The sequence below is a fragment of the Sturnira hondurensis genome, unplaced genomic scaffold (genome assembly GCF_014824575.4).
Source record: "Sturnira hondurensis isolate 20B ecotype Veracruz unplaced genomic scaffold, ASM1482457v3 Scaffold0008380, whole genome shotgun sequence".
Classification (NCBI taxonomy): Eukaryota; Metazoa; Chordata; class Mammalia; order Chiroptera; family Phyllostomidae; genus Sturnira; species Sturnira hondurensis.
In genome coordinates this window covers 2,096,890-2,158,024 of record NW_028081011.1, presented here as the reverse complement: position 1 = coordinate 2,158,024, position 61,135 = coordinate 2,096,890, and the positions used below count along the sequence as shown (strand labels likewise).

At 50.0% G+C, this 61,135-nt stretch overlaps 3 protein-coding genes and 1 long non-coding RNA gene across 4 annotated transcripts in view; 1 reads left to right on the top strand and 3 right to left on the bottom strand.

Moving 5' to 3' along the window:
- Positions 1 to 1,080: 1,080 nt before the first annotated feature.
- Positions 1,081 to 28,251, top strand: YWHAG (tyrosine 3-monooxygenase/tryptophan 5-monooxygenase activation protein gamma). Its single transcript, XM_037054805.1, has 2 exons — positions 1,081 to 1,386; positions 24,877 to 28,251. The coding sequence occupies exons 1-2, from the start codon at positions 1,300 to 1,302 to the stop codon at positions 25,531 to 25,533; spliced, it is 744 nt and encodes a 247-aa protein (XP_036910700.1). The 5' UTR covers positions 1,081 to 1,299; the 3' UTR covers positions 25,534 to 28,251.
- Positions 28,252 to 41,265: 13,014 nt separating this feature from the next.
- On the bottom strand, positions 41,266 to 42,662 carry HSPB1 (heat shock protein family B (small) member 1). Its single transcript, XM_037054803.1, has 3 exons — positions 42,169 to 42,662; positions 41,651 to 41,714; positions 41,266 to 41,557 (listed from the first exon to the last, which is right to left on the bottom strand). Exons 1-3 carry the CDS (start codon positions 42,533 to 42,535, stop codon positions 41,368 to 41,370), a joined length of 621 nt encoding a protein of 206 aa, XP_036910698.1. The 5' UTR covers positions 42,536 to 42,662; the 3' UTR covers positions 41,266 to 41,367.
- Positions 42,663 to 49,711: 7,049 nt separating this feature from the next.
- Positions 49,712 to 61,135, bottom strand: part of SRRM3 (serine/arginine repetitive matrix 3) — a 55,394-nt gene continuing 43,970 nt past the window's right edge. The window contains exons 12-15 of the mRNA XM_037054802.1: positions 53,824 to 54,173; positions 53,282 to 53,506; positions 53,022 to 53,159; positions 49,712 to 51,232 (exon numbers count right to left, since the gene is read on the bottom strand). Coding sequence (XP_036910697.1) covers positions 51,001 to 51,232; positions 53,022 to 53,159; positions 53,282 to 53,506; positions 53,824 to 54,173 — 945 coding nt within the window. The 3' untranslated portion in view covers positions 49,712 to 51,000. The remainder of the gene's footprint in view (positions 51,233 to 53,021; positions 53,160 to 53,281; positions 53,507 to 53,823; positions 54,174 to 61,135) is intronic.
- Positions 55,023 to 60,212, bottom strand: LOC118992819 (uncharacterized). Its single transcript, XR_005067721.1, has 2 exons — positions 59,813 to 60,212; positions 55,023 to 55,093 (listed from the first exon to the last, which is right to left on the bottom strand). It is a non-coding gene; the product is annotated as an uncharacterized LOC118992819 (long non-coding RNA).

Below are 61,135 nucleotides of genomic sequence, written 5' to 3'. Positions count from 1 at the left end.
TAGAACTGTGCTGGAACATAGTCGGTGCTCAATGATACCATTTGGATAAATGAAGTAAATAAAACGTGCAGTGCAGACTATGGGGTGTGTGAGCTACATAATAGCTCATGAAGGGAAGCACATGAACAAGAATTTGTCAGTTTGACCTCAGTGTGTATGTCTTAGTTGGAGAAGACTGGTTAACCCCAGATTCAACCTAGTGTTAAGCATACAGTAGGCTCTCAGCAACACAATTTAATCTTTAAATATTAAACAGTGTTTAATCTTCAACACTCAAACCTGAAGAAAAAGAAGGGGCTCCCCAGGTGTCAGCTGGTAGACAGCCGCATCCTTTCTGTAAACTAATCAGTATGCCTGGCCAATTCTTGTCCTTCCGCGTTTTCACTTCATAAGGTCCAAGAACCTTAAAGTGGGGTTGGGAAATTGGAATCTTGAGGGGGAGGGTAACAGTTTAGCTCCCAGTGTTTAGCTCCTTAATTCAACCACCCAGGGCCGAGCAACACCGGGGCAGTTCGGATCTACGGTAGACGGACCCCCTAACTCCCCCCCATCTGTGTACCACCTTGGCCTGCTTCTTTATCTTGGACACAAGGTCCAGGGCTAAGGCCCCAGCCTGTTCCCTCGTAATTTCCTGGAGAATATGGGGCGGGGCCATGAATCAGCACTCACTCGGAATAATACAGCCTACCACCCCGCCAGGGGTCCCCAGTGGCAGCAAAATTAGAACCCACCCCCTTTCCTCCGCCTGCGCGCTATGACCACTGGGAGATGTAGTGTTGACCGCCCCTTTGTCCTTGATCACTATCGCCTCGCCAGTAGGTGAACTACAACTCCCAGGGGCCCAGGCACTGGGGCCTGGCAGAGCGAGGGTCTAAGGGGGTAGGGAGGCATCTGGAGAAGCTGGGGCGCAGGAACCAGGGTGAGGTGAAGAGGGGGAGCAGCGAGCAAGAAAAGGACACCTACAAGACAGCAGCAAGCTGACTTGAGAAGAAGCTTGAGCAGCGGAAGAGCCGGGGCGGAGCCTGGGCGGGGTGCGCGGGTGGGCGGGCCTTAACGTCACGCGGCGTGGGCGGGACCGCAGGGGGTTGTCCTCTCGCTGCACGCACAGCAGCCGCAGCCGCCTCACTTCTGGTCCCGCGGTTGCAACTCCAGCCGCAGGCGTCGCGCCGCCCTTGTCTTCTCAGCCGCTCGCTTCGTGGGTCGGTCTCTCCGGCACACGGGCTCCCGCCGCGCCGCAGCTGTCATCAGAGCCTTTAGGCCTCCCTGGTTTTCTCGCCCAGCCCGACTTAGCCCGCGAAGATGGTGGACCGTGAGCAACTGGTGCAGAAAGCCCGGCTGGCCGAGCAGGCGGAGCGCTACGACGACATGGCCGCGGCCATGAAGAACGTGAGTTTCTCTTCCCCTCCCCCCTCCCAGCTTCTTCGCAGACGCGAGCCTTTGGGACAACCCGGGGATTAGTCGCCTGTCGCGACTGCAGGGTTGGCCGCCACTCCTCGCTCACTAAGGGGACGGGGAGGGTCTCAGTAGCGAATGGGGACCCGGGTTGTGACGCGGTCTCTCTCCGAGAGTCTCTTGGGGCCCGCGGCGCTGCCTCCGAGGCCCTCCCCGGCCTAGGGTTGGGGCGGAGTCTTGCAGGACTGGTCTCAGAAGCGGGGTCTCTGGTCCCACGTCTCTGAGGATGCTGGGGACCTGAGCGGGGGGCTGTGCGCATCCTTTGTGCCCCACTTCCCCTCCTCCCAGCTTTGGTGTGGGGGCGGGGGACCGCATGGATGCGGTTCCTCTTTCTCTCCCTGGTGTCTGGGCGGCGCCTTTCCCATTCACTCAGCATGTCTCCCGGTTTTCTAACGCCCTTCTCCCCCAAATGGTCCCCGCTGCCTTTACTGACAGATCCTGTAGAACCTCCCTGGGGAAAATGTAGGCTTCCCTGAAAACCTGGGCAAAATCGAAAGCTTTTCTCACATTTTTTCTTAACAAAAGGCTCCTCTTTCTCCATTTCCCAAAGCAAATCCTCCTGCTTTTAGGAACGTTTTGTGTCTCGCTAGCGTTTTCATTGATTGTTCTCGACATGTTACCTCCATTTTTTCCTAATGTTTTGTATTGAAAAGGGTAGGTATTGTCTTTAAAATAAAGGTTGTGGATTTATCTGGCTTGTTCAATTTGTGACATGCTGTTTGTTTTTAAAATACAGGCACACATCTGTTGAAATGAAGTTGAAAAAATGTTCTCTAATCTGTTACTGCAAACAAAGCGGTGGTGGGAGGCAGTATCAAGTCATTCCAGAAGATTCTGCATTTGTCATATTGCAGAGAGCCTAGAGGAGGTGGAGGCTGGGAGGAGTTATTTTAAAGGGGAAAAAGTCTTAAAACAATTTTTTGTTAGATACATCGGAGGCTAAAAAAAAATTGCTATCGCATCCTCGTGCTGCTGGAACGGGATCCTGCTCTTCAGTTGTCTGCGGATTCCTGCCTGTATTGCACCATTTTTGTCAGTAACATTGTATTTATCTAAGGGGCTGTTAACCAGTTTGGTATTAGAGTAGAGGGAGGAGTTGAACATTATTAAATGAAACATGGAAAATCCAATTAATAATTTCAGGTCTCTCACTATTTTAATATTTAACTTCCTGCCTTATGTAACAAAGGTTTTTAAATGCATCTCCAGTGTGAAGTGGATTTAGGAGTGTACCTTGCATATTAAGTCTTTTTAATGAAGTGGTATGGGCATTACAGGTTACTGAACAACTTTATGAGTTCACAAAAGATGATAATGCTGATGCCTTTATATTTTAAGTTGGCAACATGAACAAAAATTGTTTAATCCTGTTAAGATAATTGGTTTTGAAATTGGGAGCACCATCAAATTAATATATTGCCACAGTTCCTGTCTTAAAACATTTTAAAGCTCAAATAATACGTGTTGCACTTTCCATAATATAGGTTCATGTTATTTAGACTCTTCTCGTTTTTCCATACTTCGAGTATCTCAGAAAAGCGAGTGACCCGGAGCCCATATGCATAGCAATCCAGTGATGTCACACACAATGACACAGAGGCTGCAATGCACCTAAAGGGCTGGTAGGGAGTATGCAAATGGCATTTGTCCAAGGTAATGCAGAAATTAGCAGATAAGCCAGGTGGGGTTGAGCACTCATCTTTCACTAGATAAGTATTGGTGCAAAAAAATAAGGATTTTGTTTGTCCGTAGACGTCCAAGTCAGTGACCTCTAGATGTGCCTATTCATTTTGCTATTTCTAGTTTTCTCACAAGAGTGGATAAGATACGTTTGTAATTTTAAACATTCACCTTGCCATTAAAATTGGGCAGTGATGGAATAAAGGTAGAAATTTTAAACAAGAATACATTTTATGGTCATAGTGCAGGGAAGGGCTGTGTACTTGGGTTTATTGCATATTATTAACTTGGCAGGTTTAATAAAAACCTTAAAATATGATGCCTTTGTAAAGGGTCATTTTCAGTAAATGTTAGGGAATGAGAATCTGTTACAAAACACTAGGTTCTGATTTGGGCAGGTTCTCTTTTACTGTGTTCATGCTTCTGCTCCTTAATGGAATTGGGAGGAAAGAACACTTTGTAAAATAAAGCAGACCTTTTTTCAAACCTGTTTACTGTGACTTGAAGGAAGTAGATGTGCCTTGCACCTACCTTTCCTCATCTGTAAAATGGGTCAATACCTAACACGAAGTTGTGAGGATTAAATCAATGCAGCTCAAAATGGTAACTATTTATAAAACTTTGTTTTTTCCTCTTAGAAAAATGCTCACAGACAATTTGGGAACTACTGGAAGATACAAAGAAAATAGTCCTATGTGTTAGGAGTAAATGTATTTGCATTTAATGGAATCATTCTAGTAATAATGCTCTTGGGACCTGTGCGGAGTGGTAGTTGTGGGTGGGCGACCAGGATAGAAACAAAGTGCAGTGTTTTGAAACGGAAGAAAGAGGGAAGTTTAGGCTTTTAAAACAAATGTGTAGTCCTACATTTAAGGAGAGAGTTAATACCTAGATGTTTCTACTGGCCAGACAGTACTGTCCTGTCCTTTGGATTTTACTGCCTCCTGAGAAGTTAATATTCTGAGTAGGCTATTGGTACTTCCTGGGGTTGGGGGTGGAGAAAAGTTTCTGGGCCACTAACTTTGTTGAAGTCATTGGGTTGAGTGAAGTCGGGTGTGGGGGGGGGGGCATTGGTGGCAAAAAGCTATCTTAATTATATTTAAAAAGTCTTAGTAGAATCGATATACTTTAAAATCCTTACTATCTTGAAATCCTCTTTTTCCTACCAGCTCTTCCAGGAGGCTGGATCAATAGCCATTATCGCTAATGGAGTGATGACACCTCTGTAGACTCTTCAGAGGTGGAGCTCTGCCAGCCGATATTCTAAGTCATGCGGTTTCAGTTGTTCTCTTTGGGCGGAAAGAATACAGATAACAGTTTGCTTTTTATATGTTGTTCTTCACAGTAACTGAAATATTAACTGCTTTTTCTAATTACTAAAAAGATTGAGATGAAAGATGTTAAATGTGCATCCTCCCTAATCTGTTGTATTAACTGCTGACCCTGGGGAGGATTTCATCCCTTAGTACTTGGAGGAACCTTTGCTTATTTATCACACCAAATTCTAAATTATTAAAGAGAGTGGAGAAAATGATGTTGCTTTATTGAGGTAAAAGTTGCGTAACAACTAACCATTTTCCAGTATACTTTCAAGCATTTAGTATATTCATAATGTTGTATAACCATCACCTCTAGTTAAAAGCGATGATGATTTTGCTATAGCTGGGTGGATTTCAAAACATGACTGATTTAGGAATATGTCCAAATGAAGTGCCCACAACAGCAAAGCCAAAGGTAATTAGTATCCCTTTGTCTTTGTTGTCTAACTTCTGGACCTTTTCAGCCTAACTTTTAAGAAGGGGCTTAGTTAGGTTAGTATTTGTGTTTAAAAAAATTACAGAGCTTAAAAATTTACCACATGGTGCTCACCCAAATAAATAACAAGTTACCTGAAATCAGAGCCAACTCACTATGTAGAGATCATGGAAATTTTGCCGGTGTTCTTACGACTTACTTTCTGCCCCAAGGCCCACTGTGTGAGAGAGGATTCCGTGCTGTGCGGCAGCGGGCGGCTCATGAGCACTGTGCCGCACTGAGTAGTGAGCGGTTCAAGCGCGGGGGTTCTTAAATGATGGGGTTCCTGTAAATAGTTAAGTACATTGTATTGATGGTTCTGTAGCTGCCCGGAGCTTCTCTCCCTCATACCACTACTTTTTTTTTTTATCTGGCAGGGCATTTTTCTGTATTTCTACCAGATTTCATGGGATGTGAGAGAAAATCGAGGGCCATTTTATATATTTAATAGTCAAGGCAGGGGAAATCACGTATCAACCACTGTTTTTTGTCTTATTTTCTAAGCTCTGTTTCTTAGTGTTTGACCAGACATTTGAAACTACAACCATGGGCAGGGAGTGGGGGCACTGTAGTTGTTGCCTCTAGGTGACCTGTGCCAGCTGCCTTAGGCCTTTCCTCTCGTAATCGTTTTCCTGCTGTCTTCCCCAAATTCCATTTCAGGTATCAGCTGTCGTTTTGGTTTGCTACGAAACCACCTCTTTCTTTAAATTGGCACTTACAGAGATCCTTGGAGTTTTGACTTTACTGATTTATGAATTTGAATAGTTAAGAAAATTGTAACGTAAAAAGTAATCAACAACAATTCCCAAAAGAAAGCTTTAAAATAAATGGTTAAATAAGTGGTTTGTTCCCATGATTTTGTAGAAACAATAAATATTATAAATCTTAAAGACTTTGCATGAGTTTTTTTCCCTCTTTTTAAAAAAAACTGGGGAGGTCTGCCCTGGCTGGTGTGGCTCAGTGGATTGGGCACTTGCCTGCGAACAAAAAAAGGGTTGCTGGTTCAATTCCCAGTCAGATCGCATGCCTGGGGTGCGGCCAGGTCCCCAGTCCCAGTAGCAGGGCATGTGAGGGGCAACCACACATTGATATTTCTCTCCCCCTTCCTTCCTCTCTAAGAATAAATAGATAAAATCTAAAAAAACCCTGTGAAAGTCTATGCTAAATTTTCATCAGCCTTCATCTTGAAGAAGGGCATGCCCACAGAGGTAGATTTTTCTTTACCTGAGTTTGAATACTGTGAGTATTCAAAGTATTAGTTGGGTTGTGAATTGGTAAATAAAAATGAGAATGTTCTTACATATATGGGTTTTTTTTAATAGTTTAACCACAGTTTATATTTAATATTACTTTCTATTAGTTTTCAGGTATACAGCATAGTGGTTAGACAGTCATACTTTACAGAGTGTTCCCCCGGTATTTCCAGTATCTACTGGTACCATAGTTGTTACAATGTCATTGAGTGTATTTCTCATGCTGTACTTTACACCCTCAACATATATCAGTACTTTTTTAATACGACATTTAAAAGTTTTCCAAGTAAACTCATTGGGCTTATTTCCTTAATCTTTGGAGCAATATTTTATTTTTTGGAGAGAGAGAAAGCAAGCCAGATTTAGTAAGTAGGGCCTAGGTGTAGTGTCCTTTCTCAGTGATTCTATTACTAGCACAGGGGTGTCAGAGCTGGGAATGACAGTGACAGCAGTGGGCAGCTGAATGTGTAATGACAGTAGTCCTCAAAAGGAGTCCCTCGCCCGCAGCCGAGTGTGCAGAGCAGCTGCAGTGGCGCACAGCAGGGAGGGGGTGCGGGGGCGGGGGTGGGGGGAGCAGAGGAAGGTGGCCTGTTAAATGCAGGTGTGCTTTGAAAGAGACCCATTTAGATTTCATTAGCCTTCTGAAAGGAATTCCAAGTGTGACAATTAAGCCCGCTGTATTTAAATCACCTAGATCTAGGAAACAAAGTTGGCTGTGGTGCCAGTACTTGAAGGATGCAGAGATAAGCTTATCTTTCAGAAACGGAAAATTGTTTTACTTAAGTATCATTTAGTTCAATACCATACTCCTTTTGTAGTGGTCTAACATGAACTAGTAAGTGGGTATGCCTGCAATGGAGGCCCAGTGTGGCCAGTAGCCACGCAAGCAATCCCATGTCCCCTGCCAGTACACTTTTATATGTGGCCTGTCTGGTATGGGTAGACTGTTGTGGATAGTTGTTATTTTCAAATCTTATTCCATTCACATATGAACTACATGCGGTCTTTCCTAACTACATTTGTGTAGTAGAAATAGGAACCTTAAATTTTAGGCCTGGCCAGTGTGGCTCAGGTAGAGCATTGTCTTGTAAGCTGAAAGGGGGTGGGTTTGGTCCCAGTCGGGGCACCTGCTAGAGGCAACCGATCAATGTTACTCTCTCACATGGATGTTTCCCTCTTTCTCCTTTCCCCTCTCTCTTTAAAAAAGAAAGAATCAAAGTTTAGACACTAACTTTTTATTCTAGGCTGAAAATGACCTGATCCAGAAGGGCACGGAGGACGTAACAGGATAGGAAAATAAGAACAGTAGTAAAAAGCATTCTGAAGCAAGCAGAGCTGGTGGGGACAGGCATTAGTATCACCATAATTCCTCATTGGGGAATATTGCCATCATACCTTTCTACAGTTTTAGAGTTTTCTTTTACTTTACCTTTTCCCCTTAACATTATTTTAAGTATATTTCCTGCCATCAGTATTTTCAGTGGCTAAATAATCCTGTGGATGTGTCATAATTTTAATTAGTTTTTGTTTCACATTTAGGCGGTTTTCAAATTTATAAATATTGCCATGAATATCTGGCTAAAGCTTCCAACACAGTTTATGTATTAGGACAGAGACCCCAAAGTGAAATTGCTGAAAGAATAGCTAAGAATGATTGTTAAGGATCTTGAAACTCTCACTAGTACTAGGTGGTGATTTCTGAAAAGTTTTGGGAGATGTAACTGAATAGGTATTACGGATACATGGTTCGAAATTCAAGGATACCCTGCCGCTTTCTGTTAAGAAGAAAAATAAGCCCTGGCTGGTGTAGCTCAGTGGATTGAGCACGGGCCTGTGAAGCAAAGGATCACTGTTCGGTTCCCAGTCAGGGCTCATGCCTGGGTTGCAGGCCAGTTCCCAGCAGGGGACACATGAGAGGCAACCACACATTGACATTTCTCTCCCTCCTTCCCTTCCCCTCTCTGAAAAGGAAGGAAGAAAGGGGGGGAGGGAGGGAGGGAGGGAGGGAGGGAGGGAGAGAAAGAAAGAGAAAATGAGACTGGAATGGGGGAAAGCTGGACTGCTACCTTGTTCGTGGCAGATCCCCTCTCTGCTTTCTTTCTCCCTCTCTGGAATGGTTGCCTTAAGGCTAGTAGGGAAACTTTCACATGTTTACAAAATACACGAATAATGTGATACCCCCTCATGTGGCCAGCTTCGTCATTTGTCAGCATGTTGGCCACTCTCCTGTCTATATACACCTTCCTGCTCTCGCAGCCACCTTGGGATTTGCCATCCTGGAGTATAGCTTTCTATTGAACTAAAATTACCCCTATTTGCCACAGATACTCAAATTGCCAACACGATTTCTTTAACATTCAAATTTAGCAATCCCAAAGGGTAGTTTCTTGCTTAAAGCATTTAGTTCAGATGGCAGAACATGTAATGTAACCTTTTCCTTCATTTTTGAGAGCAGTGCTTAAGTTGATGTCCCAGTGCTCCTTGTCCCTCGGCTTTTACTCTCAGGAGAGGGGTTGCTTGAAAGCCTGGGTGGCTCAGTAGTGTGGAGAGGAAAGCTTAAGGGGTATCTAGGTTAAAAGAATAGAATTCTGTCATTGCATTAGTATGTTGCTTTCTTTTTTACTGCCTCCATCTTCTTTTAAAGGGTAATGTGGGTAGATTCTTTTGTCTGTTTTAGCTTTTATCACCAGTCTGATAGAAGAGTTAAAACCCAGTTGATTTGTTGAGGACAATGTGAATAAACTTGCTTTTGTTTGGCTTTGTTGCTTGCCAAGCATTTTTTTTTTTTTTTAAATTCTCACCTGAGGACACTTCTTCATTGCCTTTAGAGATAGAAGGGAAGCATGGACAGGCGCCGCTCTGCTGCCCATGCTGCCCTCACCCCCACCCCCACACGCCCGGACTGGAGATGGAACCCAGAACCCAGGCGTGTGCCCTGGCTGGGAATCAAAGCTTTTGGTTATGGGATGATGCTCCAACCAACTGAGCCACGCTAGGCAGGGTGCCAAGCATTTTTTAAAAAATCATTTTGTCTTAGCGTTAGTATACTACTGGGGCGGGGGTGCTATGTATAGATAAATATTAAGTACATACTAGCCGTCTGGGCCCAGACAGCTGGGCTTTGAATCTGTGCTCAGTAGTATGGAGCTTACTAGCGTAAATGGTACCAGTAATTCAGATGGGTGTTCTGCCATTTTCTTTATTTGTTTTACTACCATTTGAAGGTTCTACAGGTAAAAACTAGGTTTTCTTAAGACTAGATTTTGGGCATTTGATTCATTTATTGAGGAAGGGAGATAAACAGTATGATAAACTTGAGCTATTGTAATGGATGAATTGTAAAACAGAATATATTTCTATTGATATTACTTGTTTTTAAACCTTTTTATTGATTTTTTTTTAGAGGGAGAAACACTGATTTGTTGTTGCACTTACTTGTGCACTCATTTGTTGATTCTTGTATGTGCCCTGACTGGGATGGAACCCGCCATCGTGGTGAATCAGGGTGATGCTCTGACCAACTGAACTACCCAGTCGGGCGGGATATTACTTATTTAGAACTGTGTCTAGCATGTAGATTCTCAAAAACACTGAATGAATTATAACCTGTTCTTATTTTGGGTATATAGTATATTTGCATTTTGATCATGTCTTTTCTGTGTTCGATGCTGGCTTACTATATACATACACATATACAAGCTGTACGTACATGTGTATTTTTGATAAATGCTGGGTAAAGACTCTACCATCTGTGAAAACCACGTCAGTATCGTTGTTTATTGTGCTTTTGCAGCAGAGCATTGCTCTGACCACAGTGGAAAACTTAACGTCTTTTAGTGTGACTTTTTTTTAAATCTGTTCTGTAGATTTCTGAACTAAAATCTTTTTTGGGAAGATAGAAGATGATAAGTTACACAGCCTTAGATAAAATATTGCAATATAGTTTAACATTTATTGTCACTTAGGAAGCATCTTTATATATTTTATCATTTAATTTCACAAAAGTTTTAGAAAACGGTATATCCCATTGTACAGGTGGAAATATTTAGGTAATATGCCTAAGAGTTGAACTAGAAGTATTTTTTTCCTAAACCTAAGGCTTTTCTAAAAATTTTCAGAAAGAAGTCAAAGGTAATGCGTATAAATAGATACTGGTGATCTTTTAACTTTTTTCTCATTAATTTAATTTTACTAAGTTTAGTAAATGTTGCATTGGTTGCAGAAGCATTAAAAATCCTTTACAGTGCTGCATATTTAATCTGTTTGTTTAGTTGTCCTCAAGACAGTCGTATAGTCTAGTTAGAATACAGAACACATTTCCTTTAGAATAGTCCTGAGGTATATTACTCAGTGTGAGTGTAATCTGCTTTCTTTTAGAAAACATTTGATCTCATGATTGCAGATATTTTAAATATCATTTAACGAAGGAGAATTTCAGATTTTTAACGTGAGGAGGTAAGTGCTATGTAGCTTTGCTATTAGAGTCTCAAAGGTGTTTCCAGGAGGTAAAAGAGTACCACTCAGAACTGAGTGAGAGATCATACCTTACTTGGAAGAGAAGTGGAAGGAAGCTGTGACCTTTCTGTACATCAAAAATAATAGGATCTTGTGTGGGAACTTGTTTTGATGTGGGATTTGGGTGAAAATCAAGGAAGGAAAAAGGTGCTAATTTGAGTATGCTGGAGATGGTCTAGGTAGGTGGAAGAAGCAAATGATAACTGACCCAAAATCAAAAAGGGAAGATACAGTTGTGGTGAAGGATTAGTGAACATCTGTGGGAGTATTTATTCCACATAAAAATGGAGGTAAGATCATTGCTGTGGAATTAGAGGAGGGCACTGAGGTCACAATCTGGGCATCAGAGATTTCCTAGGGGAAGCGATGCCAGAGAAGTGTTTGAGGCTTGGGGGCATGGCGTGAGGAGACAGGAGAGACTGGGAGAAGGAATGTCCAGGCACAAGGAATATCATATTTAGCTTTGAGATGTACAAGGAGTAGAATCTGGTGCATGAATCATTTATTCACTATGGCTTACACTCAGGGAATATTGCAGTAGAGTGTATTTGAGGGAATATTAGGAAATTAGTCTAAAGAGGTAAATGGGACAGTTCACAAAGGGCCTTGGGGAGTTCGTGTGTGGGTGTTTTGTTTTTTTAATCCTCATCTGAGGACATGCCTATTGATCTTAGAGATAGGGGAAGGGAGGGGGAGAAACAGCGATGTAAGAGAGAAACATCGATTGGTTGCCTGTCAATATGTGCCCCGACCTGGGATCCACCTGCAACCTAGGTATGAGCCATGGCCTGGAATGAAATCTGTGACCTCTTGGTTTATGGGACAACATGCTAACCAACTGAGCTACATTGGCCAGGGCGAGTTTGTGTTATTTTTAAGCTATGAGACATCACTGAGGGATTTTAAGTAGAAGAGAGTCATAGTCTGATTTTTGGTCTGCGGAGATCATTGTCAGCACTGTGGAAATTGGAGTAAGAGGAGAGTGATGGAAGGAAGCTCACTAGTGTTGTAGGGGTCCAGCTGGAGAGAGGAAAACTGGAAAAGAGGAATTAAGTTGTGGCCATGCTGAATTTGAGGAAACTCATTTAAGTGGAAATAGAGACGTGGTTTCCTGTTAATAAATAAAAAACATTTAAAAACGTGTGTGTGTATATATATATATCTTTTAAAGATTTTATATATTTATTTTTAGAGAGAAAGGGGGAGAAACATTGATATGTGGCTGCCTCTCACATGCCCCCAACTGAGCACCTGGCCCTGAACCCAGGGATGTGCCCTGACTGGGAATCAAACCAGTGACCCTGCGGTTCACAGGCCGGCACTCAATCCACTGAGCCACACCAGCCAGGGCACAAATATATATTTAAAACCCACTAATGACCAGGCTCTGGTCTGAGATCAGGAAAATGTAATATCCCTGGCGTTCTAGTTGGGAACCTTCTATATATACACACCCATGGTAATTAAAACCAGATATAATAAGATAACCTGGGGGGGGAGGGTTGAAGTAAATATGAAACCCTGGGGAGTAACACGTTAGTAGTAACTGGAACGAGAAACGAAAGACTAAGAGTAGATATATATGCAGAAAAACAGGAGAGAATGCTAAGAAAAAGTCAGTGATGTTCCTTTAAGGTAGGGTAATTTGGGTAAGTGAATTAGAAAGCTATTTAATGACTTTTTAAGAGTGGTCACAGTGGTAATGGGATGAGGAGTTAAAGAATATTAAAGAAGTGTATGTTACCACAGATAGAGTAAATTTTCACTTAATATCAGTAGGCTCTGCAGCTTTGAGTGATACCAGGTATAATGAAACTAGTTTTACCATAGGTTAATTGATATAAATGAGAGTTAAGTTAGTACAGCATTTCATCAACATTATAATGAAATATTCAGGGGATCTACTGTATAGGCTTATTTATAGAAACAATTTGGAAGGAAATAAGAATGAAGAGATGGGATTAAAAGGGATCATTATTTTAATTGTGTAATTGGCATATACGAGGTCTGTCCAAGAAAAGTCCAGCCATTGCTAATAGAACAAAAATGGTTGTGTGACATCTATATAACTTGGCAGCCAGGGAGAGTGAACTGGAAAGCACACACGTGAACGACGACGACTTCACTGTACTAGTCAGTGTGGGCGGTAGACACGGTTGAAAGGGCATGTGCACTGTATGGCTGTCAAATTCAAAATGACTGAACAAGTAGAGCAATGAATCTGCATCAAATTTTGAATTAAGCTTGAACATTCCTTGCTCGGAAAGTGTTTGGATGATTCAGAATGCGCAGCCATGGGCAACTGGTGATTGGCAGCTTCATCATGACAGTGGGCCTGCTCATGCCTCACGTCTTGTGCAGAGTTTTGTGGCAAAACCTCAAATCACCCAGGTGACTCAGCCCCCCTACAGCCCAGATGTGGTGCCCTGGGACTTCTGGCTTCTCCTAAAACTAAAATCACTTTTGAAAGAGATTTCAGGCCATCAGTAAGATTCAGGAAAATATGATAGCTGGGAGAACTGTGTGAGGTCCCAAGGTGCCTACTTGGAGGAAAACTGAGGTGTCATGGTGCTACGTACAGTGTTTATTGTAGCCTGCATCTTCTTCAATAAATGTCCCTGTTTTTCCTATTTTGGGGCTGGATCCTTTGTGGACAGAGCTCATAGGTTGGTGGGAAGTAACAGGAGCTAGAAGGAAAAATACAGGAAAGAACAATTGATAGGAATATGTTGGGAGCGAAGAAACCTTGTTTGGCATACTGGATTGCTGCTACTTTTTGGCTGTTGCTACTGTTAACATTCATGTACAATTTTTTGTGTGGACATTATGTTTTTATTTCTCTTGCACATGCTTACAAGTGGAAATGCTGAGTCATGGCAACTCAACTTTTTGAGGAGTGTGGTGCTTTAGTTCTTAACCCGGAGAAATAGATAAGTATGGATCCCATGCAGTGTTGCAGCTTTAAGGACTAAGCCTGTTCAATAGAGTATTTATTTAAAAAGCTTCCCCTCCTTTGTTCAGAACACTGTAGAGAGGAGAGCATGTGGGATTTTGAGCCATTAGATTTGGGTTCCGTTCTTTGTCTCTGAGTCATAATTTTCATGACTTTATTTATTTTTTAAAGATTTTATTTTTATTTTTAGAGAGGGAGGGAGGGAAAAGAGAGAAACACCAATGTGTTATTGCCTCTTGCGCACCCCTCAGCTGACGACCTGGCCTCCGACCCAGGCATGTGCCCTGACTGGGAATTGAGCCAGTGACCTTTCAGTTCTCAGGCTGGCACTCAACCCCACTGAACCACACCAGGTAGGGCCCCACCCTGTATTTTTTGATGGCTCTCTAGAATTCCATTATATGGTGTGTTATAATCTATGTAGTCTCTTGTCAAAGATCATTTGGTGGTTCAAGACTTCAGCTGTTACAAATAATGTAGTGATTAGTTTCTGGAATGAAAAACTTCTAAGTTTTGCCAAGCTAATACTTACAGGGACTGGTTGGGTACTCGATGTTTATTTTCTTTTTCTTTCAACTGTCTGTTCCTTTTGACCGTTTTTTAAATTATTGGTTAGTCTTAAATTCTTTTTAGTCAGTCTCTGTAAGAAATGAGCCCTGTGTCTGATGTGCTGTGGCGTTCACAGCATCAGAGACTCTGTGTGGGCAAAAGAGCACAGGAGTTCAAGGCAGAGGGCCCAAGTTTGTGTCCTTGTGCTGCTGCGCGTTAGTGGTGGGATTTTGGTGAAAAGGCTGTTTTATTTCTCTGCATCACATAGAATATTCCCTGTAGGGTAGTTGTGAACAGAACATGGGATTTGGTGGTACCAGAAAACCAGGTGCTCCACTAGTTCTCCTCTCATGCGAGACCTTGACTATGGCCCTGAATATGCCATGGAAGTTTCGTGACTCTCCTAGGTTGTCTCTCTTCCTGGAAAGTTTTTTCTTCTGCAATTTGTATCCAGGGTGACTGCTGCTGGGTTTTAAAAAACCAGCTAAAGTTGTTACTTTCTAATTAAAATATTGCCTAAGTTTTCCAGGCAGAGTTTGGCTACCTTTAAGAATACCTCTGGGACTGGTACTCTAGTGTGAATAAGCTTGAGTTTCCACCTTGTGGAATATTGTATCTTCAGCTAATTGTGACACATGCTGGGTGTTAAATGAATGCCTAATGAATTATAAGAAGTGGCCTTTAAGCCCTGGCCAGCATGGCTTCATTGGTCGTCCTGCAAACCTGAAGGTTGCCGGTTCGATTCCTGGTCAGGACATGTGCCTGGGTTGGTCTCTGTGCCCTGTCCTCATCTGGGTGCTTTCAGAAGGCCACTCTGTGTTTCCCTCTCACATCTTATGTTTCTGTCCTTCTTACCCTCTCTCAAAAATAAAGGATTTTTAAATTTAAAAAATCCAGAAAAAGAAGTGGCCTTTAATTGTATTTTTCTTGTCATTAGGCCTGATTGGAAATGTTATACGAAGTTTTCTAGAATGAATATGTGTTGGACGTCCCCAGGACTGTGCTCTCAGGTTCAGTGATTTGCTAGGACTCAGCATGGAGTCTCACTAGTGGCTATGGTTTATTAGAGTGGACAGCTACAAAGCTAAATCAGCACAGGGAAAAGGTGCGTGGGGTAAATAAAGATCAGTAAATGAGGTGCAAACTTTGAAGGGTCCTCTCTCAGTAGAGCTACACAGGGAGTGTGTTTGAAATGTTCTCTACCAAGGAAACTACCAGAGACTCCACTCCGAGCCCAGGGGTTTTATTGGGGCTGGTCACACGGACACTTTCTGCACAGCATATATCAAAATTCAAGATGCTTAGAATGATAACAGGTGTTTAGCATAAACCACATTATTTACACAGTTTAGGGACAGAGAAACACTCTTATCTGAGGGTGTCAGGGAACCCTAAAATCCACGTTCTCAGGTGCCTGCCAGAGGTCGGCAGCCAACTGCACAAGCAGACCCTTCTAAAGGTCTTGAGCCTAGTTTGTTTACTCTTTTCTGCACAGAGACGTTGAAGACACTTTACTTAGATATGAAAGGCACAACTTCTGATCATTTCCAAGAATTTTAGTGATTTTAGTAGACAGGTTATCTATAGACTACGTGATTAACTATTCAAGCAGAACGGTGCCACATTTTTTAGTAATGGTTTATTCCACTGCCTGCGCGGTGGACAGACACCACGTCCGCTGTGTGCACACAGGTGCCCACCTTGTACCTCGTCGGCTCATTTCTTCTGTTGTTAGCGTAGCGTGTCTGTATGTAGCAGTCACTGCATCTGCCTCCATCTGCCTTTTCCATGGCCTCCTGGTCCTTCCAGATGTTAATGTTCCAAACCTTAGGAGGGCACCTAAAAATGCATGAAGGGGCCAAATGTCATACCCTAGTGTTTGAGAGTTTTTTGTTGTTTTTTTTTAAGTAGACTGTCCAAAAAGAACAGTTTTAGATTCACAGTGAAATTGAGTGGAAAGCACAGCCTCCCTACTGTCAGCATCCAAATGGTACATTCACATTCAGTGGACCTACTTGACGTGTCATTATCACCTCCAGGTTCACAGTTTACATTAGGGTTCACTTGGCATTGCCCATTTTATGGATTCTGACAAGTTTATAATGACATGTATCATAGACAAAAGTTTCATCGCCCCAAAAGTCCTTTTTTCCTGCCTATTCATCCCTCCTCTTATTTTTTGGATGTTAACTTCAGTTCTTTGTGGAGATTTTCAGCTTTCTAAAATAAATGTGTTTTATGTTTACTACCTTAACTGTTTTTTTTTTTTTGTAATATCTATACAAGATTCTGCAAGATAGAAGTGTATTTTAAATAAAGTAAGATTAATGTAACAAGATGAAACAGTTGAAGTAGCATGTGACAGTTGAAGGCTCTTGGTAGCTGAGTTGAATTTGTGAATGACTTAGTGCTTTAAGGCTTAAGGTCAGAAGTCATCTAAGTACCTTTCCAAGAATCTCAAGGGTTGGTAATCTTAGAAAAGATTTCTCTCCTCAGTCTGCACTAGTTAATCAATACCTAAGTCCTTAGTAGCTGGAGTTTGGGGAGTTCTAGTTCTTAAGCTGTTGGTGAAAATAACAGATTTTTCTAGCCTTTTTACTCATGTCTCTACCTTCAATTCACTAAGAGAAATTTGAACTTGAGCTAGTATTCTAAGAGTTTAGAAGACAGAAACATCAATTTTGTTTCTAAGCGAGATATATAATGAAGAAGATACACACTTTCCATGTTTTCCAGCGTCTGTAACGGCATTTCGGGGACCATATTTGATAAGTACTACCTTCTTACAGTATAAACCATTGAGTGGCTTGGAAGACACGACCTCCCTTCCCAAGTGATGCGTGTTTTGTATTTTTCCACATTGAATTGTCATTCTATCTTAAACATTTTTGTGTCTTTTAAAGTCTATTTAGATGTTGAAAAGTAGTATGGTTGTGATCTCTATTTTAATGTAAAAGTTACAGATTAATTTTTATACAAGTCATTTTGAGCTTAAGGATTTTTTAAAGTTCTGATTTATGCGTGTATTTTTTGGTTTGGTTTGGTTTTGGTTGATTTAGAGAGAGAGAGAGGAAGGTGGGTGGGAGAGAGAGGAAGGTGGGTGGGGGAGAGAGGGAGAGAAACATCAGTTTGTTGCTCCACTTACACTTGTATTTGTTGGCTGATTCTTGTATGTGTCCTAACCAGGAATCCAGCCCACAACCTTGGCGTATTGGGAAAACGCTCTGACCAACCGAGCTGCCCAGCCAGGGCCTGCCGGTGTAAGGTTTTTAGAGAAACCTTCCTTTCCTTTGAGCAGACTCTTCAGAGTTACAGGCTTTTCCCTCCAACTTAGTTTTTCCGTGGCAGAGAACACCTTGGCATGTTCCACACGTGGAAACCCTTTATCTAGAGGTGATATTGGCAATTCATAATCTCTGTGTTCCAGTTTGTTTGAGGCAGTTAGACAGACTTTACATGTGCACAAATTGCTACCTTTGGGCTCTGCAGCCAAACTTTATATGCAGTAGGAGAGCTAACGGTATATATTATACTGGTGAGGTAATTTGAGCTTTAAATAGTTGCTGGCTCTTGAAATAAGGACAGCGTGATTTAGGGGAAAGGCCAAGACTCTCTATCTCAAAGGACTTAGGCACTCGGCTTCTCCTTGCATGGGAGACAGTCACCACGTTACACTGGAGACAGCTAGTCTTCAGTGTCTACACATTCAGCAAACACAGGCCAGAGTCCTGTGGTGTGCGGGCCCAAGGCCTACCAAGGCCTCGGCTTGTTTGAGGGCCAGTCTGGGGGGTTTTTCTAGCTGTGTGATACTAAAGTTTATGGAAAGAAAGTGATGTAAGGTAGGTAAGGAAGTTTCGGCTTAGAGTAGAACACAGGATGAAATGGAATAGAGATACTTGATATAGGACGATAAGCTAGAGATTGTGTAAAAAATTTAGAGGCTTCCTAGATGAGAATTAAAATGAAGGAAAATTATTCAAGGTGTTCTCACATTTCTGTAGCGTTTTGCTGTGTCCAGCACTGCATTGTTTGGTATAACCAACAATAACCGTATGAAAGAGGCAGAGTCTCCATGTTACAGATAAGCAAACTGAGGCCTGGACAGATGAAATGTTTTGCTCCGCGGGTCTCTTAGTAAAAGCCGAGACTCAGAAAAACCCTGTCTCCTGGGATATTTGAATATTCAGCAGAAAGCAAGAGGAGTGACAGTGGCCTGAGGGCTGAGAGTAGTGTCTCCTGAGCTTAGAATATATAAAGAATTGGAGATGAGCCGAGAAGCCGCTTTGTTCATGAGCTGTGGTGTTTCCAGAAGGCGATGTGGTAGGGGGTCTGGGAGCAGGGAGTGCCTCTGGCCTGGTTTCCTCCTGCTCTGCGGGCCAGTACGCCAGGTCCTGGTCTCCCACTCCTGGCACTGGGGTCGAGTCTGGCAGAGGGGCTGTTCTCTAGGTTGTGATGGAGAGTCGGGTGCGTAGTGTAGGGAAACTACTGATAACTTGAGAAATATTTGAATGTCTATTACTTACTGGATATTTGAAGAGAATTAGTAAGCAAAGCATGATCAATTTATTCAGAGAATGAATTGCAATAAACTATAATAAGTATGACTTGGTTTACATTCTGGTTTAATTATTTCTGAGAGCTACTGTTTAATTTACACAACCAGTTTCACCAAACAACCCTTTTCCACCCCATCCCCTTTATAGAAGTGGGGTGCGTGCTGAGTGTAAATGATTCCTGCACAGAAAACCATTTGTCAACATGCCAGCACGTCCATAAGTAATATGAAGTAGAAGCTGTGGTTGATCCGCACAGGGAACAGTGAGGCCTCTAGACAGCGGTCAGTTTAACTGGGGGCGGAAGGAGAGATGGGAAAATTTCACAGGGACATTGGTATGAACTTGGTTCTTGATAGTTGTGTGAGTATTTTTCAGGCGGGAACATTGGAAAGTGTCCCAGGCAGGGGCAGAAGAACGAAAAGCAAAAGTGGGACGGTTTTGCTGTTGACATGTCACAGCCAGAGCGAGGCACAGGAGAGGGCGTGGTGAGGTGACCTGTGTCCCTTATGTTATGACTTAGCTGTTGACTTAGTACACACCAGCTTAGATAGGCTAGTTAACTAGACAGATAAAAATGTGACCTCATCAGACCCTTAGTAGGGGGTGGCTCTGATAGCATAGAAATCAAGTTATATAAATGTAGTGTCAGTGTCTTGATTTAATTTACTATATTTCATGTACAGCATAGTGGTTAGACGTTTCTGTAACTTAGGAAGTTACCCGACCTTGATAAATCCAGTGCCCACCGGGCACCACCCACAGTTACTACAGTACTGCTGACGATGTTCCCCGCGCTGCTCTTTACATCCTCATGGCGGTTTTGTAACCACCAATTTGTACTTCTCAATCCTTTCACCTTTTTCACTCAGCCCGTTAACCCCCCTCCCATTTGGCAACCATTAGTTTGTTCCCTGTATCTATGAGTTTGTTTCTGCTTTGGTGGCTCATTTACGTTTTATTTATATTCCACATATAAGTGAAATCATGGTATTTGACTTCTCTGACTGACTTCACTTAATGCTCTCTAGGTTCACCCATGTTGTCACAAGTCGTGGGATTTCATTCTTTTTTTTGTGGCTGGGTAATGTTTCATTGTATATATGGACCACATTTTTACCCATTCATTTGTGAATGGGCACTTAGATTGCTTTCATATCTTGGCTATTGTATACGAAATGTCCTTTGTTGTGACAGCTTTTGTTTTAAAAAAGTATTTTGCCCAACATAAATATTGCTACCGGCCTCTTTTCATTTCCATTTGCATGAAGTATCTTTTTTCATCACTTTACTTTCAGTCTGAAGTGGGTCTCTTGTTAGGCAGTTTATGTAAGGGCCTTGCTTTCTTCTCCATTCATCTACCCTATGTCTTTATTGGAGCATTTAATTCATTTATGTTTAAAGTATTGATACCTGTGTAGTTTTGACCATTTTGTTATTCATAGTTTTGATCTTTTTTTACTCAAAGAATGCTTTTAAACATTTCTTTTAATACCAGTTTGGTGGTGATGGCCTACTTCAGGTTTTTCTTTTCTAGGAAGCTTTCCCTCTCCTTCAATTGTAAATGATAGCCTTGGCTGGGTAGAGTAATCTTGGTTGTAGGTCCTTCCTTTCCCTCACTCTGAATATTTCTTGCCAAGTCCTGGTCAGAAACTTTAAAAAGTTTCTGTTGAGAAATCAGTTGACAGTCCTATGGGAGCGCCCGTATACGCAACTTACCTGCTTTTCTCCTGCTAGTTTGAAGATTTTCTTTTTGTCTTCAGCCTTTTTTTATTACAATTGTATGATGTGTCTTGCTATGGACTTCTTTGGGTTCCTCTTGTTTGGGGCTCTCTGTGCTTCCTGGACTTGTATGTCTATTTCCTTTTCCACATTAGGGAAGATTTTTGTCACTATTTATGCCAATAGGTTTATAATCCCTTGCTTTCTCTTCCCCTCCTGTTACATGTATTATGCACGTCTTATTCCTCTTGTCCCAGAGGCTCCTTAAACTATTCTTTTTAAAAAACTATTTTTTTTTTCTGATTGGTGTTTTCCACTGCTTTGTCTTCCAAATCACTGATTCAGTCCTTTTCTTCATCTAGTCTGTTGTCGATTCCATCTAACTTATTCTTTATTTCGGTCATTGTATTCTTTATTTCTGACTGGTCCCTTTTAATGGTTCCTGTCACTTTGTGTAAGTTCTTGCTGAGTTCATCTGTTCTTCCCCTACATTCATTGAGCATCCTTATAACCAGTTTTGAACATTATCTGGTAGATTGCTTGCCTCCATTTTCTTTAGTTCTTTTTCTGGAATTTTGTTCTGTTGTTTTATTTGGAACATGTTCTTGGTCTCCTCATTTTGGCTGCCTTCCTGTGTTTGTTTCTAAGTATCAAGAAGTTCTCCATCTCCTAGTCTTGGCAGGATGGCCTTGTATAGTTAAGTGTCCTGTGGACCCAGTGGCAGAATCTTCCTGTTCACCTGAACTGGGTGCTCCAGGGGTGCCCCTCATGTGGGTTGTATTGTGTCCTCCTCTTGTGGCTGAGCCTTGTTGCTGTTGGCATGTCAGTGGGGTTGACCCTCAGGCGGACTGGCTGTGGGGACTGGCCGTGACCACAGCAGAGGAACCATTGTATAGGGTCTGACTCCACAGAGATTTTGCTTTGGAGGGGCTCTGGTGTGGTTCTGGTGCCTGCCAAGTCCACTGTTTGGGTGTGTCATCTGTGGAGCAGATTGTGTGGTGCCCTGGTGCACTCTGAAGCCAGCCAGGCATGTTGGTTCTGGGACCTTTTGGGAGGGCCTCGAGTGCAGGCCATGGTCAGCTGCTGCCTGTGCTTGGGCTTGGAGGTACTGAAAGAGAGGCTGTGCTGTGAACTGAGGCCAGATTCCACTAGAGCTGGGGTCCTCTCAGCAAGAGGTACAGGACACACTAAGGTGAACCACTGCTTGCTTAGGGTTTGTGGACCTTTGAGATATTTTAGAAAAGACTGCAGCATGGGCGAGGGCCGGTAGCTTGTGAGGTGCAGCCTGTGAAAGAGGTTCTGGCTCGTGCACAGTTTGGGTGAGGCAGGATCTCAGGTATTCATCAGGGTGAGGCCAGCGAGTAGTGTCAGCTGGTTTGATGAAGACTCGGATTTGGACTTCCACCAAGATGGAGGCATAGGTGGAAACACTGTGCCTTCTCCCACAACCAAGTTTGAATACAACAAAGGTTTAGAGAACTAGGACACGCCCAAAGACCAGAAAACGGAATTATACAGAAGTCCGACAACTACGAACCGTTCAATGGGGATGGTAAGGGGCGGAGCCAGCAGCGGAGCTGGGTCGGGCAGGACAGATCCCCCGACCTAGGCGCGCAGGCAGCCCGGAACCAGTCGGGGTGTGGGGCAGACTGACCGCGGTCGCACATTCGTGCACAGTGAGACGGACCACGCAGGCCCCAGGGGGCGAACCCAGTGGTGGAGGGCTGACATCGGTGGCACACTCTCGTGCAGTGGAACGAAACGCGTGGGCCTGGTGACGGTGGTGGCTGCGGTGCCGGTGGGGGACAAAGCGGCAGGCGGCAAACGGGAAGCCATTGTCCCTCTTTGACCCCGCCCCCACGTACAACGTCACAACCCAGCGACTGAGTTGCCCTGCTCTAGTGAACACTTTAGGGCTCTGATCCTCCCACGGAACAGGCACAAACAGCCCAAAAGATGGCGCAAGAAGAACTCAAAGTCCCAGAGCCAATAACTCTAAGCACTGAGAAATTGCCAGCCTCTCAGAAGCACAATTCAAGACACTATTTATCAGGATGCTCACAGAACTGGTAGATTATAGTCACAAATTAGAGGAACATATGAAGGCTAAACTAATTGAAATGAAGGGAGATGTCCAGGAAACCAATAGCGATGGAAAGGAAACTGGGACTCAAATCAATGGAATGGACCAGAAGGAAGAACGAAACATCCAACCAGAAAGGAATGAAGAAATGAGAATTCAAAAAAATGAGGAGAGGCTTAGGAACCTCCAGGACATCTTTAAACGTTCCAACATCCGGATTATAGGGGTACCAGAAGGGGGAAAGAAACAGCCACGAGTGGAAAACGTATTTGAACAAATAATAAAGGAGAACTTCCCCAGTCTGGCAAAGGAAATAGACTTCCAGGAAATCCAGGAAGCTCAGAGAGTCCCAAAGAAGTTGGACCCAAGAAGGAACACACCAAGGCACATCATAATTACATTAGCCAAGACTAAAATGAAGGAGAGAATCCTAGAAGCAGCAAGGGATAAGGGGACAGTCACCTACAAAGGAGTACCCATCAGACTGTCAGCGGATTTCTCAAAAGAGACCTTACAGGCAAGAAGGGGCTGGAAAGAAGTATTCCAAGTCATGAAATCCAAAGACCTACAGCCAAGATTGCTTTATCCAGCAAAACTTTCATTTAGAATGGAAGGACAGATAAAGTGCTTCTCAGATAAGGTCAAGTTCAAGGAGTTCATCATCACCAAGCCCTTATTATATGAAATGCTAAAGGGACTTATATAAGAAAAAGAAGATGAACAATATGAACAGTGAAAGGACAGCAAACACATAGTTATTAACAACCACACCTAAAACAAAAGCAAACCAAGAGGACAGCTAGATCAGGAGTGGAACCATAGAAATGAAGAACACATGGAGGGTTAGAAACAGGGGGGTGGGAGGAGGAGAAGGGGGGAGAAGGCACAGAAAATAGCATAGATGGTAGGTAGAAAATAGATGGGGGGAGGGTGAGAATAGTGGGGGAAATATAGAATCTAAAGAACTTGAGACATGTGATTATAAACTAAGGGGGGGGAGAATGGTGGGGGAGGGAGTGTGCGGGTGGAGGGGAATGAAGGGGGGGAGAATAGAACAACTGTAATGGTATAATCAATAAAATATATTTTTAAAAAAAAGACTTGGATTTGCCTACTTGGGAGGGCTCAGCAAAGGAGCAGTGCCACCTGCCAACACACTGTCCAGGCCAGCCTCCATCCTGTGCCCTGAAGCCAGACAATTTGGTTCCTTCCCATGTGTCCCTAGTGCATTTTGAGTTGCTGCCCCAGCACTGCAGCGCAGAGCAAGCGAGAGTGTCCGCAGTGAGTCCACGCACAGGGACTCCAGCAGCCCTTCATCTCACCTGGATGGAATCCCCACTGAGTTTTACAGCCAGATGCGGTGGGGCTGGGACCCCCTCATTCTTCAGGGAGGGCCTCTGTAGCCAGGCTGTCCCTCTGGATTCTTAACCACCACAATTTAGTTGAATTTGAGGTAGTCATGGGAGGAGGCAAGCTCAGCGTTCATCTATTCTGCCGCCTTGGCCAAAGTTGTTGGGGTGCTGTTGCTTTTGTTTTCTCAAGGAGATTATTAGTCTTTGGGGTGATGCAGACCCTTTAGAAATGGCTGTGTTGAAAGAGGCATTATTTTATTGGCCACCTCAGCTCTTTGTTCACCTCTCCGTTCCTTTGTATTGCTAACCTATTCAGGCACACACTACGGCAAATATGTGTTCCCCAGGTTGCTAAAATCTCAGTGGGCAGACTCGGTCCCATGCCCCCAATTTTTACTGCCTCTCTGAGGTTTGTAATTGGTGTAATCTTCACACAGAGCAGAAAAACGTCCTTGTTTCTCAAAAGTCTACTTGAAGTTGACTGTATTCTCAACCAGTACTGAAAATATTCTCATTCAGAAGAGGTAGGACTGAAGTCTAGCAGACCAGGCAAGGTTAGAAGGAAGCCGTCATTCTGTTCTTACGAGAACAGACTGGTATGTAAGAGAGATACAAGCCATCTGTACTAGAATCCCGAGGAACGAGAGAGAACTGTTGACCGTTTGTAATTTAGGTCAAAATTTGATTTGCAATGTAATAGCCAGACTTGACAGTTGATGGAACAGCTCTGTGATGGGTATGTGTCCTGTTATGGGGGGGAGCAGGGTTCAGGCACCACTGACCCAGCTGCAATTATTTTTTCCCCTTCACTACTGCTCCTTCCACCTCCGCTCCCCTTCCATACACTCACCCAGCCCGCCTTCCTGTGAGTCACTTTAATCAGCTTGTGGATCTGTTTGTGTTTGAGCGGCATCAAGGTATGATTAACCCAACCGATATAACACCTCTTTCATTCTTTTCCTCTTAATAGGTTACAGAGCTGAATGAGCCACTATCCAATGAAGAAAGAAACCTTCTGTCTGTGGCCTACAAGAACGTCGTTGGGGCACGCCGTTCTTCCTGGAGGGTCATTAGTAGCATTGAGCAGAAGACTTCTGCAGACGGTAATGAGAAGAAGATAGAGATGGTCCGAGCTTACCGTGAGAAAATAGAGAAGGAGTTGGAAGCGGTGTGTCAGGATGTGCTAAGCCTGCTGGATAACTACCTGATCAAGAATTGCAGTGAGACCCAGTATGAGAGCAAAGTGTTTTATCTGAAGATGAAAGGGGACTATTACCGCTACCTGGCCGAAGTAGCCACTGGCGAGAAAAGGGCGACTGTCGTGGAATCATCTGAGAAGGCCTATAGCGAAGCCCATGAGATCAGCAAGGAGCACATGCAGCCTACTCACCCCATTAGGTTGGGCCTGGCTCTTAACTACTCCGTTTTCTACTATGAGATCCAGAATGCCCCGGAGCAAGCGTGCCACTTGGCCAAGACCGCCTTTGACGACGCCATTGCCGAGCTCGACACCCTCAACGAGGACTCCTACAAGGACTCCACTCTCATCATGCAGCTCCTCCGCGACAACCTAACGCTCTGGACGAGCGATCAGCAGGACGACGACGGTGGAGAAGGCAACAATTAAGGCCCCCCGCAAGTGGACTGGCAGCGCACGCCGATGCTACTACTGCAGTCTTTATTTTTTCCCATGAGTTTGGGGGTCGGGTGGGGGAGGGGAAGGGAGGGGTGACCTTCCTAGGGAGAAACCCACGACCTGTTCTGTCTTTGATTGCCTCTTTGACATTTTTGCCAAAATACCACTAGTGGAAAGTCAGGCTGGCTGTGCTGGTGTTGGAATAGCAGCCTCACGCCGGCATATGGACTGTTCCGTAGATTAATGCAAGTGGAGCTGTCTTTAATTTAACTTATTGCTAGATAATAGGATCTTGAGATGAAAAGAAAACTTAAGTGGAATGGCCCTCATTCAATAAGTTCTGTGGTTCCAGTAAGGATTTTTATGTACATATGTTCGTGTCTTAATTTCTATCTCATCTGTTTTAGCTGTGCATTTTTTTTTTCAGGGTGTAATCTACCAGACGTGGAATAGTTTAAATCCCAAACTTGACAGACTCGGAACATAAGGTATAATTTATCCTTATGGTTTAGGCCCTGCTAGTTTTCTGAAGTTTCCGATTAGCTGACAGTATTAACACTAAATTGCAGTTTACAGTATTTCTACATCACAGCCATATGTAACATCAAGCCATTGACTGTATTTTTCTTTGCTAGTTATTTTGGCTTCACCTCCCTTTTCAGCCTTATCCAGGTTCTCTCTCTGTCTCTCCTGGGCCGAAGCCTTGCCTGAGGAGCATCAAAGCCACTTCAGGTTTTGGTTAATAGGTGCTTGGCGGGTAGCTGTGGGGTTTTTGTCTTCTTTCCTCTTAACTTAAATCCACCACAAAAATTATTAACCACTTTAATAGAAACATTAAACACCACAAAAATAGAGAAAATTCAGGTCTGTATGTCATTTATTGTATTGGTATTTTCAGAGAAGTCCTGATTGGTAAGCTGCCACAGCTCCTTCCTCAGGGATCACGCTGCCGCGTCGCTCCTCACTCGAGTCTTCCCCACTGCACCTCATTCTGGCGCCACTCAGTCGCTTGAAAAGCTGTTGGGTTGTAGAAGCTGGGTGGTCGTTTTGAGGAAGTTCGTGGTGCAGTGTGTGAAAATTCAGGCGCCAGAAGCCGACTGGCCCAGCAACCTGAAAGGAAGAGCTCCATCCATAGACGTTCTGTCCAATCTGGAAACCTTGCATGTCGGCTTTTCCTCCCTGAAAACTTTTCCCAGTCGTTCCAGGAAAACCAACTAAAATTGTTATCAGATAGTAAATATAAATTCGTAACTCCTATTTGACCAAAACTTTTTCTATATAGATTTTTCTCTTTAATAAATGCATAGATGTCTGAGATTAATTTCTTGTGCAGTTACCACACGTGTTAGAATTGAAGGAAACCATATTGCTAGTTTCACAAATCTGTCTTCAGTTAGCCTCAATCCTTCATTCTCATTTTGGATAACTGTCTGAAAACATGACCCGTTGCATGTGTGGTCAGCCTTTTTTATAAGGTCAGTAATGGTGTGAACTCCCAAGATAGGTAACGACACCAGGCTTGTTTTCTTTGTCTTGTTTAGGCAAGGAGAAGTGTAAGTGATGATTGAGGAAAACTGACGCTTGCTTTTCACTAATACCAAAATTGAGCTTACAGTTATGACTGAATACATTTAACAGGATCCGGGTTACAGTGAAGATAGAATGGTAATGATATCTCTAACATTGCACAGTTTACCCAGCATGACTTTCCTTAGAAGGTCCCCTTCCTGTGCTAGAGCGGAAGTCCCGATTAACCAGACCCAGCCGAAAGAACCAACGGAAGAAAGCGTCACAGCTCTTTTGCTGTTCCAGGGCCCCAAAGTCAGCGCCATGGAACAGGGAAGATTGCGGGGTGGGCTCTCCTTAATTATCCTCATGTCCAGTGAGCAGTGTTGTGTCCTTGTAGCCTTTGGAAATGATTTACTGGAATTACAAAACCTATATATTTTTTTTTAAATTTCAGCTTTGGCTCTGGCTGCTTTTTAGAATAATGCAAGATAAAATCGTATCTGAGGGCTAAAAATGAAGAGGGAATGGTAGACTTGATATTTAAGCAGCTTGAATGGTTCCTTTTCTTTTCTTTATTTTTAAAGAAATGCACTTGCCTATGATACTGTCTCTGGTGAAATGATTACTCCTCCTTTACTCTATTGATACAATATTGTGCATGCCAGTGTTGTATTTCTATACAGTAGCTTGAAATTTATTAACTTATACTGTAGGTGTTATGTATTCCTATGGCAAAAAAAATCAAGTCTTCAAATTTTTTAAAGTTTTTTTTTTTATTTAATTTTTCCTTTTGGGGGTAAAGTTTGCTCTACCAAATAGTGATTGTAACAAATTGATCTGTTTTGGATGTTGCTGTAGTGACATGCAGTTATATATTTTGTTTTTAAAAGGGGGGGAGCAAAAGAAACACCAGTGTTAGCTTAATCTTAATGTCTGGTGTTTGTCATGGTGAAATTATAGCTATTACAGTGTAGGAGAACATCAACCATGTTCTCTGAATGAGCCTTTGTGCTTTTTGTCATGTTATGCAGTGAACTATTTTTAAGGTCTAATCAGTGATTATTTTTCCAACTCCGTGTTTCTCTAAGGAATTATTTCACACACGGACCATTCTTAGCAGTTTTCCTCAGTGATGGAATATCATGAATGTGAGTCATTATGTAGCTGTCGTACATTGAGCAAATAAACTTACAGATCTGATGTCAGTGCTACATAGTTTTATTTATTGAGTTTGATTTTTTCGTTGCTGGGGCTTTTTGCAGGTTTGATTGGTTGCGGGTATTCTCCCTCTCCCCCACTCAAAGAATGAGGTTGGGTTGGCGGGGGAAGGAGCAAGACTGTATATGTTGGAAAGTGCCTGTATCTGGGAATTGAACTTGGGTTTACTGACCTTGGAAAATCATTACACCTTTTGGGCCACCATTGTTTCTCCTACAGAACGAGAGCTTTGACTAGGTCTTTGAAGGCGGCACGCAATTTGTGAGAAGGCGCAAAGACCTTAGCTTAAATCATGGCTCCTTTTGCTCATCAGACAAATCACTAAACTGCCGAGCCTTGGGTTGGGGTGGGGCGTAAATCTAAATGAAAACTGGTCATGTGCCTGGTTCGGTCTCTCTGGTGCCCACTGTTGGAGATCCCATCGTGTGTTAGATGAGGTGGTCCTTTGTACTTACAAATGTTCATGCATATACTGTCTTGGATCTTTTTAGTCTTTCTGAGGCAGTCAGCAGCCATAGTTGGTGTGGGCTGAGCTCTCTACAGCCTGCTATTGCTGCTGGCAGCTGTCAGCATGCTCACCACCTGAATGGCCACATTCGGGCGGGGGCGGGGGTTCTGCCATGAGGAGGGCTCTGTCTACAGGAAAGAGTGCCGGGGCACAGGCTTCCCTCCTCCACCAACTTGGGCATGCTCCAGTAAAGGGGGTGCGGGGGTTGGGGGACACTGTTCACCTAGTGGAAGAAGATGGCCTTTTTTTGAAGTTTTTGAAAAACTGTAATTTATACTTTAGGAGATAACACTGTGGGTGACTAGGTTTTTGTCTGTGTGGCGAGTGAAGCCACCTGTGCGTTGGTCACTCAGAACCACTGTGAGAGTGCCACCGCAAGTGTAGCTGTGGGGATGGGATGCGCCCGTGTGTGCCCCAGGTCCTGCAGCTCACATGGATAAGCCCACATCAGAGCCCTGTGTGTGGCCCTTCTGGGCTCTGCCTACCAACACCAGGCTGTTCCACTCAGCTAGGGACTCAACTCAAACTGAGTAGCAGCCAACATTCAGCCACATTGACGGAGAGCTTTTAGTATGAGAAGTACCGAGGTTGGGGAGATGAATCAGACACCTTGCTAACGGAAGCACAGGTAAGGTAGGGGCGTGATCAGGAGAGTCCAGCTTATTGGGAGGAGCGGCTCGCCAGGGCTCCTCAGAGAGGAGGGGCAGCGCCTGGCACTTGCTCTTCTTACACCCTTGACCTTTGTGAGACTTCCCATTACGAGGGCCTGGAATTCGACAGGTGAGTTTACCCAGAGCGTTCCAGCACCTTCTTTTGCGATAACGTGCTGTTGCATTTCTGTCCAGTTTCAAGAGTTGCTTAATGCAATGGTTTTAGAATTTTTTCATCTCGGGGACCCCTTAACACTACTCTGAAGTGCATTTATTTGTTTATGTGGGGTGTATCCAAAACTAGAAACTAAAAGTACTTATTTAATAAAAACAATAAAAACCCATTTACCTGTTAAAATACGTTTCATGAAAAAGGAATTATTTTCCAAAACAAAAAAATAGTAACAGCATTAATGTACAGTTTTGCTGGTCTCTGTTTTAATACAGCTCAGCCGCACCCGTAGCTGCTGCTGCTATTACATCACATTACAGTGTGTAGTGAGTTGTGTTGTTTGAGTTGAAGCATTTGGGGAAAAATCGGTCATCACACCAGTGAGTATTTGGAGAAGGATAGCTCTAATGAGTTGAGGTTCAGAAAGTTCTAACGTGCGTGACCGTGGGTGAGGAAGCATCATGGAGAGATCCTGTTCCTCAGGGCACCTGAGAATGAAAAAAGTGAGTGGTGTGAAACCACTAAAGGAAGGTGAGGAGAGCAGTTACAAAGGGGTAAACGATCCACTGCCGGGGCAGCCACCGAAGACGGTTCTCCATTCTGTAACTTTGTAGGTGGGGCGGAGGGCCCATCAGAGGAGATTGCGTGGCAGGGAACCTTCGGCGCAGCAGGTGAGTTGCTGTTGAGTGGAAGTGGTTTCCCTCGCTCTGTGTTGTTACCACGTGCACTGGCCTTTGTGCTGGGCCGCCGAAATGGCACACTGGCTCACTGCTGATCTGACTGGCTGAGAATGACCACTGCCTCCTCTTGGGTGCACAGTTCTCAAAGCAAACTTGGAGAAACGATCTGAAAACTAGCTGGGTAACACTTGTATTTGTAGGAGTTGACATTAAGTGGTCACCAGCCTAATCAGAACTTTATAATGTGGGATACTAGGTTGCTAATTAGCCCGATTTGAATTTTCTCGTTCTGGTACGGATAAGGACATGTAATTGGGTCCGAATGGCCACAAACCCCACCTGTAATTGCCCACAGATCCTGTGGTTAGTGAGCAGCTGGGGCAAGAGTGGCTGGGCCATGCTGATGAGTGCTCAGTACCAGGGTTCAGGGTCATTGGTATCTCCCTTCATACTTAATCCACGTGTGGCAAGACAGTGGGTTAGGGTTTCCCAATGGAAGTAATGTTCTGAAACGGCACTTGATGGGTAGTATGGGAGAGGACAGTCAATAGAAAGGTATTTGGAGGAATATTTTTTATTTTAATAAGTAGTACATGCATGTTAAAAAGACAAAAGTGCAGTCTAAAACAGGTTTTTGTATTGCCTTTGAGCTATGCATGGTTTTTGCAGTTTTAAAGAGTTGTAAAAAAAAGTGCAAAGACCACGTGTTGCCTGTGGAGGTTAACATACTCCCTGTCTTCCAGTAGTCTGGAGACTCCTGGTTCGTCAGTGACTCCCATGGCGGTGCCCAAGTCACCCATTCCCCCAACCTAGAGTTACCACTGTTGTCCCCGTCTGGCTCCGTTTGTAGACTTAACTCTGGCTTTGAGAGAAGGATTTTTACTTTGAGCACTGACTCTTGGCTCATAAAGGTTTTGCCAAAGACAAAAGAGGAAAAGAATAACACGGTGGGCAACCAGGTGCCCACTACTTGATAGGACGGTTAACATATCATTTCTATTTCTCTGTCTTGTGGAACCAAAGAAACATTTTTAAAAATATTTTACTTACTTATTTTTAGAGAAAGAAGAAGGGAGGGAGAAAGAGAGGAAGAGAAACATCAATGTGTGGTTGTCTCTCACATGCCCCCCAATGGGGACCCGGCCAGCAAGCCAGGCATGTGCCCTGACCAGGAATCAAACCGGCAACCCTTTGGTTCCCAGGCCAGTGCTCAGTCCACTGAGCCACACCAGCCAGGGCCAAAGAAACTTTTTTTTGTAACCACCCCTACCCACACACACCATCTGGGATCTAATTAAAATTGGATTTCATTATTAAGTTTCTTTAGTCTCTATTTCTTCCATCTCCTCTTTCATAACTTTTTCAAGAGACCAGGCCACTTGAATGGCCGGTGTTCTGGGTTTGTCCAGTAGTTTTCCTCCGGGGTCATTTCATTTGTTCCCATCCCTGTCGGGGCACTTTGTATCTTGCATAGGATTTTACTTTGTCCCTCCACTCAGTTTTAAGTGGCTCATGTGGAATGGAATTGGGGGCTGGCCAGGGCTCTCCCCAAGAATTAGGTGGTCAGCAGCAGCCAATACCAGGGCCTGCTACCTGAGCCAATGTGCTGAAGAACAGGCTGGACAGAGTACCTGCCACCCATGTTTTCTGAGTCTTCAGGTTAAGGTGTTTTGCCTCCTCAAGATCCTCTCCTGCCTTTCCTGGATGAAAGAAACATTAGGTAGTTGCCCAGTGGCTTTGACCTGGGCAAACCATGTCATGTGTGCACTTGGCCTGGTGGGTCCTGGCGGCCTGTAGCGGTGCCTGGGGGATGTGATGAAACTGTGCAGCCCACCGTGTTCCTGGGGGTTCTCAGGAGCAGGCATGCAGGCATGAGAGGCTGCCTTCGTGTTCACTACATCCGTAGACTGAATCTAAGCTCGTGCTGTTAACGGGTTCAGCAGATCAGGATGGGCAGATCACCTTAGTACTCACGCACTGTGCCATAAAGGGCTAAGAGACATCAACCCTCTCTCTCTCTCCACTCCCTTAGCTTGAAGCTAGAGTTTAGGGATGGGGTTGAGGTGGTTGATCAGTTCTTTAAAGCCTGACGGGAATCTCACTATTAGGTTTGTTATCAAAGCATACTCCCAAAGTTTCTGCCTTCCAAAATATGGAATGGAGTTACATCATTAAGTTTATAAGTGTTTTTGTCAGCTCAGTTTTAAAAAACATTCCTTGTTGGGAATATTGTGGCCCTTCAGTGAGTTCTTGGTTGGGGGGGTGGGGGTGTTGATAGTGAGAAAACTAGGACTGAAAAAATACTCTCTTGCCCTACTTTAGGTTACATTCAAAATAGAGACAAGATAGATTTCGAAGTAATGGTTGGGTATCGGGTATAAAGGATGAGCAGCAGCTTGTGACTGACTGCAAACATTTGGGGTGAGTCCCTCGTAATCTCCCTAAATGCTGCCCAGATCTGTAGGGTCAAACAGATACTACATCCCACTGCTGGGTGAAAGCAGGAGGAGTAAATAATTGCTCCCAGTTCTTACTAGGATCTAAAGCTTTGTAAAATTTAACCTCTTGTATTTTTTCCCATTACCATTTAGTTCCCTCATCCATTCCTTGCCCCCAGCAGTCACCACACTGCTGTCCATGTCCATGTCCATGTCCATGCGTCCCTCTCCCTTTTTGCTCAACCCCATAACCTCTCTCCACCCCTGCTGTCATCTTGCTCTCCCTCTATGAATCTGTCCCTATATTCCCTGTTAAATTTGTTCATTAGATGCCACATATGAGTGGAAACTATTGTGGTATGTGCCTTTCTCTGCCTGGCTTATTTCACTTAACGGAGTGTTTTCCAGGACCATCCATGCTGTCACAAGGGCAAAACTTTCTTTTTTACCAGTGAGTAGTAGTCCATTGTGTAAATGTCCCATGGTTTATAGGATTTAAACTTTAGTCTGGGCTAGCTAATAGGGCTCAGTGAATTGAGGCTGGCCTGCAAATTGATACGTTGTTGGCCCTGGTTGGTGTAGCTCAGTGGATTGAGCGCAGGCCTGCAAACCAGAGGATCGCAGTTCGATTCCTAGTCAGGGCACATGCCTGGGTTTGCAGGCCAGTTCCCAGCAGGGGATGTACGAGAAACAACCATACATTGATGTTTCTCTTCCTCTCTCCTTCCCTTCCCCTCTAAAGATAAATAATTTTTTTTTAAAAAATGGATACGTTGTTGGTTCAATTCCCAATGGGGGCACATGCCTGGTTGCAGGCCAGATCCTCTTTGAGGGGATGGGATGGGGTGGAGGAAGAGGCAACCAAGCCCTGTTCCACGTTTTGCTCTCTCTCCCCCTCTCTTTGAAAAAATCTTTTCTAAAGATTTCTTCAGGGCCTGCGGCTACACCAGCCAGGTTGTCAAAGGGTTGTGGGTTTGATTCCCAGTCGGGGCACCTGCCTGGGTTGCTGGCCAGGTCCCCAGTGGGCGGGGTGTTCTCAAAAGGCAACCACACATTGATGTTTCTCTCCCTCTCTAAAACTAAATAAATTCTTTAAAAAAAATTCTTCAGGTTAGTATTGATAAAAGCCAGAATGAATGCGAATCCCTCCTGGCTTCAGCACCCTAGTGTGTACCAGTGATGACCAATTTGGCCTCTCTTGTTCCAATATTTGGGTTACCAAACTATTTGCAGGGCTATGGAATTGGGAGGGGGAATTCAGCATCAATCCTGGACCAGGTCTGGGCCCTGGCACCACCCTCACCTAGGTAGGGGCTGGCTCTGGTGGTGCCATCCTCTGCTGCCCCTCACTGGGCGCCACCAACTCTGCATGCAGCTGGTCCTCACGGACACAGCCCCGCCTGCCGCAAGTTTTCAGCCAGGTTCTGTTGCTGAAAGCATTCCTGCTACGCGGGTTTGGCTGAAGCCCAGGGAGAGCAGCAGCACCATCCAGCCCAGCGCGCTGTCTCGACTGTTTCTGAGTCCCCACTCCCAAACAAACACCTGGGCCCAAAGCGAAGGGTTTTGCTGTCCGCGTGTGCCCAAGGGCACACGGGAATTTGCGTAAATGAGCTGCATAGCTCTATGCACCCTCACGTCGCATGCTCCGGCCCTGGCTTGCGTGGGAAAGAGGGTCTCTGATCGCTCAGGGTCTCGAAGGTTTCAGGACAGGCTAGACACCCGTACATGAACGTGGCCTGTGTCCCAACTGTGGGCTTTGGAAAACGCCAATCACAGGCCACTCTGTTCTGCTCCTCCAATGGTCGGCTTGTTGCTAGGACTTGGGTTCCTGCTCCAGGATCTGCCTGCGCAGCTGTCCTTGCGTATTCACTTCCTACCCAGCCCTCCTTCCTCATTGTGGGAGTCTCATTCTCTCTTTTTAAACCTTGTCCCCTGGGTCTCCGCCTTCCTCCCACCAACCTCTGTTCTGTGTGCACCTTTGTCATCTGGAGTACCCTGGTCTGGGCTCTTCAGGGCATTATAATGCCTTATAAGGCATTATAAAACTTAGATTTAGGACTTGATCATTTTCAGTGGCTACTCACTGTTTAATAAGATGAGATTTCTGTCACTCAGCAATGTCATTTTCCAAATGAAGGGCTGTCAGTGGAAGGCTTAAGAGCTCAGGATTTGAATTCTCGTCCCGCTGTGTCCTAATTTTATGGCATAACTTCTCAAGTTCCTTAGCCTTTCAGAGTGCCAATTTCCACATGTTATAAAATGGGAACAATACAGCCTACCTCATAAAAACGCCTAGAATTGACCAGGTACTTAATGTGCTTAATGACCAGACACTGTTCTAAAGGCTTCCTGTGTGTTAATTAATATAATCCGCCTCATTCTGCAGAGGTAAAAATTAAGACTTGTCCAAGATCCCACAGCTAGTAAGTGGACCAGTGGGGATTTGAACCCTGGCAATTTGACACCAACAGCCAAAAGCAGAACCGTAATCCTGTTCTGCCTCTCAGAGGTATAGGGTCACTATGAATTTTAATAAGCTAAGGAGTGATTGGCAGCTAGCAGGTGCCCAGTACATGCTGGTTGTGATTACTAACAGAAACACTGGTCAATACTTGTGCATCAGGGTGGAGCAGGGGCTCTGGCTCCAGGCCTTGGCTGCCAGACCCTCAGAGGCAGAGGCAGGGGGCAGCCGGGGGAGTAAGCTGGGTCCTCCAGGAGGGAACTCCCAGGAGTCTGGAGGGCTCTCAGAGACTGAGGCCAGAGCAGAGACAAAGTCATGGTAGGTGCCAGGCTGGGATGGGGAGGTGTCAGTGTTTCCCAAGGCACCTTTCCCAGGTCTCCTGCCCCAATTTCTGTGCTGGACCTAGCAGGACCAGATCCTGGGCAGAGATTCTAGATGTTTCTGTAGAGCACCAGGGGGTAGTCCCTCGCTGTCCTAGCTGGGCCTAGAGGAAGGGAAGGGGCAGGGAGAACTCTGGTGCCCAGCCTTGGGGCATCCTGCAGGGGGCAGTCTCAGGGCTCATCTTGGTATTGTTCCAGCCCCCAGGCAGGGGGGCCATGGCTTCATTTCTGGAGCTGGCCGGTACAGTCTGAGGCCTGAGCTGGCCAGGCCTCTTGCCAGCTTGGTGAGGATTGATTATTCCTCTTCCTGAACACCCTTGCTGTCACCTGCAGACCCCTGCCTTGGGGCCCCAGAACGCCTTCTGAGGGATTGGCCTGGGAGACCACGCACAGGGTTCAAGGCTTTCAGGCTGGTCAGGCCAAGGAAGAGGGGCTTCGGGACCTTCAACGGGGCCGTTGAGGGGGCTGTAACAGGACAGCTCTGCGACCATGGATAGGGCAGGGGCTTGGTGGGGAGAGGGCACAGTGACCTCTCTGGTTATTCATCCATCTAAGTTCTTAATCTCCCTGTCCAGTTGAACACAGACCTTTTGTCCATTCCAGTTTGAACACAGACCTTTTTTTTAAAAGATATTATTTATTTATTTTTAGAGAGAGGGGAAGGGAGAAAGAGGGAGAGAAACATTGATTGGTTGGTTACCTCCTGCACCCGCCCCAACTAAGGACCAGCCCACAACCCGGGCATGTGCCCTGACCAGGAATCGAACCCATAACCTTTTGCTTTGCCAGATGACACCCAACCAACTCAGCCACACCAACCAGACTTTTGCAACCATCCCTAAGCAGACTTAAAGGACTCTTAGGATCTCATCTGTAGAGGGGTAATGATGTGAGAAGAAAAGTGTTACCCAGACCTGCCCTGGGGTTAGGGCCAAGACTGAAGCCTTCCCCATGAACAGCCCTTATTTGTTGGTCCTGCAGAGAGCTATCCTCACCTCCTTGGGCACCCCCGCTACTTTGGCCTGCCTACCATTGTTAGGGGGCTGACCCTGGGCAGCCCCCAGTCTTCATGATTCCCCCTTGATTCTCATTCTGTGCCACACCGTCAGGGCAGGAGGGGTCTCAGAGGCCTCCCAGATCCCTCAGAATGGAAACTGAGCCCAGAGCAGGGCTGCACCCTAGTTCGTGCCTCCTAAACACAGAGCTGCTCCTGTCCCCTCTATTATTTAGTCCAAGCCTTCCTGGCAGGTTCAGGTTCTGCCCTGTTAGCCCTGGGGGTGGGTGTGACTTCCTTCCACTGGGGCAGGCCTCAGCCACCAGTACTGCATCTTGAGCCACCCACTGCCCCCTTAGGCTGGGCAGGGTGGAGTACTGGACGGGTAGGTGAGCAAGGCTGGAAGGGAGGGTGGGAGGGGGCCCCTCCCATGGCTGGGCAGTTTTCCCCAGGGGTTCCAGATGCCGCCTTTTCTCTCTGGACAGGGAGTAGGGAGCCCTGGCCCTCTGTCTGTCCCTCCATGGAGAGGGAGGTAGCAGGTTGCTCGTGCAGTCTCTTCCACCTCCGGTGCTCCTGTTTGAGGTCATCCAGTGATTCTGCTCTTGATCCAGAGCTGTCCCTTCTTAGCTAACTCTGGGGTTCCTGGCACTGTTCATGTTGCCAGCTCTCCCAGCAACTCAGCAGTTGGTGGAGCTATCTGATAAGAAGCCCATGAGAATGTGGTTCATCTGTGGGAGGCAGGGTTATATATCTATGGTGAAGTCCAAAGTCACCTGGCCATGTGGAGGAAGAGGAGGTGGAGGACCCAGAGCCTTTGACCAGGAGGATTTTGCTGGGCATGGAGTGAGTTCCTGTTTACCGGTCTCTCCCCCAGGGGCCCCTGTGCTCCCTCAGACTGGCACCCAGGACATCAGTTGATGGACAGACAGTACACACTCTGGGGGTGGGGGACTATGGTGGGCCTCTTCCACATTCCCTGGGGCCGCTTCCCTGGGAGAGTCACAGGAGGGCAGGGCTGGGCCCTCGTTTTACCTAGTGCCAGTTCTGGCTGAGACCAGCACAGCTTGCCCAGTTGCCCAGTTGCCCTCACCTGTGCAGCTTCCTCCCTCTCCTGCTTTGGCTCTGGGCCGGCAGCTCCTTGCTGCCATGCATATGTGAGCCTGGGGCCAAGCTCTGAGCTCCCGGTGCTGCCCCAAACCTCAGGTCCCACTGTGTGCGTGTGGGGGCGGGGTGCAGGGAGCCCAATGGAAGGCCAGTGGGTAGGACCCTGACCAGCTTGATTCCTACTCTGCCCCGGGCTCTGCCAGGGTAGGGCAGGGTAGGGCCTGGGTGGCTTCCAGAAAACCAAGGGGTCTGGGGTCTCTGTTAACCCAGTGGTGGGTTCCTGGCCAAGGGCCCCAGTGCTGCCTGACCCTCCTCATCTTTATTCCTCTGGTCACCCCTCCCCCATCACAAAGGTTATCCTGCCACACCCTTTGTACCCAGCGCTGGGGACCTTCGGCTTTTGCCTCCCACTTTGCCCTCTCCTCAGAGCAGCTGGCAAAGCCTAGGATACTTCTGTAGCAGGGAAGACGATGGTATCTGGAAACAATCCCCTCAGCCAGCAGCCAAGGTGGGGTCTGCTCGACCTTACAGAGACAACGTGGTGAGCAAGCCCCAGGTCAGCAGCCACAGCCCTGGCAGATCCCCACCTTCCCCCACCCGCTCCCCACACCTGTATCTCCAATCTGTCACCGCACACTGCAGAGCCCGCTGCCGCCCCCTCAGGCACCTGGTTCTTTCCCCCTCTCCCTGGCAGGACTCGTGTTCACTGCATCTCACCAGCATGTTGCCCCCTGCTTCTTGGCTGGCTCCTACCAACCGTTCTCCTTTAAGATACGGAACCTGTTTCTGAAGCAGAGATGCTTACACTCTCGCTGACAGTGCAGCCTCCCAAGCATGGCCTCCAGTGCCCTCCAAGACAGGGCCCCACCACCCTCCCTCCTTTGCCCTGTCTCTCTCCCTCCGCTTGCTGCTTCTCCTCCACCTGGACATGCCAGCCTTCCAGCCCTTGCCTGTGCTGTTCTCCCTTGGTTATCACACAGGGTTCACTCCTGGAAATCCCTTTCCCCGCTCCGCTACGACTCCTCAGCCCGCTCTAGCACATCTCTGATGCATAGTGCTGCTTGTCACTGAGCTGTTTCCTTCACTTGCACCCTTGACAGCAGGGACTTGGACCGACTTGCTGGGTGCTGAGCCAGAGGAGGTACCAACAGGGAGGGCAGATTTCACAACTGGGAGGGAGAGAGAAAAGGAGAGACCAGGGAATCAGCCTGGAACTAAGGGGGGCTTGCCCACCCTACAGATATCTGGGAGAGCTGGCACCAGCCAGGGGTGACTAGTAGCCACGGAGACTTGAGGTCCTCGAGGGAGCCCTCCTCATCAGCCTGTGGCCTGTGGCATGGCCCCTCAGACACCCTGGGGCTGAGCAGAGGGGCCCAGATGCTGGCATCTACCAATTCAAGGCCAATATCTGAATTTGCAGACTTGAAGGACATCAGGGGCCTTTAGAGAAGGGCCCATTGAAAATCAGGGAAATCCCTGGAGAGGCTTGGAACTGCTCCTGTGTCACAGCGGCAGTGCAGGGACTCACCAGGTCTCCCAAAGCCTGGTGCCAGCCCTTCCCAATGGGACCCCAGCTTGAGCCAGCAAGCCCTGTCCACTCTGCCCAGAGGTGCCGCCTCAGATTCTACATCTTCCGAGTTGGGCTCTGGGCATAGGGCCATCCCACCACAGCCTCCTCTGCCCTTGCCCTTCGTGTAGCCCAGGCAGCTACAGGAGGACCTCTGCCTGCTTCCTCCTTTCCTACATCAGTTTCCCGTGGAGCCTGGGGCCTGTTTCCTGTGTAGAGAGTGAATTCCTTCCCTCTCACCCAGCCCCTGCCCCTGCTGTGTGCCAGATGGTGGCCTGAACCCTAGGGACTTCAAAGCGACTGCCCTCAGACCCCACTCCGACAGCCCAGACAGCACCCCAGGCGCCGACCCCTGCCTGCCCCAGCCCATGGCTGTGGACTCAGGGCCTGAGACCCCCAGAAGCTCTCTCCAGGCCATTTGCAGCCTGACTGCCGTGAACACCTGTGTGGTCCCTGGACTTGACTGCATCCCTGCCCTCCTCTTCCTGAGGTCCCTCCAAGCCTCATTTGCAGCACTTTAAGCAGTGGAACCCTGCCCTACCCAGCCTTCCTGTCTGAGCTCCCCTGCCCTCCCCTGCCTGTGGCCACACAGATGTCCCTTGCCCCTCCAGGACTAGCTGTGTGGACTAGGGCGTTTCCTTACTTCTTTGAAGCTCACCTGTGCCCAGTTAAGCAGGACTAACCAGACCTCTTCCTAGGCTGATGTGGGGATTACCTTGTCGAAGGCTTGGCATCAGCTTTCCCACACTTCAAGGTCACTAGCGGCCTGGCTACACCTCTCTGACAGGTGGGAAGATGAAACCACACCGCTGGAGGCCAGGGCCATCCCACTGCCAACTACAAGGTTGCTGGTGATCAGAGCGAGGGCGAGGACTAGATGGGCTGACTCTGGGTTGTGGCCGCAGGAGCATGGAGGTGTCCAGGATACAGCTGAGATGTGGGATGTGTGTGTCTGGGAGGAGCATGGCAGATTAGGAGGCTGGAGTTTAGGAAATGAAAGGTGGGAGGGCGGGTTCAGCCCCGATCTGTGCTGCCAGCTGGGCCTGCGCAGCATTCCCGGGTCCATGTGCTTATTTTCCAGTTGGCTTCCCTCCAGGTCTTGTAAAGCCTCTGAGGGCTGAGACCTGCTTTGGCTTTATTCCTGCCCCATGTGGTGGAATCCCAACAGGAAGCCTGCACCAGAGAGGGGAAATGAGGGAGCCGGGCAGCATCAGGGGTGGTGCTCCCTGGGAAAGCAGGGCTGTGGGCTTAGAGAAGAACGCAGGAGTGTCCTGCCACAGGCTCAGGCTCTGGCACCTTGTCTGTGGAGATAGTGTGTGGTCTCTCAAACTCTGGAGCACCTGACACTGGGCTCCAAAGCCCCCACCGCTCTCTCCCTCCCACAGGTCCCTCCGAGCCCTCCTGGGGCCAGGTGAGAGGCGGGTGGGTTGGACAAGGGTGGATCAAGGGGAGGGTAAAGGTAGGTGTGACTGTTCCTGCCCTGCCCCATCAAGGCTGGACCTCCTGGAGCGCCCATTACCCCTCCCTGTTAGGGTCTTTGCCTCTCTTCCTCAAAAACCTAATCCCGTATGCTCTCCGGTGGCCACCCTCAGGTCTGAATGCCCAGGGCCCATCCTGCATGTGCAAGCATGTGGGGAAGGAGAATGGGTCCTCTGACAAGACCCGCCTCCCCTCAGAAAGTCACTGCACCTCCTACACCTGGTCCTGTCCCTCTCTAGGATGACAAAGTTATAATGAGTCAGTAATAGCTCCCAGAATTTCCCCTCCCTGAGCCCTGCTGTCCCCTTCCACCTGACCCCAGCCTAGGTGTCCCTGATTACTCAAGCCTGGGGGTTTAATTACTGGTTATAATCATTACTTCTCTCTTAATGTTGACAGTGGGCTGAAGAGCAAGGCTAAGCCCTGCAGTGGATACCACTGCACTCACAAGGCCCAGCAGGGGGTTTGGCACGCAGCAGGCCCTCAGCAAATTCAAGGAACCTGTGAGCCAGCAAATGGCACCAATCCCAGGCCTCCACAAACACCAGGATCTGAGACAGTAGTAGGCAGTTGCTTTGAACTTTATTTGAGAAAAGCAGAACATATATCAAAAGAGCATACAGACTGAGAGGGAGGGATGGCCACTGACTGCAGGCCTAAGGCCTTCACTTGGCTCCAGGCTGCTCAGACTTCCCAGCTTCTGGGCCCCCAAGCTGGGCGCGAGCCTCAAAGGTGACAGGAATGGTGATCTCTGCCGATTGGTTAGCTGGCTTGGGCATGGGGGCCTCCACAGTGAGCGTGCCCTCAGGGGACAGGGAGGAGGACACCAGGGTGGGGTCCACACCAGGAGGAAGCCTGGAAATGCAGAGGGAGAGAGGACAAGAGTCACACACAGTTAAGTCACTGCACCTTGCTCCCGTCCCCCCCACCATCTGGCCCAGGACTCACGTGTATTTTCGAGTGAAGCACCGGGAAATGTAGCCGTGCTCATCCTGTCGCTCTTCGTGCTTGCCTGGGAAAAGGAAAGTCGTCAGAGCGGGAGCGAGGGAAGCGAGGGGCCGCCTCTCAGGCCAGCCTACATACAAACACACCCCCACCTGGTGGCCTGGACTCATGGCGGACCCAGAGCTGGTGGAGAAATTTGGGGGCCCAAGACTGTCCCAGGCCCTCATAAGTTTCTGCAAAGTTTGGTTGCCTGGCGCACACGCCCCCTCCACGGCCCCCACGGCCCGTGATGGGGCAGGAACGGCTCTGGGGAACCTGATTATTGGGGCAGGCGGGTGGCTAGGAAGGCGATCTCCCCTGGAAGGGCGATTCTTCTCCTAACAGAACTATTTTTAAGGTCGAAAGTTCCCTTAGGAGCTCTCCGCACCCTCTATCCCGGAGAAAGGGGCACAGACCCGGGGCAGGGCCAGGCTTCCCACCCTGCCAGCTTCATCTCCGCGGGGTCGGGATGGGGGTCTTACCGGTGATCTCCACCACACCATCCTTGGTCTTGACCGTCAGCTCCTCAGGGGCGAAGTGGTTGACGTCCAGGGACACGCGCCAGCGGTCGGCCGTGTGCTGGATCTCCGAGATGCCGCTGCTGAGTTGCCTGTTGAGCGCTGGGCCGTAGACGGGCGCAGCCACTGCCCGGGAGCCCTCGCCGGCGGCGGTCAGCGGGCGCACGTAGCCCGGCCAGCCGCTGTGGCTGAACAGCTGCGACCATTCCTCCGGCAGCCGCGGCATTCCGAAGGCCTGGTCGAAGAGGCGGTTGTGAATCGGGTACCAGTCGCGGAAAGGGTCCCAGCTAGAGCTCCGCAGGAGCGAGAAGGGAACGCGACGCTCGGCCATCCTGACTCGGTTCGGCGCTTCTGGCTGAGGCTCCGAGAGTTAGGCTGGAGAATTGTTTGGCGCTGGCGCCAGCCGCGCTTTTAAAGGGCTTCAGCCGGATATTTTTAGCAGGCGGTGCTTCAGTTCTCTATTAACGGCAATGACTGGTTAGGCAGCTCCTCCCCCTGCATACCGGGGCGGGGGCGGGGCGAGGAAGGCTCTACCCACATCTGGAAACTTCTCTGGTTCGAAAAACACAAATGACTCAAGCACGGGTGCTGATGCAGTGCCCACTACTGGACACTTGCAGGTCTGGGCGCTAACACGCTGGACTGCTACCTGTGGACAGTCCCGTCCTTTTGTCCTGCTGGACAAAGCTGAGAGAGGTTGAGCTGCTTGTCCCAGACCACGCGACTAGAAAGCGGCAGAGCCAGATTTGAACCACAGGGTATATGGGATATAACGTCTTAAGCAGCAGCCTGCTGTGGTTTTTAGGGGTGTGGGCTGTGATAGTGGAGCCGCTTAAGTTCACATCCAGGTTCTGCCACTAGTGAGGGTTAGACTGCGTCTCAGTTTTCCCATCTGGAAAATGCAGATGGTGGTGATAATGGTGATGTCATCGGGTTGGTATGAGGAATCAGTGACTTAATGCAAGCACAGACTTTAGCCCAGGGCCTGGTATGTGATCATTGTTCGTTAGTGTTACTGTGTACCTGGAATTGAAGGGAGGGAGGAGGAAGGAGTGTATGTGCGCGTCCCTCTGGCAGAGGCAGTGGCATGTGTGGGTCTGGCCATTGTCCCCTGCGTGGAGCAGTGGGGTCGGCCCAGATGAGAACCCCCAGGTCCAGTGCTGAGAGGGAGGCAGGAGCAAGGGAGGTTATTGTCAATCTCTACATTATATCTATGTTGTGACTGAAAGGAGTCACTCACACACATTTGTGTCTTTCCACAATGCCGGGTTCATTAGGGGAGACCTCCCCTATAAGCCAACAGAATCACATACAGGTCACACACAGAGGCAAGTTTACGCAAGCAGAGCAAGCGTTCGGCGACAGTCCTGGTCACTGGCGGCAGCGTCTGCAGGTGGAGAGGCAGACATCCTTCTCCAGCCAGGCTGTTGTGGGGGTGGCCTGTGTCCGGTAAAGCAGAAGATCAGCAGGGCTCCAGGCATGACCTGCGGTACAGCCAGGGTCAAGTGCTGCTGGGTGGTCGGTGTTCTGAGTCTGTATGGCCCACAAGAGGTGGAGGACCCGCTCATATTGCTTAGGTGGAGTCCAGGTGGGATCCTTTCCCAAGCATTTAACTTGCGGTTTTGAGCCTTCCGGGCCCCTCCTAAGGGTGTTCCCATTACCTCAGTCCTGACATGGCACTTGACGTAACTGTCCTGGCTGACAGTGACTCCATACTGCATTGTCACAGGTGTCCAAAAGTCTGCTCTGCACTTGCTCTACACAATCTGTTTCCTTGGGGACAGCGAAGCTGAAGTGAGGCAAACCTGAATGCAGCCTGGGCTTTGCCATTGACTTACTGTACAATTTGGGGCAAGGCCCCTCCTTCCTCTAGGCCTCAGTTTCCCTTTTTGCAAATTGTGGTCCTAAATCCCCTTTTGTTTTTGATCCCTACAGTACAACTGGAGAGGGGCTCCAGCTGGTACGGTTTGCTAAATCTTGCTTGTAGCCCGAGGCATGCCCCTTAACCCTCCCTCCTACCTGACCACCTATGGAATCCAGGCCCCAATCTCCCACCTCCAGGAGAGGGGGGTGCCCCTCAGCTCCTGCCATAATCCTTACATTCCCTCTTTCCTTCCTTCATAGGCGTGGCCCTGGTCCAGCCTCCCTTTTCTCAACTTCTGTCCTATTATCCCCCCTTTGCAGATGAGGAAACAGGTTGAGAGCAACTGGCCCAGTGCCTCCTGTAAGACACCAGCAGAGTAAGCCTCTTCCTACCTGTAGTGCTCAGGACTCCTACCCTCAGGGGCTCCTTCCTGGGAGTTCCCCTACTGCCTCTCTTTCTGAGACCCACTCTGCTTGTTGGCCCACTCCTGGGGCCAAGTCTATCCTGGATGCCTTTCTTTCTTACCTACTTGCCCTCCATCAGGGAAGAGCTGGGGCTGGGCCATGCAAATCTGAGGTCACCTCAGGAAAGGCCTCTGAGCACCCGGGGCTCTCAGGCCAAGGGTGCAAGGGAGACAGGACCCCTGCCCTCTGCTGCATTTCCCTTGCTGGATCATCACGTCATGAGCCCGGTGGGTCATAGTTGGGAGCTACTGGCTACTTGACAAGGGTCTCAGCTTCCAGAAGCCTCAGGCCTTCACTCCTTGGCACTCCCAGCCCCACCCAGCCCCAGCTCTATAAAATCTGGATGAGGTCAGGAGCTAGGGAGGGCCCTCCTCCGCCCCTGCCTGCCACCTTGGCCCAGACTGGAGCCCAGGTGCCCTGCCCTGGAGGGAGCCGTCAGGTGCAGTCATGGATGCTTTCAAGTGCGGTCCTGCCAGGCCCAGCCGTGCTTGGGGTGGAGGCTGCCTGTCTGGCTGCCAGCACTTCATAGACAAAGGCTCCCTTCACCACTCCCTTCATCCTGCCTGAAATTAGGCAGGAGGATCACGCCTGCTGCCCCAGCCAGGGGAAGTTGTGCAACCTGAGGGGCAACAACCCCAGCACTCTGCCCACAAGGTGTGGAGGAGGCAGAATGGAGAACTCACAGTCACCTTCAGTGGACCAGTTCTTGAGGGACTCTGCCAATCACAAGGGAGGGGACATAGGTTGCTCTGGGTCATGATAAGAAGGGGTGTGGTGTGGGAGAACTGGGTTTTGAGGTTGGATAGGCTGGGCTTGGATCTGGGTGCTGCTGTTCATTCTAGTGACTTCTCTGAACCCACATGTTCCTATCTGCAAAATGTGGCTAATAATTTACCTGTCTTGCAGGACTGCAGTGAGGCTCAAATGCAGTAATGCACGTGAAGTGCCCAGCACCCTTGCAGAGCAGTGTTAGTCATTATTGAAGAAAGGGGGCCTTTAATTTTTCGTATTGAGACTTAGGCTAATGAGAATCACCCAGGTGCATGCGCTTTATAGCATATCCAAGTATCTCATCAAAGTCCCGTTATTGAAATGAGGAAACTGAGGGTCAGAACTGCCCAAGGTCACAAAGCTGGAAGTGGGTGTGAGGTACTGGAACTCAGGGCCCCTGATCGTCTGTCCTGCAGGGGACAGGCTTCCCATGCAGTTGGTGGGCTTCTGGGTGCAGGGTGCTTTGTTCAGCCAAGTCTTGCCTCTCAGGACAAGGGAGGGTTGGGCCAGACTCTATGGGGTCCCTCCAGCCCTGACCAGATGCCCTTCTTCCAGAAGGTTGAACCCCTGAACCCAGGCATAGGGCTTGGCAAGAAAAGCAAGGGCTGAATGTCAGTCCCCACTTGCCCACCTGCCCAAGTGTTCTTTGACAACCATCTGCTGTAGCATTCCAGGCACTGAGCTGCCAGGGGTAGTTTTTCTGGGATTAAGAGGACAGCTCACTCCGCCCCCAGGGATTTCCCAGAAGCCTTGTAGGTGGGGGGGGGAGGGGAGGGGAGGTGGGTATTGCGGGGGGGGGGGGTCTAGGATTACTTAATTGGAGAGGCCCCTCCCCTCATCCCTGGCCTCAAGGTCTGGGGTACGCTGCGGCAGCCCCAAGATCCGCCGCCCAGCCTGGCACTGTGCCTGAAGCTTTGGCCCTTCTAGCCACGCCCTAGGCTGGCCTATGCCACCAGTGGCTTAGCCATCTCCTCAGAGAAAGTTCGAGAATCTTCACGCAGCTGCCAGAGCTCCCTGGAGAGGCCTAACAGCTGACACATTGCGCCTGTCACCGAGCCTACTGGAAACTGAAAACGTGGGCAGCAGTAATTAGAGCACATAGGGGTGGGTGGCACCAGGTCTTTCTGGAAGCGTCTAGACACTGCCCTCTAGGAGTCCATGCCCTAAACGCATTTTCTGAACGCTGCCCACCCTCTGGGCTTCTGGCTTCTGGCTGGCCTTGGGATCACCTAGCCCCCACCATCACAGAAAGGGTCCAAAAGGGACCACGCGAAAGGGGACTCATCCTCCAGCCCCTATGCCCCTGCTGTCCAGCAGAGAGAATGTGTCTGGCTTGGGAGTCTGGGGAACCTGCATGTCTCTCCCTCTGTGACCTTGGCCAGCAGCCAGCTCCCGTGACTCATTTTCTTCATCTGTACAATGAGACCATGGGACTGGACGTTCTGTAAGACTCCTTCCAGCGCTGTGAATCAACAGTTTCTCCTCCACTTTTCCCCTCCCCCTAGGTTCCCTACACTGCCTGCTCTGCCGTCTAATGCTGCGGGAAGGGAGGGGGTGGGGGAGGGGTGGAGATGTGGCATCCTGCGGTGGTCGCGGAGGTGGGAGGCCCTGCGGCTGGGGCACCCTCATGTCTTAGTGGTCCTTTCTCAGGCGGAGGGGGGCCTGGAGAAGGGAGGGGAGGTGCTTGGTGATAGGGCCAGTTTGTTGAATATGCCCTCAGCTGAGAGAGGCTGGTGAGAGGCCAGGGGGCTTCCAAGAGCATCTCAGAGAGGCAGGGGATGAGGAGGGGGTGGTGCCTGCTGGAACGCCCAAACTGAGCATGTGCACTTTTGACTTGCGTTCCTGGGCCTGGGAAACCAATGAAGGAAAACAGGACACCAGAAAGCCATGTCCAGCTGCCTGGCTACTGTGTGTGCTGGGAAGGTAAAGACTGGAGGTGGGAGGGGTGGTCCTCGAAGCCCGCTTTTGTGGAGAGAGACAGACCAGGAGAGAACCTACTGCATCCCAAAGGCTCACATCCTGGGAAGATTCCCCGACCCCATTTCCCCCTCCTTGTTACCAATGCCGAACTGGAGTTTCCTGTTTTCCTGCATGCCTGCCTTCCTGTCAGTATTTTTCCCTTTTCCCAAAGGTACAGAACAGAGGCTGATCCCAGTCCGTGGGAGGGACAGGGGCTTGGTACCCTGGTACCCTCCCCATCCTTCCCTAGGGAATGGGCAGTGAGGGCAAGAACTTCAGGCCACCAGGCTGACTTGGACCCTCCCCCAAGACTGTCCTCTCGGTCCATGCTTGTTTCATGTCCCTCCTGGCTGACACCAACGGGCAGTTTTTCGCTCTCTGTCGCCCTCTAGTGTCTTCTTGCTGCCACCACACCTTGCTTTGGGGCCCCTGGCCTTCCCCAAGGTTTCTGGAACTTCTTATTCCCTGGTTCCCTTGTTTACTCATTTACTCACTTGACAAACATTTCAAGGGCACCTATTTTAGGGGTAACAGAAACCAATAAAGCATGGGGTGGGCTCCAGAAAGCTCACATATTTAGGGAGAGAGAGACACGCCAACAAACACTGGAACAAGAGCTTAAGGCCTTAAAGGCAAGAACAGACCCAGCACTGAAGGAACCCAGAGGCAGGGGTGGCCACCATGGCTGGGGGCCAGGGGTTCTTCGGAGGAGGAGGCAGCCTAGCTGAGCCTCACCTGAACCTGTGGAGGTGAAGGGACATTCTTGGGGGACCCAGGGAGGAGGGTCAGCTAAACTAGGGGGTGTCTAAGTAAAGGGAGGTTGGAGGGCCTGCAGGAAGAAAGGAGGCCTGTTGAGGTGGAGCCATTAAGGAGCCTTCCAAGCCCTACGACCTGGTGGACTGGACCGCAGGATGCAGCGTCCACAGGGCAGAAAGTTCTGCTCCACCAATTCAGCGCAGTGCCCTCGGAGCCAGTGTGGCAGCCGGCAGTGCGTGTTCAGTAAGTGCGTGTGGAGTGAGTGAAGACTGCAAGGTCGGACCTGCATTTTCGATAGAGCAGGACAGACTGGGGGGGCCAGAGGTGGGCACAGGAAGGGTGCTAGTGGGAGGGCCCAGGAGAGTTGGGCCAGCACTGGAGGTGGGGCGAAAGGGGAGAAGGGGTACCACCTAGGGTGCAGGGAGGAAGGCCTCAGGCTGAGCAAGGAGGAAAGGGAGCAGGGAGCAGGGAGGGGCAGGTGCAGCTGGGAGTGAGACAGGCTGCATTTTCGCCCCCACCTGCGTTTCCTGGGCCCCTGCCCAGGGGTGGCACGCCCAGAGCAGGGCCCAACATAGGCTCCTTGGAGCCCCAAGAGCTTGTCTGACACCCAGTTTTGCTGAACTTTGTAAAGATTTAAAGAGATAGGTACTTTTTGGAAGAGCTTTCTCAGATCAGAAATAGAGCCACTGGCCAAAGGGCTCCTCAGTTGCCTCTTCTAAGTCAGAGGGAAAAGAAAGAAAAGTGGAGAGGAGGTCAGACACAGACACAGCCACTGGCTTCAGGGACATGGCCTCTCTGCTCTGGGGACCAGACCCGACCCGACATCTGTGTCGTGGCTGACACAGGTGGGAGCTGTGGACACGTCAGATGCTTCCTCAGCAGACTGGGCCCTAAAGGCTTAGTAGTGTCTGTGAGATCCAAAACTGCATGCCAAATTGTGGGCGTGCCCCCATCTTCTGGGAAAAGGGTTCCCAGCCTTCATCGGGTTCCCAACAAGCAGCTGATTCAAAATCGAGTTCAAATCCACCACTCTGACAGAAAAGGTGCAGAGGAGGAGGAGAAAGAGGAAGGAGAGAAGGGGAGATTTTGTGTATTTGTTTGGATCTATATAAAAGAAATACAACTGTTAAAAGAAAAAAGCCACCCACTATTCTAAACCCTGCCTTCCAGGCCCACCCCAGTGCCCTGCCAGGATGGATGGTAGCTCATCGAACACTTGCTCTGCGCCAGTCCCAGCACCTGGCGCTCTCGGGACAGTATTTCCGGTCAGCTACCTCTCAGCCCTGTCTGTCACACAGGGAGAGTGGGAGCCTGGATTCAGTCACGTGACACTCCAAACTGTGTCCTATCCCGTTCTGGAACATTCCACATACAGGGAGGCTCCTGTGTGTTGGCTCAGTGTCTCCTCCCCCTGCCCCACCTCCACTCACTGCTGAAGCAAGATGGGGTGTGGAGGTTGAGGGTAGTGGGGGTGATCTTGTTGGGTCCCTGTTTCCCTCCCCACTCAGCTGCAGGCTCTGCAGGCTCCTGCACAGAGACAGGGGGATGGAGGTGCTGGGCTCTGGTTCCTTGGTGCCAGTTCTTCTCCCCGGGTCCTGAGGAGTCTGAGCCCCTCTCATTTCTCAGTGGAAAGGGCCCCAGGACTCCATGCCCCTCCCATACTCTCCAGGTACCCAAATCCACAGAGGCCCGGTCTCACCACCTGCCCTTCGGGCACCGAGTGTTTTATTAGTCCCAAATTTTATCCGCACCGCGGAAAAAAAAGGGAGTGGAAAGTAGAGAGGGGGAACCCGGACCAGACCCCAGACCCCAGACCCCTCCCCCCACCGGAGCCCAGGGCATCTGCCCTATTGGGCCAAGGAAGACTTCGTGAGATCCCTGAGGGCCCCAGGAGGAGGGGGCTGGGAGCAGCAGAAGAGGGCGGGGGGCGGGGGGGCGCGCCACTGCCTCCTGTCGATGCCCTAGGCCAAGGTCCTCAGTCTAGATCCTACCCTTTCCTCCAAGGGCTATAGCACCCTTCTCTGGGAAGCCTTGGCTGGCCACACCCCCACCAAACCCTGAGGAGGAGTGCTCCGTTGGGCAGGCCCTGAAGCCCACATTATCCTTGCCTGTGACGCTGTGCTGCCTGCCATCTGGCCCTCATCCCAGAAAAGGGGCACGTGGGAACTGCTCAGGGCCTGCTCAGCCATCAGGCTGCACTGCTTCTCCCCTCTTCTCACAGGCTCTTCCTCCATCCACCCCGCTCTCTTCCACCTCCTGACCCGGACCCCTTTTCATCTCAGTCACACTCAGTTGTGGTGTGTATGTGGCCCATCTATTGTCATGCAGAAGGCCTGTTTGGTGTGGCCTTGGCCCAGAGCATGAGGTGAAGGCCACAGGGGACAGACTGGCCTGGCAAGGAGAGGCGGGACTGGGAGTGAGTTCCCGGTTGCCTCCTGGCACGCCTGGGCCTGGGGAAGGGGCTGGGGAGGCTACGGGGCCAGGGTCCTCCTATAGCCTACTCGGAAGGAAGCAGCTCCCCAGCCTGGATGGTGGTACACCGAGGGCTAGTCCATTCTTCTAATATCCCGCCTGCTCTCCCACCTCCCTGCCCGCATAGTGCTAGAGATGAGCCAAGGGCCCTGTGAAGTAGGTGGGGGAGGCTCCCGGGATTGGCACCTTTGGAGGTGTCCCTGGGTCCACTGAGCTAAGATCCATAACCTGGTGAGCTGGCATCAAGCAAGAAGCGGGGGACAGAGTGATCCCTGTGTTCGAAAAGGCTCTTTGTTCCCTGGACATCGTGGCCAGGCAGCAGGTGGGGGTAGGGACCTTCCAGAAGTAACAGAACCCAGTTTCTCCTTGTTTGCAGGGCACCCACCTCAAGGTCTTCCCTGGCCCTGGGACCTCGTTGTAGCAGTAGGGTGTAGGCCCCCCCATGGGTCCTGGGGCCTGACCCCTCACCTCTCCCTGTGCCAGGGGGCACCAAGCTAGGTCTCTAAGGGCTCAGAAGCCCCCACTTTCTGAGCTGCTCCGGCTGTGGTAGCTGGGACTGAGGGTCCGGGAGGGGCTGCGTGTGCGGCTTCGGGTCCCGCGACTGTGGCTGCTGTAGCTTCCGTGGCTGTGGCCGGGACTGGGGCTGCGGCTGGGGCTGCGGCTGGAGTAGTCAGTGCTCAGGCAGCTGGAGGAGGAGGAGGAGGGGCTGGGCCGGTAGTAGGGGATGGGCCGTTTTCGGGCACTGCCGGGAGGGAAAAGCTGATTACAGGCCATCCAGGGCCCTGAGCTCTGCCCATCCTGGGCCCTCACTTGGGCCCCGAGCCCCTCCCCAGCAGTGGCCAGGGCTCCTCTGCCTCAGATGCCCTTGAGCACTGGACTTGGAGTGCCCGACCAACAGGACTGGACAGTGAGTGGTCACTTGGCAATTTCATGTCAATCATTCCTTTAGGGAAAGGGGCCCGAATCTCAGCTTGACCTGAGTAGGTGCTCAATAAGTATTTCTCGAATGAACATAAGTTTTAAATACAGACAAGTCACATCAGCAGAGCTAAGCAGTGGCTTCTGTGCATTAAAACGTTTGCACATGTGGCCTAGCTCTGCTCCTCTGTTCCCCACAGGACGGATCTTTGGGTTTCTCAGGTCATGTAGGGGGAACAAGGAAGAGACCCCTGGCCACTGCTGCCCACGCCCACAGCCTGGCCCAGGCCCACCGGCTCCCTCTCCTCACTAAGCTACCTCCCGCCAACCCTGGAGTTAGTTTGAAGCCAGGAGACTGTGACCCAAAGAAAAGAAAAGAGAGTGGTTAGGGGGGGTGACAATGCCCCATCACCTGGGGTTAATTCTGAGGAAGAAAACAGGTGTGCGTTAGTGGGAGGAGGAGGAGGCAGCCTGGGAGAGGAGCTGAGGTGGGTGCCAGGTAGCAGGTGTGGGGGTCTGCCATCTAGGACCCCCCATATATGGCTAGAGTGTGTCACCTGTCTGGGGGATGTCCCCAGCCTCATGGTCTGGCCTCTAGCTCTGGGGGGAAGGGAGGAGGCAAGGCAGTCATCAAGGACTAGGAAGGGCTGGCTGGAGAATCAAACCACGTGGGAGCTGAAAAGATGCTCAGGGAGGCCTGCTCACTGTTTGCACAGGGGAGCGGAGACAAGGGGAGGCCCACGGACCCCCCAGGGCTGCCCAGTAAGGCTGCAGCAGAGCCGAGCTCAGAATGTTCCCTGAGGCCTTCTTCCTGGTGTCAGGGGTCTAGGACTTCTGGGTGATTTTTGCCAACACAGACCACTGGCTCACCTGGAGACCCAGGCCCGAACCCTCCCACCTGCCCGGCAGAGAAGCTCTGATGGTGGCCCAGCCCCTTGGACTGTGTGGAGAAGTGGGAGGGTCGGGTTTCTCCCACAGCTGCCCCAGAGATCAGGCAGCTATTGCCCCTCCTCCAAACTCCCCAGGGGCTAGAAGGTGAGCAGTGAGGTTAGTGAGAAAAGGAGAGGCAGATAGACAGCTGAACAGAGCCAGATCAGCTCACATGGGCATCTCCCCTGCAGCCTGTGGAGAGGGGGTCCACTTGGCCCCCAGGCTGGCCACAGGCCACGCAGCAGGCTGGACCTTGAGATGAAGGAGAAAAGGAGACATCATTGCCAGGAGACGAATGTGGGGAGGGAAGGAGGGAAGAATGGGCTCCAGGAGGGGTGGCTGGAATCTTCCACAACTTCGTTTCAGGTTTGCAGCTTTCCGCTCAGCCTCAAGCACAGATTCCCCCTCCCTTCCATGGGCCTTCAGGCCCCCACTGGGAACCATTCGCTTCTTGAGGTCTTCCTTCCCTCAAGGAACCCCCACTTCTGTCTCTGAGTCCCACCCCCTCCCCAGCACCACCAGTTCTAGCTTCTCTCCTCAGTGAGCCCTCTTCCTTCTGCTGAACCCCCACCTCCTTTCCTTCAGCCTCCTCCCCTCCCAGCGGTGGGTTCCGTCGGCCCACCCGGAGATCCTAGGGATCTTCACACCCTAGGTCCCTGTCTGGTCCCCTGGCCCCTCCATACCTGGTGATGCGCCGCGGCTCCATGAAGCTGGGCGAGTCCCGGCGACGCTTGCGGATGGGCGAATAGCTGCGGGAGCGGCGCCGGGCGCGGGCGGCATCGGCGTCCGCGTGCCTCGCGCGGCCTTCGCCGTCCTTGTCCCTGCGGGGCAGAACCGAGATGAGCGCCACCGCCGCGCGAGGGCGCTCCGGGCCTGGCCTCTCCCCGGCCCCCCGCACCCCTCCTTCGCCCCCACCGCCCGGCGGGACCTGGCCCGCACTTACCGGCCCAGCGGTTTCTTGGGCGACGGTGAGCGGCTGGGGCTGCGGGCTCTCCTCTCTGCCGAGCGCGAGCGGGATTTGGAGGGCGAACGGCTGGAGCTCCACGAGCGCGGGTGGGGGCCAGGGCTGCGCGACGAGCTCTTCCCCTCCGGGCCGCCGTGCCGGCCGTGCGCACCTGGAGACGGGGAGGTGCTGGCCGGCCGCGCGCGCGGGGCCCGCTCTTTGGCCCTGGAGGAGGGGCAGGGCGACAGGAGGTTCAGCTACGGAGAGCGCGGGCTCCGGGGAGCGGAGGGGACTCAGGAGGGGCAGGGTTGATGCGGGAGGGGTCAGCGGGGAGAGGACGGGTCAGTGGGCGGGAGGACGTTGTGTGTGAGCCGGGAGCGGCAGGTTCCTGGACCCGGGAAGGTTTCCTAAGGACGGGAGGCTGGCGGGGAGAGAAATGGGCCAGGAAAGGGCTGCCCGCAGGCGTCCCCGGAGAGCGCTCGGTGCGTGGGGGAGGGCGCGGTGTCCCGTGGGGAGGCCGTGCGCGCAAGGGAGCCACTCACCGTTTACCGTGCCCGCCGTGGCCTCGCTCCGAGCCGGGCTCGGGGCCGGGCGCCGCGCCGCCGCCGCCCGAGTCGCTGCTGAGTGAACGCGACGACCCCCGGGGCGGCGCGGGCCGGCCGCGCCGGCGGCCCCTGCGGCGGGGCGCGGAGGTCGGGGACCGCGAGCGCCGCCGACGTCGCCGCCGCCGCCGACGCCGCCGCCGCCTGGCGCGTCCGCCCGCCGCGCGGTCTCCTCGGTCCTGCGACGACCGCACCGAGCGCGGGCTGGCGCTCTCCTTCCCCCGCGCGGGCGGCGTGGCTGCGCCGGCCTCCGCCTGGTCGCCGACCCTGGACGAGGGCGAGCTGGGCTTCTGACGGGGAGAGAGGCAGAGAGGGCACGGCAGGGGCAGGGGGAGGGGAAGACGGAGAGAGGGGACAGAGAGACGAGAGCAGAGACGGAGACCCCAGAGGGGGCAGAGGCAGAGTGGGCAGTGAGGAGAGACAGAACGGAGATGAGGAATCCGAGAAAGAGAGGAGGAGCGAGGACAGACCAAGAAAAGGGGCGAAAGATGAAGGGTGAGAGAGCGGGTGGGTGGGGTGGGGGGAGAGAAGGAGAGGGGGCTTTCACCGGGCCCAGGCCGGGGGCTGCCAGTCCCGGAGCATCGCACACACGGTTCCCCGCGCCTGCCCTGCCTCTGCCTCTCCTGCGGGTCCACCTTCTGGCCTCAACAGTGCAGCTCATGCAAGGTTCTCAGCATGCAAAACACAAGAGGGACGGAGCGGTGAGGGCTGACAGGGAGGGGCTCCAGGACGGGCACGGGGCTGGCATTGCCCCCCTCCAAGGGACGGACGATCCCAGCAGAGAGAAGAGAGAGGGCGGGCACCGGGAGGCCCGACCAGGGCCAGCCCGACAGGCCAGGCCCCCCAGCGCGTGGGGGTGAGTGAGGGCATGGAGGGGCACACGGCACACAGATGGGGTGGGGGGCGGGACAACTGAACTCAAAACTAAACCGAAGAAAGGGAAGAAAAACAGAAATAAAAAACAAAATCCACAAATGTCATTAGATACCAAAATCAAAAACAATGTCTTAACTCCTGGGGAACTGACATTTTTCTTTTAACATTTTTCTTTGTTTTCCGGCCCTGCAGAGACCTGTGGAGCTGTCAGTAGGACCCGACTGTCTTTCTGTTTCTCTCTTTTCTTTTTCTTTTCTCTTTTCTTTTTTTTAAGTTCTGATTTTTTAAGTCCCTCTTGGTTAACGTCCACTTACCAATAAAGTGGCACTTCCTCCTTTAGTAGGTAAGATGTGTAAGAGAAGGGAAAAGTGTGGTAGCGTAAGTTCATCATTAGATTCACAAAAATGCAAGAGAGATAGAGAGAGAGAGAGAAAAACTCAACCACCCCATCCTAGGCCTAAAGGCGGCCACACTGCCTCTGGAGGAAGGGCTGGCAGCGCCTGGCTCCTCCGGCCTGAGCAGGCAGGCAGGCAGGCACCGCTTGGGTGACCATGACCGCTGAACAGAGATGTCCTATGTTTTTTCAAAAGTGGAGTTAGGACACAAGGATCTGCATACAGAAAACCAGAAAGGGCACCTGGTACCTTCAAAAGGGCCTTGGCTGAGAACCAGGGTCTCAGAGCCTGCCACTACCTTACTTGGTGACCCCGGCCAGGTCACTTCCCCCTCCTGGGCCTTAGTTTCCCCATCCATAAAAGGAGAGTGTTGGGCTTGGCTTCCTGATGTTCCTTACAGAGCAAATACTCCAAGACTCTCTGCATGCCCCCTGACCGCCCTCTCCGTCCCCCTCCCTCCACAGAACTGACCCTCCTCCTGTCCTTGGGCTTCATTGTGGGAACAGTTGGTTACACTTGTCTGTTTATAAGTCTGTCCCTCACTCCCATCCCGCTCCCAATCACCAGCACCAACTTGACTTTGAGTACCTCCAGGGCAGATTTGGTGTCGAATTCAGCTCTGTAACCTGGGTCTTTATCACGGAATTTGGCACCTAGTAGGGCCTCAATACTGTTTGCTGAGGAAGGAAGAATTGCCCTTACAAGAGTCCAGGCCAAACCAGGGAGTCTTAGGTTAGGGGCAGGGTCTGGGCCAAGTTCTTCTGACAGGCTCTTGAGATGAGAGAACAAAACCAACTGCCACCCCTCAGGGCTGGAAGGAGTGTGTGTTTGACACGGCCCTGGTGCTTCCTGCAGGGACCAGGGCGGTGCCAAGGTCTTTCTGGGCAAGCCTGGATCCAGCCTGGGCATGAAGGGAGAGCCAAGAAGTCAGCCCCATTGGTGGAGAAGTACAGCCAGCTCACAGCTGGTGGCTGAAGCAACCAATGAGTACCAACCATAGGAGGTGAAAGCAGCTGACTAGAGCCAGATGGGCCATGAAGACCTCCTTCTGGGAGAGCCTGGCATCTCTCTCTGGGGCACAGGCAGGCATAGGGATGCAGAATAAGTATTACCAGGTACCAAGACACCCCTCTAAGCACACTGACCCTAGGCTAAGAGAGAGCGAGGCTGCACTGTTCAGCCACGGCCCCTCGGAGATGGCATTTCCATTCTCAATAGACATTACCAGAGACCTGGGCTCCCCAATACACATGCCTTCCACCCTGCCCCACCCCCCGCCAGCACAGCTCCCTAGCCCCCAGCACTAGGTTCTGCCATCCAGAATCCCTTTCCTTCCTGAGAAGGCAAATGAGAAAGAACTCTCCAGGTTCCCCAGATGTCCAGTTTCTTTCCTATTCCCTGGGTTGTCAAAGTGTAGTGTGAACAGATACTGGGTGGGAGAGTGGGTGTCCTGGCAGCTAAGGCATAGTAGCCCACACCCAAGGCGACGCTGGACCCTGCCTTTACGAAGCCTTTGCTTGCTACTTTTGGGGGGGGGTCAGCAATGCCAGCGGGCAGAATTCTAAACTTGGGAATGAGGACCTCCATGTGAATTCTACTCCAACCCAGCTCTGGATCTAAGCTACTACTTCGGACTCCGAGAAGAGGCCAGCAGGGTGGGAAGAAGACCGAGGGCCATGAGGTTCCTTCCCACAGGCACTGCAGGGCTGTCTCTACTTCCCACTGTTCATCTGGGAGTATTAGGAATAAAAAGGGCCTGGGTTGGGTGAATGTGCACCCCCATCGCATTGCGGTCCCCAGTCATTGAGGTGCAAGTCCCTGGGCTACACCCCTTCTGCTGATCTGGACCCTTCCTGCCTGGCATGTCTTGAAGTCCAAGCTCTTTCCCATTTCCCTCTCACCTCCTCCAAGCCAACTGGTTGCCATAGCTCAAGATGATAGTAATTGGCAAGGTGAGCACAATGGAATCAACCCCTCGGTGAGTTTGCTGAGAGATGAGGAAGTGACTTAACCCTGGGGCCTCAGTTTCCCCGCTGGTAAAATGAGCATAACTGGGGTCTTTCTGAACAGAGTGGGTCTATTCGGGGGTGGAGAGGTCTTTAAAGAGAATGACCAACTCTCCGTTTCCTCAGAGACAAGCAGGGTCAGAGCAGGGCAGGAAGGCACACAGGCCCAGGGCGTGTCCTCCGGCTGCTGGGGGATGGCAAATGGGAGGAAGATGTTAGGCAGGGTGGCAGGTAGTGCCTTCTCTGGGGGGGGGAACTTGTAGAGCCGATCTCACCCTCATCCGTCCACCCCTCCAGAAGCCCTCATGAAAGGGTCAAAAGGATCCTGCCGGAGGGGGAGCCTCATCCCCAGGAACTGAGGAAGATACAAGCCCAGAAACCATGGGATCTCGTTGCCAGACAGGACCGTGGTGACCAGGGACCACCAAACGTCTCTGGAAGCCTGTTCTGAGTCCTGTCCCTCTTGCCTGGACCCATCTCCCTTCCCTCTCCCCACTCTGACTCACAGCCTGACAGTCAGCCCAAGGCCACCACCTCCAGGAAGCCTCTCTTGAGCTTCACCCTGTATCAGGTGCGCTCCTCTGCGATCCCACAGAGCCCCCTGTTCCTTCCCTCAGTATGGACCGTGCCAGGACGTGCTAGGGCTAGGGCTACTCTGATGAGCAGAGCTCCGCATTCCTGGTTCAGCTTTTCCTCTCTCATTGTTCTGAGTGGCCTTTTTGTCGGTCCTTCAGCCCGGCAGGTGGGGGCTGCAAACCCAGGTGTGCCTGTCCCTCCCTGGGCAGGGACACTCGGACAGGGACACTCGGGCCGGGCCTGGCACGGAGGCATGCTCAGCTAATGCTTAGTGTGTGAGTGAGTGAGTGAGTGAGGCCTGCTCCCAGGAGCCCCTCTGGTCCTTGGTACCACCTGCTCCCTGACGTCTTTCTCTTTTTTTAAGTTTCTTCATTGTTTTAGTGAGAGTTTACCTCAGGTTAAATTTATGGGATACCTAAAAAAAACAATTTGGTTCAGTTAAGTTGGAGAGAAAAATGCACAATGGTATTGGGTGATCACTGACTTTCTATTCAACATCTTTTCTTTTTGCTTATGTAAGGAATCTTTGAGGTGAAAAGACAATGGGAAGAGAGTAGAAAGGAACAGTGTGCTTGGCTGGTCCTGGTGTTCTTAAAGACAAGAAAAAGTGAGCATCTGGAATGCTACCCCCAAACTCAGCCTTGGAAGGTCCTGTTTCTGGGTGTCTGATCACACCAGGAAGTCCTTGCAGGTGGGGCCTCCACTCCCCCAGCAGCACTGGGGTGGGAGACTCCCCCACATCTCCCTCCACGAACAACGTCCTCGTCTGCCCTCCTGGCACCACCCAGGGCTGAAGAATGTTGTGAGTGGCAAGCCCCTGAGGACCTGCCCCTGTGGTCAACAAGGGGGGAGATGAGGCCTTCTATTTCCAAAGCTGAGGATGGAGGCCCAGCAAGGCCTCACGAGTGTTGGGGTATCAGGCTTCTGTGGCTGCTCCTAGGTGGGACAGAAAACAGTGTCAAGGGTAGGGATGGGGAGCTGGCATCCCTGAGCACCTGCGTCCGACGCGTGCCCTCAGTGTAGTTAGATGAGCACTGGGCTGGAAGTCAGAGTTCCACCAAGCCTGATTCTGCCCTACCCTTGGGCGTCCCTGGCCTCTACTGGCTATCCCTTCTAGACCTCTCTGCATATTAAGCTCAAATTCAAAAGATGCAAAGATGCTGGGGGAAGGAGGGAGCGCCTGTCTGGATTGCGTAGTGGTCCGTGGAGGCAGGGGTTAACTGAGAGTTCCTTCTACCCCCAAATGACCCCACAGAGACTTTTCTAAGTGGGCCTCTGAGTCCAGTGCCTACTCCTGGCCAGCTTGCCCCTGCACCCAAAGCTCAACTACCATCATACCCCAAAGATGGAGCTGTGGGGGTTCAGCCCTGTTGTCAGCCCCATGGTCCTGCAGCTCCCAGCCTAAAGCTCCACCTGCAGCCAGTGCAGGACCCGCGGGAGCCCAGCAGGCCCCACAGACTGGTACAAGGATTCTTTCCCCAGGCCTGACCTCAGCCAGAACTTCCTCCAGGATCTGGAGGCCAAAAGGCCCAGCATAGGCCCCTCCACCAACAAAGGCTCGTTGCCCAAGTGGGCCCTGGGGCTGGCAGGGGTGAGGGGTGGGAGGGTTAGCAGTTACTCCAGACAACAGAAATCAGATTGGCTCAACCACAGCATAGAGTTCAGGAAGGGGACACAAACTTGGAACGCTACCACACAGAAATGCATTCAGACAACAAAATGAGGAAGAGAGGGCATGAAGGGGGATTGGGAGGTGAGAGTGAGGTGGGGAGAGGGAAGGAGGAGCAGGGAAGGTGGAAAGGAGGGAAGAATGAACCAGAAAAGTTGTTGTTTGGGGCGGGGGAGTCAAGAAAACCAAACGACAAAACCAGGAAACACAGCTTTGTAGCTCATTTGGAGAAAATGCAAGTTACAAATGAGTAGTCACTAAAATAAAGAAAAGGGAAAGGGAGAAAACCAACCAGAGCGAGACGGAGAGAAAGAGAGAGAAAGAAAACCACATTCAAACCAAGCAGAGTGGCAGGGCTTATCTGGAGATGGGAGCGAGCGAGCGCACAGCGGAGCTGGGATACCTACCTTCTCAGTGGTCAGGGACGGGAATGCAATAATAAAAAAGAAAAGAAGGTCTCCGCGTTGGGAATGCAGACAGGGGAAGACAGTGACTCTAAGCTGCGCTACCCCTGTGATTTGGCATATGGGCAGCCAAGCGTGGCTTTTGGTCTAGTCCCTGGGGTGGCAGGGGGCTCCTGCCCAGCCCTCACTGTTTGCTCCCCGCCCCACCCCAACAGGTTCCAAAAGGCAAGCTTTTCTTAACTCTTTAAACAACAGAAAACCTCCAGAGGGCATGCAGGAAGCAGCTGATGGAAGCAGAACCACAGGGTGGGCGAAGGGGTGGCTGGCAGCCTGGGGGGACAGGCCCGTTTCAGGGGCAGATGGAGAGAAACAGACAGAGAGACACAAGAAGAGAGAGAGAGGGAGGGAGGGAGGGAGAGAGAGCAGGAAATAGAGAGACAGAGAGAAAGGTGGACCCAGCCAGAAAGAAAGAGAAGCTGTTTAAACAAGGCCAATCCAAGTGGACAGATGGGTTGAAGGGGGAACTGTGCATTTAAAAGGGAAGACAGCCACAGACTCAATTTGGAGGACTGATCCTGCCTCGGGTCAACCTGACTCCCTTTCCCCGTGGCTTCAGCACCATTTTAGTAAAATTCATTCCTCCTGCCTTCTGGCTTCATCGGGGGTGTCCAGGAAAGTGCCGAGGTGTCCCTGCCTATTTTGACTGCCCCGCTCCAGCTGTGGTCACTGCTCTTTCCTGGGGCTGTGGAGGAGAGAGGCCTCAGATGAGGCAGGTCAAGGAGTGCTGTGGGCGGAGGCACCTCTTCTTGGGGTCGTTGCCCTTGGCTGCCCGGTCTGTGATGAAATTCGAGCCAGAGGTAGAGGTCAGAGAGTCTGGGAGCCTTGCTTAGGAGTCCTGTGTGGCACTCTCAGCAAATGGTGAGACACTCCCAGTGCTAGGGACAGGCGGTGCCAAGGCAGGGGGCCCTGCTTCGAAAGCTGTGAGCCCTGCACACCCTATCTGCTGGGCTGTGGGCTCAGCGTCTTACTCTTCTATCCCACATCATGTGCCCCAGCGCAGCTCCCTTGGCCCTCTGTGCCTCCCCATTTCCTCTCCACGTGTGTGAGCTGTGAGGCCGTAGGGCTCCACGAGTTGCTAAAGCTGCAGTCACACAGAGTTGCGTCACTTATGCAGTGCCAGGCTCGCCTACGCCCTGGTCTGCAGGTGGGCAGGCCTGAGTTCTGGGGAGTTGAGAGAGCTGGGAGCCTGCCATCGGCATCTGGAGGGGTCCCCACGGGGAAGGCATGCGTGGAGACTCCCAGCATCCACCTCCCAAGGCCTCCTCC

What these genes read in the sequence shown, in the direction of transcription:
- YWHAG (XM_037054805.1), top strand. Translation starts at nt 1,300, where the DNA reads ATGGTGGACCGTGAGCAACTGGTGCAGAAAGCCCGGCTGGCCGAGCAG. An exon ending in TGGCCGCGGCCATGAAGAAC is followed by an intron (nt 1,387 to 24,876) that starts GTGAGTTTCTCT and finishes TCCTCTTAATAG; the next exon opens with GTTACAGAGCTGAATGAGCC.
- HSPB1 (XM_037054803.1), bottom strand. Translation starts at nt 42,535, where the DNA reads ATGGCCGAGCGTCGCGTTCCCTTCTCGCTCCTGCGGAGCTCTAGCTGG. An exon ending in TGGTGTGGTGGAGATCACCG is followed by an intron (nt 41,715 to 42,168) that starts GTAAGACCCCCA and finishes TCCTTTTCCCAG; the next exon opens with GCAAGCACGAAGAGCGACAG. An exon ending in TGCTTCACTCGAAAATACAC is followed by an intron (nt 41,558 to 41,650) that starts GTGAGTCCTGGG and finishes CTGCATTTCCAG; the next exon opens with GCTTCCTCCTGGTGTGGACC.